This window comes from Pezoporus occidentalis, unplaced genomic scaffold (genome assembly GCF_034315485.1).
Source record: "Pezoporus occidentalis ecotype Australia unplaced genomic scaffold, CSIRO_AGI_Poc_V1 ctg67, whole genome shotgun sequence".
Classification (NCBI taxonomy): domain Eukaryota; kingdom Metazoa; phylum Chordata; class Aves; order Psittaciformes; family Psittacidae; genus Pezoporus; species Pezoporus occidentalis.
The window spans coordinates 1-51,586 of record NW_026916019.1 but is presented as its reverse complement, the minus strand read 5'-3'; the positions used below and the strand labels follow the sequence as shown (position 1 = coordinate 51,586).

Here is a 51,586-nt window from a genome sequence, read left to right as displayed (position 1 = left end):
TTCTCTTCTATTGTGTGGTTTTGCTTATCTATAGTAGAGCAGAAATGCATTGAATTTCTTGGTCTTTGTTACTTAAATCTTTCAGTATGGAAAGTCAGACCTCAGGTCTTCATAGAAGTTTTATTAAAACCTTTTTCTTTTTTTTTCCCAATCAATAGTGGCTACAGAATGACGAAATTTAACATCTTCAGAACAGAATTGTGTTTAGGTGATGCTGGGCACACACACTGCAGTGGACAGAACATGAGATTTATATTCCATCAGCTCCCACACAGGACTGAAACAAAACCTCAACCATTTAGGTGTGTATTACAAAATGCAAATCTCCCCTAGCTAATGACTGCTGTTGAAACAGACAGAGACAAGATGTCTTCACTTCATACTATTCTACATCAGCATTGGCTTCCAGGCTAAGATGAATGACAAGTTCAGCTCCTATCCATTCTAAATAGGAGAAAAAAAAAAAAAGAGGAAAAAAAAAAAAAAAAAAACACACAAAGACCTCTCTAAATAAGCGAACATCCAGTAAAATAAGCCTCTACCAAGAAACACACACAGAAATCCCTGGGGAATAAGGCAAAACTACTGGTTCAGACTGCAGATTGTAGCAGAAAACAGATTACCTTGGATTAGTTTCTATAATACTGTCAACACTTTTCTTTAATCTTTCTTCAAGTACACACTGGATTAGACCCATCAAGTGTAATCGCATTCATCTCCTTCAAAGACACTCAGCTGTGCTCCTTCACGAAGGAGTTGCCACTCATCAAGCCAAACTGATACATGTAGTACAGCTCACAACCGCATACAACATAGTGCACAATCTCACAGATAAAAGGGCTGCTAATTTTTTCAACACTTTATCACCATTCTGAGTGAGAGAGGGAAGACATGTGCCATCTCTTTGCTACTTTGTCTTACTTTTTGCTTTATCCCACTTGTTTCACATTGTACAACCACATGAAATTCTTTGACAGGTTTGTTGGTTTTTTTTTTCATTCTGGAATACACCAGGGCTCCAAAGCCATAGATAGAGCTTGCAAAGTTACCACTGTGTATGTTATTTACATATGTTGTTATATTTATATTACTGTATTGACGTATGTTTTCTTCCCTAAACACAACCACTTATGATTTTACAGAAAGAAAGAATACATCTCAAAAATACTTCAGATTATAGCTGAAGAAAAAAGCTGGAACTTCCAAAACCTACATTGTCATACAAATTTAGATTTTAAAATGATGAGCACTTTAAAGATGCAGAAACATACCTAGAAGCATTTAAAAGAGGTTTAAATGAAGCCAGGTTTAAAAGTCAGTGGGAATTACCATTTCACTCATTTACTGTCTTAGTGAGATTTACAGAAGCAGATACAAGGGAAGTTGGTATAATTATCATACTTTTGTCAGGGAATGTGCGCGATTTAATATTTAAGAAAGTAGTTTTCTATGTTTTGCCAGAAGCCATTTACAAGTCTGATCATTAATCATACTTATAGCAATGCAGTTAATTTGGCATGACTCTGCTATAGGGGTGAAATTTGTAATGCAGATGTGGCACTTTTGTATCTCCAGAAAAATTCAGATTTGTAATGTTTCATGAGTACTGTGTAGTTCATAAGAGGCAGTACACAGGAGAAGCCTTATTATATTATCACTCAATCAGCTCTAAATAATTAAGGTTTTGAGTGCTGATGTTGTTAACTTCATGATCGCTTTCCACTTACTTGCAAAAAAATGAAGTGTCTATTTCACTTCAAACGCGTTTAGCTAAAATCTAAAGAAACTAAATCTATATATTAGCTATAAAGAAGCTGAATATATATTTTCAATATTTAAGAGTAATATCTATTTGTACCTGTGGCTTTATTAGCAATAAGATTCCTTTAGAAGATTAACAACATAAGGTTTGTTATTGTGGGGGATTTTGTTCTGAGCTTTTACCAAGTAACTACTTTCATCTCCCTGTAATCTGGCCTATAGTTGGCAATCTTCACCTGATTTGGAAACAACAGAACTCTGTTGCAGAATGACTCTAAGAGCAGGACCATAGAGCCCTGGAGGACTGTGCGAGCAAGGCAGGGGGCGGCCCCCACAGGTAACCGGAAACCGGACCTAGGAGGAGAATGTGGAGGAAGCTGTGTGGGGCTAACCAATACTGTTGTGCCAAGGAGGAGTGGCTGAATACCACTCCTATATATATGTGAACTGCGTCACAAATAGGGTAGAAGTTTGCTTATCACCCATATTGGGTTGGCCTGTCTGCTTCTCCTCGCCGCTTATGGAACTCCAACAACATTCAGTAGTTTTATACCTCATCATGTACTTTGAAATTGGCCAACTGTTAAGTCACTCACTCCCATTCTGCTCTTGAAAGCTTTACTTTTATTTCCTGCCTACATTTCTTATTTCAACCCTGACAAATGCTGCTACTACTGCCTCCCTTTCCCAAAATATATGTTAAAAAAAACTCTAATGAAACAGAAAGCTGTCAGTAAGCACTTAAACACTGAGCACTACCCTGAGTAACTTCTCAATGTATTGCCTCTTGTCCATAGCAGAGGGACACTACTTCTTTCCATTTCCAAAGTGTCTAAGCACATTAGGGTTGGCCTACCAAAAATAATGACTCACAAACCTTTGTAGATTACATTCTCCCTTTGTTTCTACAAAACAAATGGGGGAAGAGGGAAAGAGAGGTATAAAATTAAACAGTATGAGGCAGTATGATGACACATGACAGTAATTTTTCACAGAACTGCTTTACTAAACTATGTCATAGGTTACCATCAACAAAGAAAGGCATAAAAGCAGAATACTGTGCCTTTCAGGACAACGGGGTGAAGAGGAATTTGTGTATGGGCTGAACTCCTGAGAAAGGGAGCTTAAACATAATGTTTTGTTTGTAACTATTCTAACTAGGGCTAGAAATTTGATGTTAAAAGTGTGTTGCCATCCACAACCTAACTAGCTTAATCTGATTAAACAATCAAGACGTGTTCTTACAAAGCCATTTGAAAAACTACCTTGTGCAAATAGATTTTAAAAGGAAATTCTATTCAGCATGCAGAGGATATCAAATTTTTATTGTACTTTGCAAAATAATCTATTCTAGTAAAACAAAATATAACTTTTAGAATGTATTGCTTTTCATAAAATCAACAGGTTAAAAAGCAAATATTATAAAAATAACTATAAGTTTCATGAAAATCAGGCACTGAACAGTTTTTAGAGATATTTTCTGAGTCAGAGAGGGAAGGCAGGTAGCACTTGGCTATTGCAGATTTTTCTTGGTAGCAGCAGCTAGCCAGCCAGTGTGCACATCACTTTCAGAATAGCCACAGCAGCTACACACACACCGATGAGTGTGAGAAGGGTGAGCCGCTGTTACACAGTAAGTCAGGTTTTGTTAAATGTGTGAAAGCAGACTAAAGTGAATCAGAGTCACTTTGGAGGGAAAAAACCTGTTCACGTATTAGCCAGCTTGCATGTATATTTTTGGTAAAGTTGTCTTCTTTCTACGTAACAGTTTGCCCAATTTGTCTGTCAGAGATCTCAGAATGTATTGGCAATGCTTTATTAACATAAATCAAAATTTGCAAGTAACATTTCAAAACCATTTCAGTCCTGTCTGTTCCCCTTCCACATTTTAAAATGCCAGAAATACGCAATTGCTTTTGATAACTTCTCATTCACTGAATTCCTCTTTCCCAATACCCAATTACTTTTGATCACTTCTCGCCCAGTGAATTCCTCTTTCACCTCTCTGATTTCTGCTAGTTACTATGCCCAACTCATTGCTTGCAGCTTGTGCGTGTAACTCTGAAGTTATTTTTCTGTTGTTGTTATATGACTGTGGAGGGGTTTATGCATTAGTATTTCTGGAACAGTGCACCAAGTGTTCCAAACAGCTCAAATAAATCACCAAAGGGATTTTCTAAATTCCTTTCAGAAGGGTACTGCTTAGCTCTACCCTCCCTCCTTTTGCAGTAATCATTGAAAGGTATTACTGAAAGATAAAAATCACTCTCTGGTGCTGTTCGTCTACTGAAGCAGCCAATTTCAAGCTTGATTAGTAGGCCCGAACGAAAATTTCATGACAATCATAATGTTAGTCTTACCCTCTACTACTACAAGCTGCAGTTGAAGCATTTTCATCTTTCATTTTCCTCTCTGTTATAATGAGGTGACTTTGCATCTAAATACAATGAATGCATTTAATATAATGAAAGACAGCAGTCATCTCAAGGCAATTATGGAGACACACCACCTACTGTAAATATTAGTTAGCATGTCTTTTATTTTACTTTGGCTGTATGGCAAAATTATGGAACTTGGATCTCCCCTGACGCTTTGTCTCACAGCTTTTCCAAAATGAATAATAAGAAAGTGCTGCTGTGTTTAATCTCAAAATAATAACAAGGCTAAGGCAAAATTTAGGGGGAAAATGTAACAAAATTAAGTGCTTATGCAGGGATTTTTGCAACCTACTCATTGTTCTACTGGTTTTATCAGTACTGAATAGAGTTAAATAACTTTTGTAAGAGAATAGATTAAATGAGAGTCTTAAAAAACAACCAACAAAGTAACGCCAATACTCTTGCAATTTGCCTACAGTGCCTACTATACTAGTCAGTGAAAGACAAATATTTCAGATACATTTAAGTCTGTTGGTATACAGATAATTCAGACTGACTAGTGCTGTAGCTTGATTTAACATTTGTAACCCACATTTGATAAACACATAGTTTCTAATGTGATTCTGAGTCCAAAAGTAACATTCACATACTGTTTGATTTCAGGTCACTAGGACAAGGAACAGGTTGCTGTCAACTCTGTAGCTAAGCACTGCTAACAAACTTTTTAATGGGTCAAAAAAGTTGCCATGACAAACTAACAAAATTCTGTGGTAACTACAAATTAGCATAATGACAAAATTGATGTTCAGCTGTTAAGGAGATACCAAGCCATCCACACGCTAATGAATTATTTACCCTTGGGAATACAAAACTGCTACAAGTTTTCTACAATATCTATAGTACAAAATAGTTTGATCCTTCTGAGCAATATCCTCAAGCACCTCCTTTAAATTCCTATCAAAGCCAGCAAACCAGTTTCAAAGGAAGTGCGAAGAAGAAATTCTTAGATAACTATAAATTCCTGCTCCATGAAAGATAACTCCCTTCTGCAGCACTTAAGTAAAAACTTTTGTCCTTGAATTTGTACAGATAAGCTATAATGATCAGCTGAAGCTCACTGAGCTGCAACTGAAGCACATGCCTACCATCAGGTAGAGCTCTGCAGCTGCAGGAGGTGTGGGGTGTTTTAAAACGGTGAAATTAAATTTAAAATGGAAAAGATCACTTGCAAGGGGGGGTTACAGCCAGCCTCAATGGCAGTCAGCCTCCACAGAAACACCCTACAGCTACCGAAGACCAAGAGTAGGGACGGGGTATTTTTGCAAAATCAGGCTTTTATTCCATAGTAGGAGAACTGCAAAAAAAAAACCCAACCCTGACCAAAACTCTAGACCCTTTCTGTCTCCTGCGCCGCCCCCCTATAAGTGCCCAGGTCTGCCCTATGCCGGGCAGCGGGGGCGCAAGCCCCACGGCTCTCATGGGAGACCGCGGGCGCCCTGACGCGGCCCTGCCGGCGGCAGCCCGCCAGGCCCGGCCGCCGGGGCTACCCCCTTCTCCTTGTCCGGGCTGCCTTCCTCTTCTTTCTTTCCCGGGGACGCGGTGCCGGAGCTGCAGCCTCCCACCCGCAGAAACCTCCGCTGTCTCCACGGCCGCTGTACCTTTGCCGCCACCGCGCCGCTGCCCCCTTCAGCCGGAGAGGCCGCTCTGGGGCCGCCGCTGCCGGCCTGCCCTAGTGCCGCTCATGGCAGCAGCCGCGGTGCCGCCGTTCCCCTGGCAACGGGAAGCGAACAGCGCGGCCTGCGGCCTCCTCAACCCAGGGCTCGCAGTGGGGAGCCTCGTTAGGGATGGAGGAACAGAACTTAGAGCCCGAAGGTGAACTGTCTTTACAAGAATCAAACCAGAGGCAAGCAGAGCAGATGAGGTTTGGACAGCAGCATGCTCTGACCCCTGCAGGGTTTTCTTCTCTCCTCACAGAACTTGTGAAACCAGCACCTCCCAGAGCCCGGGAAAGCAGCTTGCCTTGATTGCTGCTGAAAACAGGACTGCTTCCTCCTCTGTGCTGAGAGGGGATGAGAGGAACTAGCAGTAAAAGAAAATTAAACCTTCATGTGTGTTGGTGCTGTGCATCATTTGCTGGGGATGGTACAATGTTGAACCATTTCTGTACTCACAAGTCAAGAAGTATCCTGCCTTTCCTAGGAACACTGCCTTATTCATGTTTTTCAGTGAAGAAAATGGAAAAGCTAGGGATACTACTGTCTGGGGGGACTTTGTCCTCCTCTCTGTGTACATGATGCCATTTCACTGCTGCTGCCACGGACAGAGAAGACCTCTGCCCAAGCAGAGGGGTTCCAGTGTGGATCATCATTCGTTTTAAAATGCTGCATTGCTTAAAGCACAGAGCTAGAGAATGCCATGCCTCACCTGGAATCTGCCATGAAACTCATAAAGGAAAGGTGAAAATGTCTTAACATGCAGAAGCAGTACTAGGAACAGATGAGGGGAAATGGAGACCAGCATGAGGCTAAGGCTGTGCAGTGCAGATGGCAGCAGTGGTAGGAGCCAGTGGTCTCCATCTTGCAGAGAGACTGGAGAAAGACACAACTGCAATAGGAGTGTGAGGTTCTGCAGTTCAAATCTATTAAGTACTCTTGACAGGTTAAATTTGTACTGGCGGTCTTACATAAAATCAGCATAAATCTGGCACAAGTTTTAATTTCCTTTGCAAACTGGGACAAAAATATCATCCTGCGTTTGTCCAGCATCTGACTACAGCCTAATCTGTCCAGCTACCAGAACAGTGTGCAGATGCAGGGTTAAATGCTTGTAAAACTTTATCCTTTCTTCAGCAAATGCTTGAGCGCACCTCCCCATCACTAGTCCTGCAGTGCCACAGCTGGTTGAAGAGCTATACTTCAGCCACTTCTACACCCGTGGTGATGGGGAAAGAGCTTATACAGCTGTTTCTTACAGTAGATTTATAAAGTTATTTGGCCTTAAAAAAAAAAAAAAAAACAAAAAGCCAAAACAAAACAAAACAAAAAACAAACAAACAAACAAAAACCAAAAAAACAAAAGAATCCACTGAGTCTGATGAACTGAAGTGAGAGTAACAAGAGAGACAAGAAAAAAAGAGATGACGAAAAGCAGTATAACATATAGTACTGATACGTCATATACCACTGATGCATGTTATATAACACTGAAAAAGAATGGAGCAGTTTGAGGGGGTGCAATACCCACTATTCAAACCATTTGTCTAAGAAAAAAGTATCTTATTGCAGGATGCTCACACTTAAAATTGCTTTAAGCTTGTTTGCTAAATACTACAGGTAAAGCTCTCTGAAGCTTAAAGCAATTTTGAGTGTGAGCATCCTGCAAGAAGATACTTTTTATTTAACAGGGGCAGGAAACAAGAACTTAGGAAGGGTTACTTCGGGATTTTTACTTAAAAATAATTTCAAGGAGTCCTATTTGTGAATAAGATTTTCATGCTGTGTTACAGAAAATACATGAACAGCTCAGCCTTTCTGAGCAAAGAATGATGTGGACTTTCTTGAATGTATGTACCAAATTAAGTCTCCCTAATTTTTAGAACAGAATAATTAAAAAAAGTTACTACAGCCTTTCCCTTCTGTAACAGAAGTGAGAGGTGAGATCTTTTTATAATTTGAATTGCTTTTGATTTTCAATAATTAAAAAAAAAAAGGAAAAAACAACCAAAAGCACTAAGGAAAAATGCATTTTTTGGTTTTGTATTTTCAAACTGATTTCAAAAGAACCAAGTGCAGTCACAGTCTTTAAGCATGCAGGTGTCTACATCTTCAATAATTTTTTTCCAAGTCCCTGACAAATCTCAAGCACAGATTAAGTCAGAATGATGCTTAATTTCCTGCAAATATTGTGAAACACAGACAGCCAAGCATAGAATGGACTGGATGGCCACACACAGAGAGTTGTGGTCAATGGCTCAATGTCCGTCTGGAGACTGGTAACAAGTGGTGTCCCTCAGGGATCGGTGTTGGGAGCGGTCTTGTTTAACATCTTTGTTGGTGATTGAGTGTGCCCCCAGCAAGTTTATCGATGACACCAAGCTGTGTGGTTTGGTTGATACCCTGGAGGGAAGGAATGCCATCCAGAGGGACCTTGACACGCTTGTGAGGTGGCCTGATGCCAAGACAAGTGCAAGGTCCTACACCTGGGTCAGAGCAATCCCAGGCACAGCTACAGGTTGGGCAGAGAAGAGATTCAGAGCAGCCCTGCGGAGAAGGACTTGGGGGTGTTGGTCAATAAGAAACTGAACATGAGCCTCCTTCAGTGTGTGCTCACAGCGCAAAAAGCCAACCGTATCCTGGGCTGCATCAAAAGGAGAGTGACCAGCAGGTCGAAGGAGGTGATCCGGCCCCTCTGCTCTCGTGAGACCTCACTTGGAGTATTGTGCACAGTTCTGGTGTCCTCAACATAAAAAGGACATGGAACTGTTGGAACAAGTCCAGAGGAGGGCCACCAGGATGATCAGGGGACTGGAGCACCTCCCGTATGAAGATAGGCTGAGGAAGTTGGGGCTGTTCAGCCTCGAGAAGAGAAGGCTGCGTGGAGACCTCATAGCAGCCTTCCAGTATCTGAAGGCGGCCTACAAGGATGCTGGAGAGGGACTCTTCATTAGGGACTGTAGTGATAGGACGAGGGGTAACGGGTTAAAACTTAAACAGGGGAAGTTTAGATTGTATATAAGGAGGAATTTTTTTACTGTAAGGGTGGTGAGGCACTGGAATGGGTTGCCCAGGGAGGTTGTGAATGCTCCATCCCTGGTGGTGTTCAAGGCCAGGTTGGACAGAGCCTTGGGTGAGATGGTGTGAGGTGTCCCTGCCCATGGCAGGGGGGTTGGAACTGGATGATCTTAAGGTCCTTTCCAACCCTAACTATTCTATGATTCTATGATTCTATGAATGAACACTGATATGCCCTAACTGTATGGAAAGCCTGCAGTACACTTCTGTCTATTATTACAATCTTTCCTGAAGTTTGTATGTTGGTTTTGGGCTTTGTTTTGGTTTTTCAAATGCTCCATGAGGAAATGAAACAAACTACCAGGTCTTCAGGTACCCATGGGACAGAACCTAGGGTCAAGAGGAAAGTTTTGCTTCATTAATACTACCGTTCACAGATCTCCTAATTCAAATATGCCATAACAAGTGATTAAAAGACTGAATCAAAATATTTTAGTTTTGAAAACAAATTTTCTTTCTTTACTAATACTATAAAAAAAAGAGCTTTGCTATTAACCTCAAACCATTGACATCAATACCATATTGAGAAGGATTTCTGTCTTATCATGCCTATGAATTCCAAATGGTTTCCTGAATGCATACACACATTTCAGATACTCATTATCTAAAAACAGCTATAGCTGAGGTAGAATAGCACACTAGCAACATTAAAAAAATATTAAACGTATTTATCCAAAAGAGATTCGGGGGAATTTAGTCTACAGGACTTCATTATCTACAAATTTAGCTACAGTAACTAAACCAGCCACATTCCTAAAAATACTTGGCATGACAGTCATGGACACAACTTGCCAAGGTTCCCATCTGCTTGCCTTCCAATAGGTACCAACTCCAGAAGCACAGTATGTCCCAATACCAAGCTGTGCTCCTCCTCTACCCTGTCAAATCACAAGTATCACATCCTGTAGTAATGTTTTCTTGACAGGTGCCTTATCCTCAGCTTACCTCAGCTTTGATCTACTTCAAAAAATAATGAATAAAAAAGGATGGAACTTAATCCCATTTCTTTTTAGTCAGCTGATGCAGAGGTCTAGCTCATGACCAGTGGCAGATGATTTGATGTAGAGATCCTGAACATATCTTTGAAAATACAACTTCAGCTAACAAAGGGAGATACTGCCTTCCTGGAAGTAACTCTGTGACACATTTACAGATTTCTAGGTGGAAAAAATATTAATGCAATTATCAGGAAAAAATAGGCTCGTATGGGAAAGTGGAGAGACAATATCGCTAATTCATATCGTTAAGATGTGTAAGCTGTAAGTTTCTCCCCCTCTACTCAGCTTTCATGAGACCCACCTACAGTACTGCGTTCAACTCTGAACTCCAACCATAACCCAAGAGAGATGTGGACCTGTTGGAGTGAGTGCAGAGGAGGGCCACGAAGATGATCAGAGAGCTGCAGCACCTCTCCTGTGGAGACAGTTAAGAAAGCTGGGCTTGCTCAGCCTGGAGAACAGAAGGCTCCAGGGAGACCTTAGAGCAACCTTTCAGTACTTGAAGGGGGCCTGCAAGAAATCTGGCGAGGGACTTTTTACAAGGGCATGTAGGGATAGGACAAGGGGGATGGTTTTATACTGAAAGAAGGTAGATTGAGATTAAAGAAAAGAATCTTTACTATGAGGATGGTGAGGCACTGGCGCAGGCTGCCCAGAGAAGCTGTGGCTGCCTCATTCCCTGGAAGTGTTAAAGGCTAAGTTGGACAGGGTTTTGAGCAACCTTGTCTAGTGGAAGGTGTTCCTGCCCATGGCAGAGGAGTTGAAACTAAATGATCTTTAAAGTTCCCTTCCAATACAAACCATTCAGTGATTCTACAAAATTGTGTCTGATACCAGTTACTATTGTAAAGCTGACAGTGGACAAGCTTGAGAAAGATTAGGTGGTCTGATTAAGTCTAGCTGTTCCTTTGCCAAAACAAAACGGGAGTCCTTGTTTTTCCCCAAAACGTTTCCCAAAAATATTTAGTTTAACACTGTCTTCATCTCACATGAATTTGCACAGCTCAAACAAACGGATGGAGACACCTTCCGAAGGAAATAAGCCAGCTGGTTTCACAACCCTGGACTCCCACACTGGAGCAAAGCCTGGTAGTGAAAACAAATTATGCTCATGGGGGAACTAAAAAGACTTGGGAAAGAAGTGAGATTTCAACACAGAAAGTGTTTAAACATGACTTCCCCCGCCCAATGTTTCAGGTTTGTGTAAGTGTTCCCAGAACCATCAGGTAAAAAGAAATCACTTCTGGGGAGGTTTTCCTGAAGATCTCCTATGTGGCAGTAAAACAGGTTAGCCTGCCTATAAGCAAACAGTAAATATCTTTGGATGACAAAACAGTAACTAAACATTTTTTATGCTAGCATTACTAGATGCTTTCTTGTCTTGCAAGGGCAGAATAACCATGGACTGAAAACAAAAAGTTAATTCTGAAACACAAGGCAAACAGTAATGATGAAGACACAAAGTCCCGTGGTATAACAAACACTGTGCTTGTTTACAATTATTTACACTTCCCAAAGAATATACTCTGAAGTTCTGGAAATGACAGTTGAACTTTTCTACTTGTAAATTCAAGCATTGTATCTAAAATACAAGCTATGTTTTAGTGAGGCAGAAACAAGAGGAGTACAAAGATAATGTCCATGTAAGCAAATATGGTTAAAAATTGGTTAAAATTAAAATTGGTTTAAATTAAAATACGGTTAAATTTGGTTAAACATACTTTATGCACAGACTAACATACCTCTCACTACATATGGAGACATTGGGGAGAGGACTCAGAACATTTTGCACAGCTGCTTTCCAGCTCAGAACATCAGCATAAAGTGTACAATGTTAAATGAAAACAAAGACAAATGATTCATTAAATGATACCTGCACCTGTTGAAAAAAAAAAAAAAAGTATGGTAAAAAACCTAAAAAGTCTGGACAATTTATATGGAATTATTTTCCTTGAAAATCTAGGAGTTTCTTTTTTTGAAAGCTGCTGCTGACATATTAAGTCATTTTGAGTTTGGGGAACTTAAACCAGATATAAAATCTTTGAAAGTCTAAATTCAATTTATGCAGTTATCTTGGAAATTCTCTGTATATGAATGTTAATTCAAATGCTAATCTAAAATTACACGTCCTACAGTTTCACTAGTTTGGTCTGGGATAGAGTTAATTTTCTTCCCAGTAGCTGATACATGGGGCTATGTTTTGGATTCACACAGGAAATAGTGCTGATAGCACAGGGATGTTTTAATTACTGCTGAGCAGAGCTCACACACAGCCAAAGCCTTTTGTGCATCTCATACCACTCCAGCAGCAAGCAGGCTGAGGGTGCACAAGAAGTTGGAGGTGACACAGCCAGGACAGCTGACCCCAACTGACCAAACGGGTGTCCAACACCACATGGTGTCATGGTCAGCATTTAAAAGCTGGGAGAAGAAGGAAGAACAGGGAAAGTTCAGTCATGGCATCTGCCTTCCCAAGTAACCATTGCACTTGAATGGAGCCCTGCTGTCCTGGAGATGACTGAACACCTAACTGACAATGCAAAATGGTGAATGTATTCCTGGTTTTGCTCTGCTTGTGTGTGCAGCTTTTGCTTTACCTATGAATTTGTCTTTACCTCAACCCATGAGTTTTCTCACTTTCGCTCTTCTGATTCTCTTCCCCACCCCATTGAAGGGGAGTGAGTGAGCAGCTGCGTGGGGCTTCTTGCTGGCTGGGTTAAAACCCTGATACTGATAGTACTCATGAAATCACCATCCTGCTTCCTCACAAACATCAACGCAACACTCTCCAAGGGGATGGTTGGTAATACCAAGTGAATACTGCTGCATCTCCTAGGTGATTTAGCATTTTGTAGGATTCTACTTATCGTAACTTCGTATTTATTTTCACTGATCTGCATTGTGAGTTCCCAGAATTAACAGTTTGAAAGCAACCTGGGCACAGATTAATAACCAGTGAAAAATGAAACCAAGTTTCTCTGCATGTGTAAGGATTGTAACAAGAGGCAAATCTATTCTTCAAGGGTGGCCTCAACAGTGAAACAATGCTTTGTCTTCTTGCTCATTACACACTTCTAAGCCTCTCCAGCAAGTTAAGACAGCACCTTACAAACAATCTGTCCACAGGCAAAGTAGATTTCTTCCCCTAATCATTTTGTCTCTCTGACCAAGGCAGAAAGCTTTCAATTGCACATATTCCACAACTTCCATCCCTCTGTTCTTGACCCAAAGTTGCTGCTTTAAAGTGCATTTGAAACAAGTTAACAGCATTTTCACAGATGGAAAACTGAGGCTCCAGTGCCCCAATTCATCATGTCATTTATGTATTTGATAGAAGCTCCGAAGATGAGCCCCCCTGAGCTCTCTCCAGTCAGAGAGACCTTCAGCAGTCTGCCTTTCAGCTCTCTTGGCTGGATTTCTAATTTTTGCAGTTCAATCAGGTGCCTAAGGATAAGCATGATTTCATTCTTTAGGAGTACTAACCCAGAGATACAAAGGAGATAAGAACCTGGGTCTCAAAAGTAGAACCCTACCTACAATATAACATTGCCTCCTGAAATTCCAAGCATCTTATATTTTGAATATTTGATCTTGCAAGTTTACTTTCAGATGTAAGAACACAAAGTCATCAGAAGCTCGAGCATATTTACCCACTGTATAGATCTTCACTATATGAACAGAAGAAGCAGCAGCCAATTCTCTCCACTTCAGATGTGCTTTGCCAGTGATTTCACTGACCAGAAGGGGAATCCAACTTCCATTTTCAGCGCCAAATAGGTACAAAATACTGCCCCACCTTCCCATACACACTTCTTCAGCCCTGCCAATGCTTACCCTTGTTTTTGAGTAACCATTAAGTGCAAAAATCTCTAAATCCACTTTCTACCACACAGTCATCCCAATTCCCTTGCCATAGCACCACTTCGAGAACATAATTAAGGCCACTTCTGTGCCTTCCTCCTCACTGTGTAAGACACATGTAAGATGAAAGTTTCTCTGCTCTACTCTTGTTCTCTATGCCATAGCCCCGTTGGCCACCAGGGGCAAGTTACTTCATTTCAGGAGCTCCAGACAAGAGCATAACCCAGTCAGACTCCATGGGTAATTCTGCCATTTTGTAACAAACCTGTGGCTATCATGGGCATTTCCTCAGTCCCCTATTTCAAACCACAGAAGTACTTTAAGACTTGACAGAACCTATTTTTTTCACTAAGCTACCTCTGTCTTAAAAAAAAAAAAAATCTGAGCAATTTGAGACCAGGCTAGAAGAGAAGAAATGGACATCTAACAACTCCAACTAGCAGCAAACATCTCAACAACCCTCTATGGCGTATGCTTCTCTAGCATATACTTCTCAGTGCAAATGGGATTGTAGTACCCCCATGAAAATTATGTCATCCTTCTTAAAAACAAAACATTTGACAAATAAAGAGAATTATCACAACAGAAGAACACTGCTGACAGGCCACCTTTAATTCAAATCTTTATTAAACCTAAAATTAATGTAACTGGTTGGGTATGTTGGTTGGTTTGGGGGGTGAGGGATTGTGTGCTTTCCTTGGTAGAAGTTCTTAGATGAACAGTAACTTCCATATGCTTAAAATGACATGGTCCTTCCTCCCACTCATCTGCCTACCAGATGGGAAAACTCCCCTCCTGGCAACATCCACTTGCATTTTAAAATTAAAATTCAAGCTTCAAATTCTAGATTAATATTTACAAGGTATCATCCAAGGACTCTTCTCTTAACGTACAGCAAATTACACTGAAAACATCAAAAGTTGTTTGTCCGCGGACACAAGAAGCAAGTAAAATTTATGTAATAAAAACTTGACAAAAGTCAACTGAGTTCTCAATTTTAAAACACGATCCTGTAATGGCTTGCAAAGAATTTAGCTGGAATTAATTTGTGCATTCTCCAGAATATTAACTTTCATGCAATGCATGGCATGTTGACCACAAATTATCCTGAAATAAGTGCAAACATGCTAATATGGGATTGCAGAAATGGTTTCTGAAGCAGATTTTTCACTTCTTAGCCATAAACTCTCATACTCACTGATGAAGGAAAAAGTATTATGGGCAACTAAATGTTCATCTTAAACATCTGCTGACACTGGACACTAGGAAAGCAAAATACATTGAAATGCAGATTGATTTATGTCTAAAAGACAGTTTGTAAATTTCTGCACCACATTAAAGTCTTGTGGAACAAAAACAACAAATCACTTGGGAGCAAAAAATGCTAACAAAAAAGAATCTTTGCTGAACCCAAGCATGGAACAAAGTAGTTAAAACTCAGACTGAATCTCTTTTTCAGAATGTTAGGAACCATTTAACTAGAGAGCAGCATCAATCTGAACTACCCCGTATTTTCCACTTACCATCCATTCATGTTCAGAAGCCTGAATTTCTTCCCCCTGGCCAGGTTTTAGGCCAACCTGAGTATCAGATTTCAGTGTTCTCAAACTACAGAGAGGTGCAGGATGAAACTCGTTCAAGGCTTGATGGAACGGAACAGTATACTCCCATTTTCTATCTCCTGTTAATTTTCTATAGTTTAGATCACCTTTGAAAAAAATCAAGTTTGACTTCTGTAGATCAGCATACAAGTCAGGAGCAACTCCAGCCATACTCGAAAAGTCATGTGGCAAAGTCCAAAACATGTGATCATGGTAAACCCAAACTCCCTTTTTCAAATTGCCCTCCCAGTTTATCCCACATCTAGACATCCACATATGATTAGCTGACTGCAATTGTTTAACAGTCCAGTTAAAATCATGCTTTGTGGTATCTGAAACATACCATGGAATACTTTTTCCATGAAAATGGACTTCATCAGCTAGCTTTGACGATAACAGGAAGTCAGCCAACACAAAATCACTCACAAGTTCAAATCCGGCATTATCCAGGACTATGTCAACTCTAACATTACTTTTTTCTGTATTTCTTTTTTTGGCATTTACAAATAGCGACCAAATTTTCTCCATATCATTCACCACAATGTAAGGTAACAGGTTTTCCAGGGATTGTAAAGGACTAGATTTCTGAGAGCTGTCTTCACCGGCTGAAAATGAAAGGTCGCACTTATTGCCCCACAGTGACACCTGGAAGGAGGAAAAACCAAAAACATTTGCTAAGTCTCACTGTAGTTACATTCTAAACTACACGTACAGTAAAGATTTTGTTTGTTTGTTTTCATTTTAGGGTCATGAAGGCTGTAACTCCGCATTTTTCTCCAAGCTTTAATAAAATCCAACTTCTGGTACTGAAATCTTATTACAGACAAGATTTTGTGGAATAAACCAACCAACGCACTGTATTTATGCAGGCATTAGAAACATGCATCAGCAATGACAAATATGGAAAATTTAGATCAACATCAATAGGGAGATCATAAAGCTTAAAACACAAATATTCTCCATACTGTAATTCCAGAAAATATCAGTGAGGATACAGAAGAAGGAGTTGTTTCCTTATTGCATGCTGCCAAGTATTTAAAATACACACTGATGAGGTCTTAATAAAGATTCACCAAATACTTATTGTGCACTGTTGCCAGCTAATGGACTTCCTTGTAATCCTACACTATTTCATATTCTACCCAAAGCATTATTTTCCAAGAATAATACAGTTACAAAGCTTTTACCCCACTTCTGGCCCTGACCGACTTCTAACTTTATTTTCCAAAGAACTTTAAAAATTTTTAGTGTCAATAAAACGAACTGGTTTAAAATTTTACAGTTAAATAACAAATAAGTACCTGGAACTTGATTTAAAGCATTTTAGAGGGAGAGCTAAAGACAATAAACTGGGTTTTCAAATACACAATGAAGAACAGCAGTATAATGAAAATGTCACATTTAATAAAAGTAACTAAAATTTAAAAAATTCCAGAGTAGCAGCAATACAGTACGGCTGCCAGGATTTCACTACATTTTACACACACGAGCCATATTTTAACTGCCTTATGACGCTCAGATTCTTTACAGCCTCAAATTTTTGTTTGATACACAGAAGACATACTTTAAATTCTTAGGCTAAACACTACTACTTTACCTGCAATAGCTTAAAAAGTTCCTCCTGAAGTTGCTTTTCATCTAGATCCTTGATGTTTTTAAGAAGTTCCTGAAAGTAAGTGCATAAGGCAATAACAGCCTCTTGGGATTCGAAGAAATTTTGAGCCTTTCCTTCCTTAAAGACGTCGAAGTTCTCAATAGGTGGGCTAAAAAAAGAACAAATATATTAACATACTTGCAACGTTTTCCAATAGCACACGAAATATATTTAAAAATGCAAGCCTGAAGCTCAGCTTTTTCAGGCCGTACTATGAGCTCTAGCTAGATTTTCCACATCTGATTTGTCATACTAGACTTTCACGCATCTCAATTACAGCCTGGTATCATGTCTCACTGAAACAGACAGTATATGAGACATCCTTATATTTCTAGCAATATATTCTGAAAGTGAACAAGTGTTCACTCACAACAATTTCGGGAACTGCACATATACAGGGAAAATTCTGAACTCTAGTCTTCAGACACAGTGAATTGCTGGCCCAATTTTAGGGTGTGCTGAAATGTACTTCCCATACCAAGGTCTCTTACAGTGATATGAAGTTACTCTTACAGAAGTTTTTAACTAGGACTAGAAAATTAACATGACAAAGATGATAAAACAATTCAATTCTTGTTTGAAATACACTCATTTATTGAGACGTATTTGCACGTACACCTTTTTACACGACTGAACTTCCTTCCAAGCATATGCTTACGAGAAGCTAAGTAACAGAGATGAAGCAATTTAGAGCTTACTAATGAAAAGTATCTGTCGAGTTCTTCAACTGTAATCCAGAAGATCCATCTCATATTTGAAGCTTTTGGTACAAGAGTTCAAATTACGCAACACACCAGTGGAAACAGGATCCCATAACTGTGTTTGCAACTCTGTAATACTAAGGGCAAATACAGTACACATGGAGCTTTCAATTATTTTTTTTCTTGACAGCCATGGGAACTTAAAACTGCTCATTCCTCCCCCATTACATTGTACTGGCACCTCTCCACAGTACCAGCACAGCAAGTTATTTTTAACCAGGATCAGCTCCCAAATTTCGATGCAACACATAGTCTGCAAACACTGCTGTAATTAAGAAGATGGTGTAGAATGAACAGGGGCTGCTTAAGGTGGGGCTACTGCTATAAGAGACAGTTCTCAAACAGTAATTTCAGATTCTGAGCAGCAAAACAAATGAGAATGCCCAGCAGATGAGTGGCTCTCACATTCTGTGTTTCAGGCTAACATATGTCTTAAGAAACAATTTTAGACTTACAGACCTTTTAGAAATGCTAAATAACTTTCATATGTCAATGCACATTAATCTGCAAGAAGGTCCAGCTATATAGTTAAGCTTAAGAGTTTTCATGTAGACCAAGTCACAGATGCTGAAGCATAAAAAAATCCAACTAATAAGCTTCAAATTCTGCTGCATGGAAGAAGTATTCATTTTATATCTGAGGTGCAAGATAAGGGACAAGGAATACTGTAAAAGTTTAAGATTTTATCTTATTCCCAGCTGTCTTCCTTTCTCCTCAAATAAAAATGGGAAAGAATGATATTTTTTGAGGAGTAATATACCAAGCTAGTAAATACTTACTTCTGTGCTAATGCTGCATGAATTCTTCGATACATGTAACACTCTACAAATAACCAAGGGGACTGAAACCAACTCAGTTCTCCACTCCCATTTGCTAAATTTCGTTGGTAGTCTAGGTACTGGTTCCACAGAGCAGCATCAGGCAGCTCATCTTCTAAAGGGGTCACTGGTTTGTCTGTTTGCAGTTCATTCCGCAGCTTGGAGAGGAAAGATATAGCTCTCTTCTCCGCTTCCACACCCTTCTGAAATAAGTGGAGAACAAAAATTCCTATTCTCAATATTCATTCCTGTAGAGACACAGATCAATTTTTCCTGAAAGATATAAGTGATAAGTTTTAATTGCCAAATACAAACACATTTTGGTGAATGAAGCTCATTTTACACCCAATATCCTAAAATGAATGGCATATGGGACTTCTTTTTAGAGTTAGCTTTTGGCTTATTAGAGGGGAAGAGAGAACTGAAACACTGCCATGTTCAGAAGATGCTACCGCCCGTTAACACTGCATCAAGACGGTAACCTGAGAAAGTGAAGGAATGCAGAACAGACACATCAGAAAAAGGTTAGACAGAAAGATGAGTTACAAAATTAATGGAAAATAGCATAAGAGACAATAACTAAAAAAAAAAAAAAAAAAGATTAAGACAGGTAAGTAACGACTGTAGTAAGAAACCAGTAAAAACAAGGCAGAAAAGGGGTCTCAAGTTAGTGGAGAAAAAAAAAAACTCAGAGAAAAAAAAAGACCTTATTCTTACCTCACCATGTTCTTCAAAAAATTCATTTTTATGTCGATGCAGAGTATCAATAACTCTTGTGAGGATCTGGGGCAGTCTGTCTTTAACTGTAAAATATGCAAAGGATCTAAAAAAGAGATGATCAAAATTTTATTATAAAGAAGAAATGATGAAATATCGTCCATTCTTTAAAAATAAATGCAAGGTCTTTCTGCTGGGTTCAGCTGGGGCAGAGTTAATTTTCTTCACAGTAATTGATATGGGGCTAAGTTTTGTATTTGTGTTGAAAACAGTGACTGATAATACAGGGATGATTTAAGTTATTTCTGAGCAGAGCTCACACAGTCAAGGGATTTTCTGCCTCTCACCATCCCGCCAGTGAGCAGGCTGGGGGTACACAAGAAGACAGCACAGTTGGCCCCAGATGACTCCTGGGATATCCCACACCACACGGCATTATGCTCAGCAGTAAACTAGAGGGGAGGCTGGGCAGGGGACCCGCTGCTTGGGGACTGGCTGGGCATCAGTCAGTTGGTGGTGAGCAACTGTTGATTTATTTACATCACTTGTTTTTCTTAGGCTTTATTTCTGTTATTTTCCTTTTCATTAAAATTTATTAGTATGTTATTTCAATTATGAAACAAACTGTCATTATCTCAACTCACGAGTTTTCTCACTTCTACCCAAATCTCTTCCCCTCATTCCCGCCGCAGGGGGGAAGGAGTGAGCAGCTGCATGGTGCTTAGTTGCCGGCTGGGGTTAAACCGCGACAGTCTTAAAGTAAGCTTATGTGCCTTTAAAGCAGCAGACACCAATAAAAACCAACCAAACTGGTCAGGTTCTTAAGTCTACTTTTGAAGAGATAAACGCAAGCGTTTTCAGCTAAGGAAATGCTAAATGACTAGGCGTGTAAAAGAGTGAAAATTACAGTTAATTCTAGGATAAAATACATTCTCTAATTGCTCTGTTACCCAGATATGAAGTCAAGGAAACTTAAAAGCACAGATGCTTGTTCAAAGTTTAAGCGTACCAGCATTACTTGCTCTCCACTGCATACGTGACTTAGCATTCCCCACACATGGCTCACACGTGAGGATCACAGCGAGCAAAACGTGACCAGCCCAACCGACAGCTGTAACCCCGCCCGAAGAATAATTTTTTACTTGAAGATTTCTGCTCCGGGACCCGTAGCCAGGCCATACTGCCTCGGGCCGGACGGCTACACGCAGCTGAACAGCGCAGCCGAAGAAACCTGACACAAGCGCAACCACCACCGGCGCCCTCCTGGCCGCTAACACAGGGAAGCCGCGGCGCTGAGCGTGACCGGGACCGTTGCCAAGCCGGCGAAGGCGCCTGCCCCTGCACCACGGCGCCACCTACCGCCCGCACAAGTACGCCGAGAAGCAGCACCCACCGCTAGGCTAGAGGCCCCAGCCGACGGGCCCGGGACCCTGCGCCCTGAGGCGGCGGCGGCGGCAGCAGCCGCCCCCCCGGCCAGGGGAGCAGCAGCCGCCCCCTCAGCTCCCTCCTGACCCGCCACCCCGCAGGCCATAACGGACCCCTTAAACCTGGCCGAGAGGGAGACCGGTAACACCGTTACCGCCGCCATCTTGCTCCGCCCCCGCTTACTGCTGCACCACCCCCCGGAAGTGGGGCGAGGCAGCCGGACGTTATTGGTAAGCCAGCCGCGCCCGGCGCGCGGCACGGCGACGGACGGGCGGGCGGGGCCTGGCGGCCCGCGCGCCCTGGCGGAGCTCGGCGGGCGGTGGGCGGGCGGCGGGCGGGAGCGCGCCGCGGGGAGGGAGACAGGGGGAGGGGGAAGGGCGGGACGGCGACGGCGCGGCTGCCTTTGACGGGTGCCCGCCGCCGGTCCCAGCCGCCATGGGGCCCTGCGCAGGGGGAGGGCGCTCTGTGGCCCCTACTGAGACACTAGCCCCCGGCCGGCGACGGCGGCACGGCCGCCCGGGGCTAGGCCTGTCCGTAGCCCCTGCGGGAGGATATGGGCCACTCGGCCTGGCTTAAGCCGCCCTGTCCGCGGCCCCGATAGTGCCGCGAGTGGGGGGCTCTGCTTCCCCTCGCGGGCACGGTCGTGGGCCGAGGGAGGGGAGGCAGGTCCAGGGGAGAGAAAGAGCCCTCTCCATGGTAGGAGTGGTGGGGGTAGATTTCCTGCCCCGTCCCTTCCTCCGCCCCGGGCTGCTGCTGCCAGCGTAGGCAGGCTGCTGAGCCGCTCACTGCCCCCCCACCCCGTAGTTTTGTACTGCGAGGCCGCAGCGATGCACCTCTCAGCGATGGCGCGGCTGCGGCGGCAGCCGAGTGTTGTGGAACTGGGGTCCGGGCCCCATCTTGGGAACGCTCGGCCTGGCTGCGGTACCTCCCCTCGCCCTCTAGGTGCGCCCGTCAGCCGCCCGGGGGCCTGGCTGCCTCTTCGGGCGGGGGCGGTGCCCTCCTCCTTCTTCCTGCGGAGGCGGGGCGTCTCCTCCTCCTCCTGATTGGCTTCCTGACGGCCTGCTTCCCGCCCCGGCGGGCAGCCAATGGGAGCGCGTCTCTCCCCTCCCCCCGCGCATACCGGAGGGGGCGTTGCCGGCGGTGGGGGCAGGGCGGCAGTTGCGGCCGTTGTTCACGGGGGTTGTGGGGGCTGGGAAGGAGCAGGGTGTGCCGGCAGCGAGGCCCGGGCGTACTGCTGTTGTGGGGCCGCCAGCGCCGCAGTGGGGGAGCTGGACCGGGCCGGTCTGCGCTGGTTTGCGTCTTTCAGTCAGCGGAGCAGGCCCCACTTCTCCATACGTCTTGCGGGCTTCCGGCTGGCAAGGCAACGGGCGTGATTAAAGCGTGTTGTGTGTAGGAGAGACGTTGGAAAATAAAGTGCGGGTTTTCTCCTGCTGCTTGGAGACAGCTGCCTTGCTCTGGTAGCTCTTTGTCCCGGATATCTCATGGATTGCTTTATCCTGCCCTTCCCGGCTAGGTACCTCAGCTGCTACAAATCTGGTGGTCAGGCTCCCCAGTGGAATTTAGTCCAGATGATCAGTGCTTCCCTGTAACTCACCATAAGCTTGTGCGGTTGAAAAGTCACCCCCTGGGATCGCTGTGATTCAGCCCAAGGTGGTGTTGGCTTGGAAAGCCTGGTATTTGTGAGTCTCCGTTAGGTACACCTGGGGCGTCTTCTCTTGTCCTGCCTCTCCACCATCCTCGGTTGCAGTTGCTGAGTTTTTCGGCTCTCCTGATTATCCGGAGGTAACAGGCCTATAGAAACGACAGAGTGCCTTCTGGACACAGTCTTCTGGGTCCCCTTTTCAATACGGGACAAGTTTGAAATGAAAATCATGATTAGTTTAGTAAGTATGCAAATAATAGGTTCAGAAATCGGGTAAAAAGCTGTTACTTATTCTGTGGTAACCTAAAGGTGTTTTCTGTGGTCCCCCCCACGGCTTTTTTTGTTTTTTCTTTTTAAGAATTGTGCCTCTTTCACCATAACGTGAGTACTCTCATTAAATTATGTCAGGGTGGGGTTTGGTTTTGTTTTTTTTCACGTTGTGTGTGTGTTGTGCTAGTATCTAGATATCCGTGTCAGGATGGAGGGTATGTTGCAGTCAGCACACAACAATTTGTTCTTAAAAGAAAATGCTTGATTGAACTATTACGGTAAATGTATTGGTGGTATTAAAGATCCTTCTTTACACTGTTTTTGAAAAATAATCCGAAATTGGCATTTTCTTCAAACTATACAACTTAATTTCTTATATAAATTGCTGAAGACAGATATTGTGTTGCAAGGGAAACGTTCTGGTTAATAAAAGCAGATGGGGCAGGGACTTGATGCTGCAAATTTTTCAGCAAGTGAGACACACCCGCTGAAGTGAATACTTCTGAAGTTTATTTGATCAGCTCTTGCAACATAGCATAACTATAATAAGCTTCCTTAGTCTGGAATAACAGAATAAGGACTCTGTCATGTTTCCATCAGCACGGGTAGAGTTGCAAGCAGGCCTTGCAGGGCCTGTGGCACCAGTGAGTACCTGCAGGATCAAACTGTAACCTCTTGCTGTAGTCGAGAGAGACGAATGGAGCTGGATCCATGCTAGACTGTTTGTAATACGGCAGATTGAGCTGGTGCAGATCAGTGTATGTGTGTTCACAGGTGACATTCCCATGCAACTGTATAGTAATCTAATTATGTGTTTTTATTATGTGTAAAATCATGATTCACAGAGTCTGATGTCCTCTTCGAGGTGTGTGCTTGCTCACGAGTAATTTCATCAGTGGGGTTACTGAGGGTACAGACTGCTACACAGAATGAGCAACAGAAGGAAAAGATGCCTGCTTACGTACTGACATAGCAGCCCGTTCTACTTTTTCATCATGTGTTGCAAGCACACAGATCAGTAATGCGTTTTGGTCTTAATTACAATATTTCCATCGCATGGAAAAAAGGACGTTTAATCCCAGCAGTATTTATGTGCTTATGAGTACTAACACATGCAATATGAGCAGAGGGGTGTTACCTTTTAGGTAAGGGGAAAATAGTATTATTTCTTTACAAAGCACTGATGGATGATTCTGTTTCTTTGTTTTAAATACAGTTCTGAGGGAAGCAATGAGACTGAAAATTCCAAATCTTCAAACTAGATCTTTCCACACTTTAACGACAATACACCAATGCCAAAGCTTTAATAAAACTGGACATCTGCTGTTAAAGCTGAATAATAAAGTTGACAGAACATCTGACAGAAGAGCAAAGTCTTGGGATTCGTATGCTCTGAAAACTGCATTCCCTTGTTTGACAAGTCGGTATGTGCAAGTCAAGAATTGGCAGCTGCACTGGGGAAATGTATCGGCTTTGGGAAAAAATGCTTGCTTTTGGAATGAGGAGGGTTTTTTTCCATCCTGGAAACATTTTGGTGTGGCAATGATGGAAAACTACAAGTTCAGTACAGAGCATATTACAAAGCTAAGGAACATATCATCAAGATTTTACACAGTTGTATCGGCTGGCAAAATTATTCCAAAACACAATAGCCAGCCAGTTAAGAGGCCACCGAAGGCACCAAGGACTAAGCAACCATCCAGAACTAACCAGCCACTACTGTCAGACATGCAGGTGAGAGATAAATTTTACAGTCTTGTATAACATTAAGGGAACTTCATCAGTTTAATTTAGATTCAGATTTGGGGTTAGATTAACATGTTAATGGAATGAACATGTTTGTCTGGGAGGAAGATTTCATTAGTTACCCTATCTGCAAACAGTGACAAGCTTGGTACAAGTTAATGTGTCTGGTATTTTGAAGATAAAATGGAGATTATTAGCAATGTGTAAACAAAATGGGGGGAAGATAAGTGGTTATTAATGTGGAAATATGAAATCCTTTAAAAATAATTTTAACCAGTACTCTCACATTGCATTCAATTTTGAGAAACAACGTCTATCTTTCAGATTAATTTAACTTTCCCTAGGTATCCTTGCTTGTCCAGTTCTACCCAGTTTTAAGGCCTCACTCAAACAGAATGCAAGATGAAAATGAATAGTATAAGGTTTATATTCAGATTAAGTTTCAGATAGGAAACGGAATGGCAAATGTAGCCAGTGCTACTTGAGGAAGATTATTCCATGTGGAGAAATAGCACCTTGATCTCCAGGCTCCAAGGTCTGTAGAGTAACTGCAGCAACAAATTGTTTTGGATGAAATGAGATATGGTTAAGTGGAACAGTGCATACTTGTGGCTGTTTTTCCTTAAGATAGTTCTTTACAAGCCTCAATATTAGCCAAGGCAGGCCTTAAGCGTATTTGAATATAAGATGTCCAAGGAAAATCCTGGTATCAGAAGTGTTACTGTTCTCTTCAAGCTACAGCAACAACTGAGTTACAGGATATTGTTAATAAAATTGTGTTACAGATGAAACTGAAACAAGTCTTGTGCTTTCAGAAATAGCTTCAGCGATGCAAATGTGTCCATTACGTGATCCACTAAATGTGAGCACAGAAGTTTTAATGCTTGCTTTCTTGTCATCTAAGCTTCTGTTTAATATTTTGTATGGTGAGCAGGAGTATGCTTTAATGTAAGATAAAGACTCCATTCAAGACAAGTTAGCTCCTGTTTGTATTTTCCCATTGCTTTGAAAAAAGAAAGTGAAGAGTATTAGTCCTGAAATACCATGTAATGTTTCAAGCTTGCTATTCATGCTATGATGCTACATTCAGACATTGCTGCTTTTTGTTGGTGGGTGAAGAACTTTTCTTTAGATTCGTGAGGCTTTTTGTTGTTGGGTGAAGAGCTTTTTTTTAGATTCGTGAGGCTTTTAAATGGCAGTACAGAATGCAAACAGTTTCTTTGTTTGATGTTTTCATGCATATTGTATGCAAGTAATATACACTACCATTTTTACTTTCTTCCAAAGTGAAGAAATGGAGAAAATACTGCCTGACATACTGAAATAATAATATGTATCCTAAGAAAGCTTCCACATGGCAAAATGCTGTGCCAGAAATGACATAAACTCAGACCTGACAAAAATATTTGCTGTTTTTGAATAAACCCCATGTGGTTTTGTCAGATATACAGCCCCATCTACAAGAGTCCAGGCTGTCACCTCAACTGCAGGCTGATGGTACTTTGGAATAAGCATGTGTTTTTACCTGTTCGTGTATAGAAGAACAGCTGAAAGATGTGGCTGGTTTCTGCAAGATGGCTGATAGAACTAGTGCAAACGGAGAATCCTTAAGGGGATTTTCAATGCACTGCCGGTTTTCTCTAAATCCTGGTGTCACAAAACATAGTGCTGCCTTCCTGCGCCTGTGTGGAGGCAACCAAGAGCCCTTGGGAAACACAGGCCCTATTACTAAGGCTGTTACCTCAGGGCAAGCTGCTGCCTCTTCTCTTTCCTGCTCTGCCTCTTGAGACACTAGCTCTGGGCCCACTCCTAAGGTTCTCAGTTAGTTGAACCCCGAGGATCTCTGGTGATTTTTGCCTGTGAGGGCGTTGCAGGTGACACCTTTCTTTTGCAGAACACTCTGAATGAGCTCCTTCCCACCCCTCCCCAGCACTGGTCTTCATCTGGTGTTTACAGGCAGAGTGCTGAGCAACAGCAGTGATAAACGGTTGCAAGACCAGTTTTTCAGGATAGACAGAGGAGTTACTTGAAAGCAGTTAAGTGATTTAGTGGTACCACTCACTGATCAGTCCATCAGTGAGTGGTACCACTACTCAGTTTAGTTAATTTCTTAAAGTCTGATGGCATGAAAAGCCTCTGAGCTAATTTTTAATGCTATAGCCACATAATATAGAAAAAGCTTGAAATTCAACTAAAGATGTAGTTTTTACTACACTTAGGATAAAGATTGATTCCTATGGCGATAGGAAGATTTAATTTCATCCTACAGGTTTTCTTTCTTAAAAATTTCTGTATGCTTCAAGTGGAAGGGATGGGCTAAGGAGAATTATTACAGTTGTTGGTGATGTGGAAGATCAGTTGTTGAGGTACTTAAGGATGGCTGCTCCTAGGGGTAGCTGTTGTGGTGCTCTGAATAGAATCCCGTGAAGCCCCAGCTGTTGGCAGAATGGAGGAGGATGGTGAGTAGCTGGAGTTTCTTTCTAGCACCAGTTCAGATCTTGTGCTCTGGGCTTGTTTTGGTTGTTTGATTTTTATTTTTTTTTTAAGTTTGCAGGTGAAATTGATATAGCAGAAGGCATGGCATTGATTGGTCAGTTAACATGTCTGGTTTAGGAGTAGTCGAATCACTCATTGTAGACTTGGCTGTATCTCCACCGTCATGGGAACTTAGACGTTTAGAGTGCCTGTGGACACATATATTTTATGTCACATATATCTCAGATTACACGCAATCCAAATATTCTTCACCAAACAAGATTTCAGTAAAAACTACGTGAAACAGTACACTATTAAAAGAACCAAACTAGTGCATATCCAAAATGCTATTTCAAGTACGTAGGCTTAGTAGGAAACTTCTGGTTCTAACTAAATGTAAAGTCTTTACATCTAAACTAAATTGCAGCAGTAAGACAGAAAGTCTGTCCTGTAGTGCATCTGCCCTGAAATGAACGGTAGCACAAGTAGTAAACTGTGGGAAGCATGGAGCAGGATAGAGGTTTTCAGATGATATCTTAGCTAGAAGAGTTTGCTCCCTTAACTCCTGAGTTTCATGGCAGAGCATGTGTACTTCTAATAACCAGAGCTTTCTAGAAGAATTTGAAATATATAATTTGCCTTGTCAGTTTAGGGATTGAGAATGGATTTATACAGATGAAATTGCGATAATACAACTTTAAAAGGTACAGCAGCAAAGGAACTGAAAACAGAGTTCTGTTAACTCAGCCTCATAGCACAGTCATGGAAATAGGCCTGCAAAATTGCTCACTGAATATTGTAATTACTTTTAAAATTTATTTTCTATTAGTGATCAGTGAATTAAGATGATGTGTAAGGAAAGCTTTGGAAGTGATAACAGAATGTTAACATTAAAGAACAGAAGTTTAGAAGTCTGGTCATGATTCTGATGACTGGTAACGGGCCCTCGAAGGAGGTCCTTGCTGTTTGATAATGTATGATTACTGTGAGAATATAATTTGGATTTTAAGTTGAAGTGTATTATGGTTATAAATGCTTGCAGATGGGTACAGTTCCTTTGTTCATTTGTTGTTAGTTACATCCCAATTTGTATTAGTTACAAAAACCTGGGAAATGACTGATCCACAATAAGACACACTGCTTTCTGGATATTTTATACTGCATTGTACTAAAAAGCATTATCATGGGACATACATGCTATCAGAACAAAGGAATCCACTTAAAATGAGTAGTAGAATTTGTGAATTAGTTTATTGTGATCTGTTTGATTAATCAAGAAAATCTTTATACAGCTGACTTTCTTATTCTTCACCATGCATGAGTCAGTCTCATTGCAAGTCATTTTTGCAGTCATTGTTTTGAATATGGCATTTTAGTTGTTTAAGATTGTGGATATTGAGACAAATTCTGGCTGTTGTGTCTGGTTTGACTGTGGTGTCAGTTGAAACCATGTATTTAGTGCAAGATTCAGCTTGGGGTGACACTGTAGATCTGCAGCACCTACAACTGGCCCAGAAGATCTGTTACTTTCTGTGCTGCTGTGTTGCAGTGGCTCATTATCTCGACAGTGAGCTTTGTGCCTGGAATCATAGAAACATATAATAGGGTTGGAAAGGACCTTAAGATCATCTAGTTCCACCCCCCCTGCCATGGGCAGGGACACCTCGCACTAAACCATGTCACATGTCCAACCTGGCCTTGAACACCAGCAGGGAGGGAGCATTCACAGCTTCCTTGGGCAACCCATTTCAGTGCCTCACCACCTTTACAGTAAAGAACATGATGTTTGCTTGATAAGCAGGCTGGGATAGTTAACTCCATTTATCTTTAAAATATAGATGCTAAAGGTGGTATTGGGGGTGTCTTGCCTTTGATTTCAGTGGTCAGAAGAGTATGTCAAACTGTAGGATGGGAGAGCAGTAGCAAGTGTGTATCTACTGTTGGAGCATTTGATTGGCATTCAGGGAGGAAGGCTTCACTTTGTGGCTCACAAAGTTCTTTGGTGCTACTTTCTCATGTCACCTGGTTTGATCTCCGTCTGTGATTTGCTTTTCCACTTAACAGGGAGTGAGTAATCTCGTTAGTGCTTCTACACCAGATGGACAACATGGCAATGATGTAGAAAAGAGTGAATGAATGAAAAATGTCACTCTCATGGTAAATTTGAGGCAAACAGTTGTCTTTATGAACATCTTGCTTCACCCTTGCCCTAACTCAAGTCTCTGTTCCTTTGGCACAGAATCTGATGCAGTGCACAGCCTTTGCAACAGCAGATGAATATCATCTTGGTAATCTGTGTCATGACCTGACTTCACATGGATATGTTGAAATAACAAGTTTGCCTAGAGGTAGATTTTTGAAACATATTAAAGCAACGTTTTACCTTGGGAAATGAAATACGGGTGAGGTAGATAATTTTTATAAATTGATGTATACTTAGTCTGGTAGTCCCCCGGAATATATCCTACTGCCTGTAAAATACTGCTTTGCTTAAACATTCCATTTGCCTAAAAAAAGGCCCTGCAACTAAACTTTTCAGAATAGAATATAACACGCGTTTGCTGTTACCCTGTGATAAATTTACACTAAAAGTACTGAAAAATTAGATGCGTGCAGGAAAGATAAATTTGGGGATTTTCTGATACAAAGGATTTCTATATAAATTCAGTAACTGAAAAAATTCTGAAAGTTTTCCTTAATTAATCTTTCAGTAATGTGATACCATAGTGCTTCAGCTGTCAAAATGATTTTGTGATTTGAAGTGTTGCATCTTCTTTCCATATCCACAGTTCTTTTAATGTAAAAATCACTAAGGGGTGGAGAGGAAGGCATGCAAGAGAGAGTCTTACTGACCTAAGTGAAAAGAAAAAGATATGTACATAAATGCTTAATTCTAGTAGAGAAAATGCAGTTATTATTATTTGGCCAAATATATCCTAGCAATTGTTGAATGCTGCTTTGCTTAGCTATGTTTCAGGAAAAAAAAAGGCTCTGATTTCCATACAGGGTATCTCTGAAGACTTGGGAAAGTATGGCTTAGAAATAGCTGAAGTATACTACAAGAGAAAAACAAATGGAGCTTTTTATAGCTGAAGGAACCTTATGCCCTAGAGCAGCTGTGGTTTTCGTATGATGGCAGTAGAGTGCCTTTTTCTTAGAGTGAACAGTGGATGAAGCTAAGGGAATTACAGTGTTTATGGGCATTTCAGTAGAGGTTATCAAATACCTGGCTGCCTCTCAAACACTTAATAATCCAAGTGCAGTAATTCTCCAGTGGGTCTTACTCAAAATCAAGTTTTACTCATGATCATCCTGCTCAGAAAGACAAGGTGCTTTAGATTCTGGGCTTTGTCTTTCTTTGTAGTTTCATTGTATTAAAACCAGCACTAGTTTCACAGCTTTGGAATAGAAACTTTGTATGATGCCAGCAAGACTAGGAATTAACCATAAAGCTGTTGCTGGCATTTTACCCTGAGAGTGGGGGGTTTGCCAGTTCTTCGATTTTCTTTTTGGCGTGTTTCTGACTCCTTACAATAGATACTTCATTTATCAAAAGTTTGGAGGAAGTAATGATGACAGGATGGTGGCCAGCAGATCGGTTGTGTTGTGGTGGTTGGCTTGTGCATGTAGCAGTGGTTGGTTACCAACTCAAACAGTGAATCTCGGAAAAACAAAAAACACTAGCACATAGAAATCTAAATGAGCAATTATGGTGTGGATTTGTTGCTTTGCATTGTTCTTCCTAAGCATGAGTGTTGTTTTTAAGCTTTTTAAATATATTTTAGAGGCAGGTCCTCTACCTCCACTTACAATGGACCAAATTTTCTCCAATTGTGTATGTTTTGTCTGGGGTGGATAAAGAAAGATAAGGGTGCTATCTGAAAAGTCAAATAAGAAAATGCAGAGAAACATTTCTTCCATGGTGAACTCAAAATTCACAGGCAAAACTTGCTCTAGTGATTCATCAGATCACGTGTTTCTGAACTGGAATAGCAAGTGAAAGGAAAGTTACAGAGTTCATACAGACCAATTGTGTGATCTCAATTCAGGTATTAGCAAAAGTATATCCGATATGTAGTCATCTCTCTCCACTGCCTTAGTCTACCTCGCCTCTGTTGCAGTAAGTCAGAATGTGGAATTTGTATACAGGTTGAGCTTAATGCCTTGTTGCTTGTCTTGTGATCTTTCTGCAGAGGATTTGAATTTACTAAGGCTTAGCTGTTAGGCCCTGCAAATTTCTCTTTGCAGAGTCTCACTTTATAATAGAGGTAGGAGGTTTTGCTGGTCTTGCTCCCAGTATTTCTGCAACAAGGTCAGTCATGCTTAAAAGTAACCTTTTTTGTCAAAACAACATCAGGATTTCTGAAATGTTATCTATATAAGCAAGTGGAGCAGCTATATAGAGGAAAAAAAAAGAAGACCCTGTTTTGAGAACCTAGCGTCCACAGTTTGTAAGTTGTGGGGCATTCTACTTACACTAGCTCAAGTCTAGTACTTTGTAAGAAATGCCTGTTAGCAGTTGGAGTACCACAGGTGCACTTTTTGGAGTTTCTTTTTCAGTTTAATGCAGCAAAAAAAATACAGTTTTGTACTCTGTCACTGTTCTGCAGTGCGCGTCAGAAGTGTTGTAAATGAGGGTGGCTGGAAGGTTTGTTTCAAAAGCATGCTTCTGAACTGAAGGAAGATGCAGGTGTACCCTCTCCCAGCCTTGGGGTATGTTCTTTCAAGTTTCTGACTATCAAAGCAGAGTCAGCACAATTTGAGTGCAGATTAGTCCCTTACTGTATAGAAAAAAGAAAGATCTTCCGGGTAAGCAGATTTGAATGGTAATTTCTCTGCAGCTGTGGGCAACTTCGATAGTTGTATGTCCGCTTCTGTATTCTGTTACTCGTTATTTACTATGCCCTGAATCAGTTTTCCCTTAAAACTTGCTCTTCAGAACTGTTGCATTTCATTAACTAAAGGTTCGAGTAAACTTTAGCATAGCAGCTGAGTCTTTCTGGAGCATGACAGTTCAGAGCAGCAGTGTAGTTTAATACTGTAGTTTGCTGGCAAGCATTTCCATCAGAAAAAATATGGGACTGACTGACTGACTGATGTGTTGGCATGTAACTGTTAAACTGGAATTACATGCTTATAGCTATCATGTTTAGAAGTTTGACCAATTCTTTTTTTTTTTTTTCCATTTATTTCAAACTAGATGCTGCAAATGTTTTGGTGATGGGTACTGAGAAATCTGCAAAAGATGATGATCCTGGCATGATTTTTTTCTTCAGGTAAGCTGTAAATCACACCCAAAACTTTCATTAAAGTTTGTTCATAGCACTGATGTGAAAGAAGTAGCGTAGCTTGCTAGAACATTGCATTATAGTACCTCATGAAACTCAAGGAATAACTGTCCAGAATGAGTAAAAAAAAAAATCAGAATTATCTTCATGGGTTTTGTTAAAAGTGTGATTCAAAAGCAACAATTAGGTAGTTTTTGTGAAGGTAGTATTAAGTTTCTTGTTCCGCAGTGTCAAAAATTGCCAACTGTACAACTTGAGTGTTGCACTGCAATACATTTAAAACAGCATAATTACAGCTCAGTTTTTCCTTGAATTCACAGGGAAGGTGCTGTTGTGTTTTGGAATGTGGAAGAGAAAAGTGTAAGTAAAGCAAAATTGTTTGTTAAAACACCATAAGCAGATGTTTTGTCAGTCCCACCAGGGTCAGCAAGGTTGGGCTTTGTTTGGGAGCTTGGATCTCTCCATGAAGGACAGATTCTCCTCCTGTTGAGTGCAGTTACTTGCCTGCTGCTGCCTCACCTTGCCTGTTGCTGATACATCACCTTTGAAACTTGACTTTATGCACAAAATGAGCAAATACATGTGTAACATAGAAAGTGAGTAACATTTTCTACTCAAGGCAAAAAATCTGAAACTTTAATGTGGTGAGACTGGCAAAAAGAAAATTCTTGCAGCTGTACACCTCAAAGAAGTTGATGAGAAAAATCAACCTGTGAATGGTTGTTTGAGATGCAGTAATGTAACAGAAAATGTCTTAGAAGAAAAAGATCATTATATTTTGTTTGATTTAACTCAGAAGTATTCAAAACTTACGTTTGGATAACTTTGAAAGAGTCGGAATTTGTAAGGAACTTCTTAGTATTGTTTCTACCAGTTAGCAGTTTTCCTGAAGGAGGATTTGTACTTGTTGATGTAGTTACTAAAATATGTTGATACTGAAGTGACATACCCCTTACGATGATCTGGCACTCTTTGCTGAGCAAGGGGGTATGCCACAGGCATATCTATTCTTATATTTATAGTCACTTGCTTTTTTTAATACATTGATTTTTATTACTGTGGTTAAATAAAACTGGATTCTAGATACAGAGTATGTGAAATTAAATGGTGTATTGAACAGATGATACTGAGATGTACAGAAGTTCACAGGAGGATTTTCATTAAGGTAAATGAAAACACAGAGCAGTTGTTTCCAGATGCGAACAGTTTCTGGATTCAAGTTCACTTTTTTCTGTTTCAGACCTGAAATGTTCCTGGTTGCCTGTCTGGTTTGGGGGGTTTCAGTGAATCAGCTGGCCTACCAAAAATACTAGTTCCCCTTCAAACCTTACCTGTAGCACTCTTAGGATGCTACAGCTGTAACTATGCTACTGATTTACAGGTATTACTGAAGACTAGCTGACTAACTCCTGTTGTTTTTATAACTTGGGCACCTCTACCCTCAGAGTACTCTAAAATCTGTTTGCTGTACGTGCTTAAGTACCTTTGAAAATTTGATACCATGTTTTTCTTGTCAGTACTAGTAACTTTAGTTGGTCCTTTGCTGTCTTTATTTATAAAAGAACTGCCTCTCTCTGCTTATGAAATCCTAGTCAAAACTTGAACTTCCAAACAGCTTGCTCAGATAGAGCCAGGTATATGTGTTTTAACGAACTGAAACAAACAAAAAAACCCCTACCAGCACCAAACCAAACTGGTCTGGTCTGTAGAACAGAAACTGAAAGTAATTCGGTAAAACAGGACGTAGAGAATCACTGTGAATGGACAAAACTGCTTTTTAAAAGAAACCCCAGAATTGCTATTAAGAGAAGAAAAATTTTGAAACGGACACTGAACAGAAGGAGTAGTAAATAGACTGATCATGAGTAGAAATTTAAAATGTAAACCACTGTTTTCACATACCTGAGAAGAGAGGCTGTGCAACAGCTTCCCATGAAAAAATAGCAAGGGCAAAAGCAAGACTAGCTTTGAGGTGCAGTTTCATCTGTTTTCTTTTAACAGGAAATTGTGTGACGTGATTGCCTTTAATAGCAAGAGTTTGCATTTAGTGAGTCCTGAACTTCTCATTAAATGTACTGTGTCATAGCTAGACCCTACTATAAAATAAGGCTGGGCCTCACATCACTTGGTGGCAGCCTTTGTATTACTCCATCTAGCTAAAAGAAAGCTGCCACTGAAATACAATTTCTCATTATCCAGAGCAGTGGAAGAACTTTGGAAGTGTGCATGTTACAAGACATATGAATTTCAGAGAGTCACTTATGGTCTGAAAAGCTTTGTTAAATCTTGCTGTATACTGGCCCTGGGAAGCCTGAGCTGGTTGTAGTTCTGAAGCCTGTTAGTAGCATAATTATTATTGTATTAGTAATGACTTCACAAAGCTGGGTCCAAATGAATATGCTTGTGGAGCCTGGCGTGCTGCATTATGGATTGGCTGTTAACTCTGGCATTCAGTGGGGTTTGCATTGCTGAACTGTCCCTGGACACAGCATAGCTGGTTGGCTGAGCTGACTGTTCTTGCTTAAAAAATGACAATAATTTTTCAAACCTTTTTTTACCACAAGATTTGGAATAGACGGCAGTATTGGTCATGCTAATGCTAAATTCAGGATTATGGAATGAGCAGTTAAGAGCTGTAGGACTGGAGTTTTTTAGTGAAAAATGTTATGTCTTACGTAGATTAAGGAAAAAAAAAATCCTTCTTGCAGGTGATCCAACATTTTTTTAGAGTAGTTAGCCTGAAGACCAGCTTTCATGAACAGTTTACTAGCATACAGTTCTGCACTAACAGATTCACTATTATCTGTTATTTTGAAGAAAGTGGTTTAAGTACGACTTAGTAGAAGATTCACCTCTTTATTTAGATATCAAAAATTTGTGGTGGTTTTGTTTGGGGTTTGTGTTTGGTTTTTTTGTTGGCTGTTGTGTAGCTAAATGCCTTTTAAGGTGAGTGCTTTTTTTAGTTCAGAATTTGTTCTAATTGCAGAATGATTTTTATGAGGGGAGCCTTGTAGCTCATAAAAGGAGCAAGGATGAGGGTTCCTACGTCAAATATTGGAGAAGAAGGCTTTGTGAGAGAAAAGGGCTGTTTCTTCCTGCATCAGGTTTTAGTGTGCTTGAGAATAAAATGACAGATTACGCAAGTAAAGCTGTGTATTTAACTGTTTACAGGGTAAAATGTGGGCAGCTGAAACAATTCTTACAGATTTCTGTAGGGGTGAAGGATATCTGTAATATTTCTGTTGTTTCAGCAACCTCTCATAGTTGAAACAAAACTGTGGACTTTAGCAGCAAAGTAGTAATTTTGACAGAAACAGCCACCTGAAGTACTTATCCTAAAGATTCATTCCCACACTCAGACACATGCCAGAATCTTGTACGACTTATTGTCACAATACACACATTGTCTTTGCTGCTGCTGTGGTTAATCCTTACCCTGTTTTATATATGTGGACATTAAATGACATTTTAATCTTCACAGATTGCCTGCAGTTGTTTATAGCCACAAATTCTTCCATGTGGCTACTGATAGCTTCAGAGGTGAATGGTGTTAATAATCACTTTGTTACTTAGCAAACCTATTCATTATTATTTAAATAACTTCAGTGTGGAAGTTGTATTCATGAACCTATTATATGTGAGATCTTTGTAGAGTGATAGTATCCTGCATGGTGACTGTTCCTCCATGTGTGCAATTGTCTTTTGCTTAGATGAAGAGTGTCATGCAAGTGCTAGAACAGCATGAAATTCAGCCATATGAAGTTGCACTGGTCCACTGGGAGAATGAAGAGATCAACTATAGAATAGGAGAGTGAGTAATCTTCAGGTACTCTATATAGAAGCTGATAGACACCTGAAACAAAATCAGATGGAAGCAGCTGGTAGAAATAAACTTGTCCTTACTCTTGTTTCTAATTGGCGAAATAAGGAAAGGAGAAAACAGTAAATCTAAATTGACATTTTTTCTCTACTGCTAAAATCGCCGTAGTGAGTGTGTTCTTCAGCAATCCCAAACAGAAACTGTGTACCTCACATTAAAAAACAGATACACATTATTGAGACAAGTCTGATTTTAAAGGAGGATTCCTTACATCAGTTTTGTTAGTGCCCTGTAGGTTCCCATACAAAAATGTAATTACGCACATATGTCACTGCCTAGGAAAGCTGTAACTTGAATACTGTGGAACGATAACCTGGCAAGTTGTCATGCCTTGTTAAATAGTGTTTTTTCATCTTGGGGAGCAAATGATCTCTACAGAAATATTTCTCAATGTAAATTATTATATAAATCATCTGTAACTTTTCAACAGAACCAGAACCCAGCTCCTAGACAGGACACTAACACTAGGAGCCGAGCGAATGAGGTTAAGCTTATTTAAGGTAACCTGATAAGAGGACAAGTTTTTGTTTGGTTTGCTTTTTCTTTTTCCTGGTCATTCAAAAACTGCAGGTGCTACCCAGCTGTGTAATTTGTGATTCCTGGCATATCCCCTTGTGGTTTTGCAAAGTTTCGTAGTGAGATTGACATGATAAATTGAACGACTGCTACACTCTTTTCATTGCTCCTGACTCCACTGTACAATAGAGGCTTCAGGGAAAGTAACATCATAGCAGGGAGGGAGGGAGGTTGGTAAAAGTGACAGAAGAAAAGGAAAACAAGCACAGATAATACAGGAGATGGACAACAGGAGAGAGGCTAGCATCCTGCTTACTCTGATTGATTTGTGTGTATGTAGTAATATTGTAATCATAGCTTGCTGCAGTTTCATTTAAACCTAGAAAATTTGGTCGTAATATTAGTCTTAGAGGAACTAATTTTCAGTGATTTGTTTCTGTTACTGTCAGGTTGAACATGAGTAAAACACAAGGATGGGGATGATATACATATAGAAGTGGCATGCTTTATATAAATAACCAACCAAGCTTTCTTGCATTGACTGTTCTTAAAATACTCCTTTGCTGGTGGCTTAGTCAATAAAGGTGCTTCAATCCTGTTTTAACAGAGGGCAGTCAAAGCTTCATAAAGGAGAAATCTTGTTAAATTCTGAGCTGGATAGTGATGAAGTTGTTCTGCAGAAATTCGCTTTTTCAAATGCCCTTTGTCTTTCTGGTAAGTTAATGCTGTTTGTTGCATCAGCCTATGCTGTGGATTTTGTGAAATGTTGTCGTAAGTGGGACTTGTACAGAGGCTGGTGTCTGGTTTAGGCAAATTGTAAAGGTTGATTGTGCTTCAGTGGGAAGACTCGTTTTCAAAGCCTTTTTTTCAAAGCTTTACCTTGTTTTCTGTAAATTGGAATGCATTCATTCACTGTTGTCTTCAAGTTGAACAAAGCACATTAAGAAACATATGTTGCAACAGAGATACGTTCTACTGAGCATCCTGTTCCCCACCCTTGACAGCTAATTCCAGGATAGCAACAAGTGCAGAGTCCAGTATTAGAAAGCTATCAGTAAACTTAGGTAATTCATCCTGACATGATTTCCTCTAGCAGAAAAAGATAGATGCCAGCTAAAGAAGTCATGTAGAGCAGTGATTCCCAGGTGGGAGGTGTACCAGTATCAGGGCTGTGGACCAGAGTCACAGATGTTTTCCAGGTGTACTGGCCATGGCAGGAGGCAGCAGGAGGCACTGGGAAGGAGTCGGGCTCAGCAGTGGGCCTGCTGCTTGAGGAAGTAACACCTCTCTGCTGCTTCAGACCTCAGATGAGGTAGGATGTCAGAGTAGAAGCTGACAGCAGGAAGCCTGTCCTCAGACCTCTAAAGGGAGCCTGGTCTGTCTACCCCTACTTTTAGGGTCAGTTACAGGATTCCTGTAGTACTGGGGGAAGTGCACCTTTAAACAGAAGAGATACCAAGAAAGAGAACGTGTTTTTGAAGCGATACACCGTTTGATCAACGAGTACAGCATAACTACATAGTTCTTGACTGTCAAAGGAAGAGCTATTGAGAAAAAAAGCCTTTTGTTCGCTATAGTTTTCTTATTCATAAAGCACTGCATAGAACAGTAGTGCCACATCTAATGGAGCAAGCAATTTATTCCCAGGAGGTAATTGGTACCGATTTATGTTAGAGACATGCACATCATAAACAGTTCAATAATGTTCAATAAAATGAAGGATGCAAGTATAGTCCAGGTTAGATTTATGACACAGCAGGAATCAACCTCTGTGAAATGACCAGTGATAGCTGAAATGCCTGTTGGCTTTTTTTCAGGGGCTAAATTAGATGTCATTTAAGTCACTGATTTGGAGTAGGCCTCTGTATTCAGAAGATGAGTGTGACAAATGTTTGGCATTGGATTTACTGTCAGTGTCCTGACTAGATGACACCATTGATTACTACCACGAAGTAGTAAATGAAAGTAAATGAAAGAGTTCATTTTGATAATGAAATCTTCCCTAATTTCTGCTGAGTGAGTAGGGTTAATTTTTTATCTGTTTCCACTTTGTTCTTGTCGGGAAATCTGCAGACTAAAGAACAAAGGCCTGAGTTATATCATCTTCCTGTAGAAACATCTTTCCAGGCTCGAGCTGGGGCTTGAGGTAGAATTCGTGTTGCCATTGCCTGTGCTGAACAGCTTCCGCAGAGAAGTTGCATCTTCACTGAACAGTATATTCACGTAAAACCAAAGTGGGAGATTGCTCAAGTCGGAATTTAGCTTTAACAAGTACATGTGGTGTGTCTGTACAACCTAACTGTGGTTTGAGTATTCTGCACCACGTACTGGACACATGGAGCATGAGAATTCTGCAGGACACTAGAAAAGCAGTGATTTTGCATTTCTGCAGATTGGAGACTCGCAGACTCTGGAGTGGCACATCAAGCCAGCTGGGCTCCAGCGTGACTCATTATCTCGAACCTCCTTTGAATGTAGTTTGCAAAGATTTCCTACATACAGTGGAGCACTTAAACACACAACTTTTGAGCTGGAGAGGAAACTCCCCAGGATCTGAACTGATGGTTTGGAGAAGAGACTTGCCCTCAGGGTGGTTCCATGTGCAGAGCTATGTCAGTGCCCAGTCCAGATTTGTCTATAGGCTTATGAACATTGATCATATAATACTCATGGTAACTTGTTGCAAATGCTTGATACATACAAACAGTGCCTGGAAGCAGCACATTGGCAGATTTAAGGTTATGATTACTTGAAGGCATATATACCACTCACAGTGTTCTTATTTGTCACCTCTGTGTTGCAGTAAAGCTGGCTATTTGGGAATCATTATTGGATAACTTTGTGGAATCCATCCAGTCAATTCCTGAGGTGAGGTCTTGTTTGTACCCCTCCCCTCCTTTTCTCCTGTGCTTTTTAAAAGATCAGTCCAGATGCAGCTGAGGATATGGAAAAAGCAGCTGAATGCTGAACATGTTTGATGGTAAAGCCATCAACGTGGAAAAGCTCAGAACACCTCCAAAGTGGTGGGACAAGAAACTGTCAGTCTTTGAAGGGCTGGGAGTGGGGTTCTGCATTGAAATAATGTTTCCCATGTTGTGCCACTGTTGAATGTATGTATGTAACAGGACAAGTGGCATTTAAAAACCTGGCCAAACACCATGTGTGGCAGTTGGGGCTAAAAATAACATGCTTTAAATGGAATATAATAGAGAGTTTGAGTGAAGTACTTAAATCACAGCTTTTCATAAGAACAACTGAAGTACAAAGCATGTAGAAATAAGTGTAAGGTTCAACAGAGAAAACAGCATCTTTTTTATTATTTGAAGGAAATAAATGGTAATACATTGTTTGTTGTAAGGAAGAAGTCTATTAAAAAGGCTGAAGGTGAAAGAATCCTGTCATTACTTAAAAATAACAGTAGTAGGAAGAAAAAACAAATTATCTCTTGTTCAGGAAATCATTCATAGAAAATGCTTCAGGATTTTGTTATAGATACTGATGACACACTCAAAGATATATTGGAAAACCTGGATGAACAGTTGGATGGTGATATGCTTACACAGCTAGGTAAGCAAAGTACAAAGCAAACAAAACTTAGATGTTAGTAAGTACAATATACATTCAGATTCTAACTCGTATATATACTTCAGGCTGTAAAACACCAGACCAGTTAACTACTAGTACATGCTACTTGATCAAGCAGTGAAAAACTTGTTACTTTGCAGATACTGAAGTCACGACGGAAGGTAAAACTCTCTCATGCAGATGTAATGCAGAAAATTGGAGAACTTTTTGCTTTAAGGTAACTTTTTTTGTTACCACCCAAGACATTGTCTTACACAGAACTTAATTTTTAATTTGTGCATGATACAAAGATCAGAATACACACTAAACACAGGGTGTGGGAGTGGATTCCTTCAACCCTGTTCTGGCTAGAGACGTGTGCTGTTCTTGTTAGAGGACCGCCTACCCTACAGCATCTCAGCTGTAGATGGGCAGTACTAAGTGTATTGTAAATGTCCAAATTCCACACCCTTTTCCCTCCCTGGGTCCAGCAGCACCTGTCTCATCACCAGTAACTTTAGTGGATACTAGAGTATGCAGAGGATACCAGGAGATAGAACTGTTACCTACAGCACAGAGTTAGTAAAACTCTTCTGTGAGTTCTGTTCTTCCTTTGACTTAATCAGAAATCACTGCTACATTATAAGAATTTAAAGGCTGAGATTTTCCCCTCCCCTCAAGTGACATTTGGCTATTGAGAATACAGAGCATTACATGCTGGTTTACAAAAAACCTCAAACTTGGTGAAGAAATATTACCTATTAAAAAAGCAATTCCTATTTTAAACATTGGGGTTTATATCCTTACTTGAAGGATTAGTAAAATGATGAGCAATGACGTTCTAAGTGTCCAAAGATTTATATGAGGGTGGGAGGTTTTAGCTCTTGGCCTTCATAATGTTGAGACACTAGCCTGGTTCTGAAGGGTGAGCCATGCCCACATGTCCAGCATGCAGTACCAGTCACACTTAAAAGTTCTGAGGTACAGACAAGTTGTTAAGGAGCTCACCAGTAACTCATTCATATACTACCTCAGTTTCAACAGAGTCAAGGACTTCTCTGCAGATATCAAAAGTTAAGGAAGGTGACCAGCTGAGGACGCAGTGTTGCCATAAGGCAAAAGTCATTTGTGCTCAGAACTGTTTACCCAGTACAGTGTTCTCAGAAGTTTCAGGAGATGTAGCTAATTTTAAACCCTGACAACAATTGTATTTTTTATTATGAAAGGAGATTCTTTTCACAATTTACTTAAAATTACAGGAAATTTTTCCTGTTTCTTTTAACTGTTGTGTAAATATTTGCTCCTCTACTTACCAAAGGGAAGTTTGAACTACTGTAGTATCCATTTTTTTTTTAGGCACCGTATAAATCTGAGTTCAGACCTACTAATAACACCCGACTTCTACTGGGACAGAGAAAAACTTGAAGAACTTTATGACAAGACGTGCCAGTTCCTCAACATTAATCGCAGAGTTAAGGTAGGTGTTCTTACTAAGAATTTTCCATGCTCAGATCAGCTGTCTCCAGCTCAGCAGGGTTACATACTGCTCCTGAATGTCTGTTTTAATTGCAGAAACTGGATAAAGAAAAATAGGATCCTGTGAGCTGTCCCTTTTTCCATGTGTTCATAAACCACTCATATCTCTTACCCACTTAACAGTACTGCCTCATGTGAATTGATTGCCTATTTCCTGAGCCACTAAATTAGGCTTTATATAGTTATGAGATTTAATTCCTCTTCTGAAATGTATGCAACAAAACAAGTAAAAAAACTTGAGATGTGACATTTCTTTTTACAGACATGATCATCCAGGTCAGTTTGACGGGTGAAAAGATGCTTACTGCTGAACCAGAATAAGCAACACAAAAACTACCACTTCTGCTGGTTCAGCAGTTTTAAATATTTAGTTACTTTTGAGGCATTCCAGTAGCTACATCTTCTTTTGCTTATGCCTGTTCTCTGAGCAGGCATCATCTAGAAGCAGTTTAATTCCTGCAGATGCATATCTAAATTCCTGTTATTTTTGTGAACCTATAGAAACAACAGACTTGTTCATATTGAAACCTCTGTTGCTTGTGCACGTTGCCTTCAGGGCTTTCTATTATTTCACAGAAGAGTGTCAACATCCTTTTAGTTCTGTTCAGTGAGCCCTTCTGTGGACTGTGTTCCTCTATTTAGTGATCTCATTGCAGTTACAGAATCCAGATTTGCCATGTATTTGCAATCTCTTGATGCAGGTAATGAATGAGAAGCTTCAGCACTGCATGGAGCTGACAGACCTGATGCGAAATCACCTGAATGAAAAGCACGCTCTGCGCCTCGAGTGGATGATAGTGATACTCATCACCATAGAGGTTGGTGGGGCTCTTTCCACTATCACACTGAATACATAATAACAAGTGCAATTTGCGTACTTTGAGAATGAAGATTATTTTATTGAGGTAATGCACTATACTGTACAATAGGATTGGTCTTCAGCTCTTTGCAAGGCATTTTTGAATTGCAGCTGTAGTTTTTCAGATTATCTTGTTTCCAGTATAAGCTGTTTTAAGAATTATTAAATAAAAACTCATATTCATGTGTTTGCTATTCCACAGGTTCTGTTTGAACTTGCAAGGGTAGTTTTCTGATGACAGAAGAAACTCGGGAAGAAGAAAACTGACAAATTCATATGGCCCAGAAAATTACTGTCTATGGTATGCTTCTGGAAAACAGTGGAATCATGGCTCTTGATAGACACATACATCTTCTACTCAAATAAAAAAAACCATAATAAATCAGTTTGTGAATGTTATTCCCAGCTGCTGTACTAGCGCTGTTAGACAAGTCTGAGCCTGTGAGTAGGCCCAGATGCATGCAGGGCTGGCATAGGGAGAGATTTAGCTTTGTCTTCTTAATAAGCAAGGACAGAAGTATGGATCCCTTCTGTGCTGACTACTGATCTGGTGAAGGACTCTATTGCCTTGTCCTAGGACAGTTAAAAAGATGCTCAGTACTTTGCTACTTCATGCATTTCTGACTAAGTTTTCCCCAGCTCCTTCTCCAGTAGCCATGACTGCCCCAAGCTTTTTCTCCTTATGTGGCATGATTTTAATATACCTGGCAGTTGTATATAATGTTATATTCTACCCATGACAGCAAGGTATTTACATACTTGTATATCTTCTAAATAAACGTAGTCCCATACTTGGCTGAACTTTCATCTGAGGTCACACGAAGCTGTAGCAAAATGATAAACTAAAATTCACAAAGTTTCTCTATCATTAGGCTGTCTACCTGATCACATTTCCTGATTCTTACCAGTACAAGCTGCAAGGAGTGAAGTGTATATGGTGCGATTGAGCGCACTCTCAGCAAGTCTGTCGGCAACGCCCAGCTCTGTGGTGCAGTTGACTTGCTTGGAGGGGATGGCATCCAGAGGGCCCTGGACAGGGTTGGGAAGTGGGCCAGTGCAAACCTCATGAAGTTCAACCAAGCCAAGTGCAAGGTCCTACACCTGGGTCAGGGCAATCCCAGGAACAGCTACAGATTGGGCAGAGAATGGAGTGAGAACAGCCCTGAGGAGAACTTGGGGCTGTTGGTTGACCCAGCAGTGTGTACTTGCAGCCCAGAAAACCAGCTACGTCCTGGGCTGCATCAAAAGGAGCATGACCAGCAAGTCAAAGGAGGTGATCCTGCCCCTCTACTCCTGAGACCCCTCCCACAGTACTGCGTTCAGCTCTGAAGCCCACAATGCAAGAGAGGTGGACCTGCTTGAGAGAGTCCAGACAATGGCCACAAAGATCCTCAGAGGGCTGGAGCATCTCTCCTGTGAAGACAGGCTGAGGGCGTTAAGCTTGTTCAGCCTGCAGAAGAGAAAGTTCAGGGGAGACCTTAGAGGAGCCTTCCAGTACCTAAAGGGGCCCACAACAAATCTGGAGAGGGGCTTTTTACGAGGGCGTGCAGTGACTGAATAAAGGAGAATGGCTTTAAGCTGAAAGAGGGTAATTTAGATAAGATACTGGGAAAAAATTCTTCCCTGTGAAAGTGGTGAGACACTGGCACAGGTTACCCAGAGAAGCTATGGCTGCCCCATCTCTGGCAATGTTCAAAGCCAGGTTGGATGGAGCTTTGAGCAACCTGGTCTCGTGGAAGGTGCCCCTGCCCATGGCGGGCGATTGGAACTAGGTGATCTTTAAGGTCTCTTCCAACCCAGCCTGTTCTATGAAAATGTCATTTAATTATCCTGTAAGGTAGATCTTGTTCAGGTTGGGTTTTTTAATCTGTTCCTAGTTTACAGGTCTGCAGATTGACATCTCCAGGATGTTACTACTCACAAGAGGATGAGGGGACATTTTTCCCCAGCAACTTCTCTTTCTGAACACACTTTCAGGAATCTCTACACAATTGCTATTTTATCAGCCCTTTCAAAATCAGGTTAGTGCACAGTGTATTGCTTCAGCAACATAACCTAGGAAGTTTGTTAAAAGCTCCTGAAACCATGATCACTAAATTTAGGCTAGAAGTGCAACCACATTTGCCATAGCTTCCTGTCCTATCTTCACCTGAAAACAGCATTTCTGAATGTGATACTAGACTGTTGAATACATCAAACACATGCATGATGGGGAAGAGAATAAAGTCAGAGCTAGGAAATACACCTGACTACAAACCCGTCCTTTTGCTGTATGTTACATTACCAGTGGCATGGGAACCTCTTAAGAAGCATCAGTTTCTCTTAGAAGTAGGCTTTCTCCTCAGAACCAGAACAGGTCACCCCCCAGAGATGTTGGTTCTGGAACAGGTCTCCCACCACTCCCCCACACTGCTGAGGTCGGAACCATCAGACCCACTCACAGAAGTGAACTGGTCAGCAGAACAGCCTGGTGACAGGGTCTTGGAGTATGGTGTAGAACAGCTCCTCAGTGATGATCTGACTGACCCAGGGCTATTGTAGAAACGTACATTACATCCTTTATGCAGCAGAAAACCTTACCAAGCATCACCTAATTCCAGCAACAATTAGGTTACATTTTAATTGTAACTTTCCTAGCAAACATTTTTCACCCCTTTAGACAAATAGGGGGGTTCCGCCCCCCATTTGAGTGTAACACGTAAGAGCATCAACTTCCTATCCATCTCACACTTAATGTTTCAGTATTTCAGTTAAAATGCTAAAATGTAAATTTACAGGCCAACTGCATCCATCAGGAAAAGTGGTTTTAACAAAGTCATTTGAGGGCTCCTGGATGCTCTTCAAAAGCATGAAGTGGCGGTGTGATTACCTCAAATGTTCTGTCTTGGGACTGTATTTAAGAGTTACCAGCCAAAAACCTCAAAACCAGAGAAACACGGTTACTTTTGAAGCCTTAGGTCTGTTTACATTGGCACATAAACTGTAGCCATAAAACCATGCTCTCTTCCTCCCATCAAATCCCCAGTGCCATTTACAGTGTCCAGTGGCTATTAAGAGTTCTGCAGCTTCAGTTAAACCTTAACTGTGCATTGGAACTCTCTATCCATCTTTTTCACAATGTATCCATGGGCACCTGCATCAAAGTATGAGGGGTTTGTTTCAGCAACAACTGTACAGTCTTACAAAGTGAGTGTTCTCACTGGAGATCCCATAGGGACCCTGTGCAAGTGTATTGTGGCTTGACCGGGAGTAGGTTTTATGGCAGAGGCAAGATGAGACTCCAGTTCCAGAGCAACACAGCCTTAGCTGCTGAACACACACATCTGTCATTTGCCTCGTCCACCATGTGCCTTCACTGTGTAACTGAAAAGAACCATCTCTGTCACTACACAGTTTGCACAGTTCAAGTCTTCAAAATGTGCCTGTTCTAAGCAATAAGGGTCACCTGGGGAAAGAAACAGAAAATGCCACAGCAATAAATACAGAACATAGAAGGAAAAACAGGAACCCTCGTATATCCAGAACTCCAAAATTTTAACCTTTTTAACAACATGAGGACTGACTGGTAAAATTCTGTTTGCATAGGACTCCGTCAGACCATCCTTTATGAGGATCCCAACTGTGCAGACTGCTTCTACCTGTGGTTTTTTCCATTAGATGAGGTAAAGGACAGCTTAGAGATGATTTCTGGTAGATCTGTTAGGACGTGCTCATGAGACTGGGTACTTGTAAAACAGCAGAATGCTCAGAGCTGGGACTGCTGACTTCCACTCCCACTTTGTGGGGCAACAGCTCTCCTGGCTGCAGAGCCTGTCCCTGCTCAGCACATCAGTTCTGCTGGCTGGATGAGCAACGGCATATACATGACACCTCCCTAGAGCTCTCTGCAAACAACACGTGTTCAATTCAGCCAGCACACACCAACTGCAAGTGCTGGCCTGAAACAAAACACAGGAACACTAAAACATGTAAGGGTCTGTCCTTCCCTGTCCTACCTCAGTCCTAGGAACTTAACAAGCTTCAGCTCAGTTTCAAAAGAAGGGGAAAAGCCAGACTGTGTGTGCCCATCTACATGAGTTTACTTACTGATACAGGAGTGCACCAGACATTAAGACCAGACACAGATGGATGTCCTTGGTCCTGGTAACAGTTGCAGTGAACCTTCCCCAGTTTATGGGCTCTTCATGTGCAGACCAATTTAGAAACTGCATTGAGTTTGTCAGCTTACTTCTCTCAGTCACTCTCCCTGGACCATCAAGATTCTGTCCCAAGGAAAGTCTACAAGGGTGGAAACTACCGATCTGTGATGTACTCACCTTCCTTAACGGGATGGCGTTTAACATCTGCCAAGAGTCTCATTATCATAGAATCATATAATGATTAGTGTTTGAAAGGACCTTGAGAACATCTAGTTCCAACCCCCCTGCTGTGTGTACAGACTGGTTTATGATACTAGTGAGGCAACGACCAAAAAGAAATGCAGAATCTGAGCTAGCCACATACAGTAAGTGATACACATGGGGGTTAAAAAACAAAACCACAGCCCAAAGCATTTGTTGTCTGGGGGGAATAAAGCGTAACTGTCTGTCTTAGGTATCCAGAAGGAGGAAAGTGTCTGGAAATGTCTATAGCTGCAGCTGATAAAAGGATTTCTAAGGGACTGTAATTCTTTACAGTCAGCAGGAAAGCAAAGATCTGTCAGCCTTAGAGAATGATTTTGCCACAGCTAAACAGTGTATGAGGTAGCCCGTTTCTCCTGATCCCCTATGTGCCTGTCAATGACATACTTCTGGACACCACCCGTGTTCTCTGCACCACACAGGTGGCTGGATCTCAGAAAACCAAGCAATTCCAGCAGTCCAGGGTGCTCCTCAGTGCACCCAGCAGGAGTCGGGCAGACCCAGTCACACTGGGGAACAGGACAAAAAGTCTCCTCTCCTCGCACACTCAGCATGACAGCCACCCCATTCCTGGTTCTTTAACCAAACTTTATTAAACAAACTGGAAACAAGGACAAGCATGTCTTCTCCTTCACTCTATTTTAGCTGCTGAAAGCACTGCAGCTATGGCTGGTATCACTGTTTCTCCATTAGTGCTCATTCATTTGCCTGTTTGTGTCAGTCTTCAAGCTCCATCCATGCAAGAAACACATTTGCCAAACTGGTGAAATATGACTATTAAATGATGGTAACCAATTCTATTGCCCCCCAAATACTTAACACTTTCCTAAGTCTGATTCAATGCTGACAAACTCTCTATTTAGTTAGAACTGTTTATTAAGTATCTCATGAGCTCAAAGTGACCATTTAGATATTACTCAGCAATGCAAACATAGTATCAACTAATATTTCACTTCCACCTTCCTCCTCTAAAGAATACCTCACTTGCATGGGCTTTAAAAACGCACTCGTAACAGCTGCAGTTTGAATCCCTTTCTCCAAGGAAAACAAAACACGCAACAACATACATTGCTGTAATTTTATAGTCATGCTCCACTAAAAATGCCACTCCAGACAAGAATGCAGTTTGAATTTTTCCATTTAAAAGTGGGCAGGGCCCATGGCTAATGTGGGACTTAGGCAAAGCCAGAAAGCAGAGGGCTAATCTACACTGCAGAAACTGTGTCACTTTGGCCATACTAACAATTCCTGACAGAGATGAGGCTCCTAACCAGAAAAACCAACTCTGTGCATGCTACTAAACCATCTCCTCGGATTACATACGCTGCAGTAACACAAGGACGAATTGTTATTGTTAGCGTTATTTGTCCCTCCGGTGTAAATTGCCGCTAACGGCTAGCTGTTGATAAAGCTTTGTTTGCTGGCAATTCCCAGTTAACATACTGCTACCAGAAACATTGTTTAGTCTACAGAATGGCAAGGACCTTTTTCTTCATTTTTTCACCTCATACACCCTACACAAACACGGTTCACACACCATGGCTCTCCTGCACCTCCAGGACAGCCAGGCCTACTCGAAACAAGAATGTGAAAGCTCAGTTCCATTCAGGGCTGACCGCTATCACAAGTGTACCCCAACAGCCTCCCCCACGCCAGGGAGGCCAAGGTGAGGAAAGCAGAGCCCTTCCACAACAGCTGCTGTACCCTCACATCTGCAGTTTTCCTTGGGTCACTTTTACGTGCTGCCAGTGCAGTGTGAAACACAAGCAAGATTCAGACTGTGGGTGTGAGAAACCCTAACAGGGAGGGAGGACATAGCCCTGGATGGAAAGGCTGGAGACTACCAGAGGTACAACAGTAACTGCTCTAGGGAGCAGCTACTGCAGCTGTTGCACTTCACCAACATAAATCAGAGGTGGAAGTGTTAGAAATGGCAGCTGAGCTAATAAAGCAGATTGACAGCATTGACACAAACTCATGTTCTATGACAGTTGCACCGAGGTGAAGCAGTTCCTACTCATTGCCTCGCACATTCAATTCCCAGATCCCCACAGCTCCGGCAGAGGCAGCAATGGTCCCGTGGGAGCGGGTCAGCGATGACGCAAAGAGCTCTTCAGCACAGGGACTCTGCTCTTTTCTTTGAAAATGTGAGGAATTTGAAAACTCACTGAAATCTCAGCATTTTGAGCCTCATTATCATCACTAGAGCTGTTAAGGTTTTGACTATAATGATACAAGTATCTGCTGTACCAGTCCACACTTCAACTGAACTCTACCATTAAAAGACATGCTCACAGGACTTGAGCCTGGCTCAAGTCCCTTCCACTGCTCAAGTGAATTTTTACTCAGATTAGCAGACACTTTCATCATCCTATTAACACTTAAATCATCAGCAGTGTGCTCATTTACAATGCAAAACATGATCTTACCAGACAAAACTCTGCCTTTAATCTGGGTACGTGCAGACCAAAGCAGAACCGAAAACTAAAGGACTGATCCTATCATCAACAACAGCACAACTGGGAATGCTCTCAGGTACGTAGTACTATCTGAATCAGCCTGCAGTCCTTTCAAGAAGTCATAAAGGTAGGAAGGAAATCCTACACTAGTACTTGGGGAAAAAAATGAGCATATAAAAACTAAAAGCACAATAATACCACTTAATAAGACAAGAATAAACTTTGAATGCAATTTCAGTTGCGGGGATTGTAACTGTTTAAAATATACCTCAAAAGACAAAATAGAAGCAAAATTCTAGATTCAGGTCTTGAGCTGAGTGTCCAAAAGGAGTTTATCAACACTGATGACATCTCTCAGCTGCAGGCCAGTACCGAGGGTGTGAAGTTCAGAAGAATTAATCTCAACACAGCAATCTTCCTACAGCTTCCAGCAGGCCTTGTTTCAGAGCGGATACTTCTAAATTAAGAAATGCATTAAAGTACTGTGGTCCAAATGAAGTTGCTTTAAAGCTGAATTATGAGCTATTAATTAAAAAACATAACTAAGTTGACTTTCCTCCAGTTTCAGAGGCAGCACAGAGGAGAATCCCACACAAATGCCAACACAGAAGTACTTGAGTGCAGTACAGAAGAGAAAAAACAGACCACAAAGCCTGGCAGGTACCTGCCAGAAACACACTGGTTTTCCTAAGTATCCCACTCAATTTAATTAAAAATTATATCGCTTTCACCATCTTCCACAAGAATGAGACAAATCATCTGCTACTGACTTGAGTTCAAGTGTCCATCTACTCTCTTTACTTTGCATTTAATCTGCAGGGCTGAAACTCAAGGGACATGTAAGGTTTGCCAAGCAGGCTGGTTAAATACACTCCATCAGTTTTGGCCATGGGCTCAAACAGCAGGAGAGCTGCTAAGAACGCAGCCCTTGTAGGTTAGCACAACTATCACAGGTACTCAAGGCAGATTCTACAATCGCAGGTCTGTCCAGCTGCTTCATTCAAAGTACTGCAACAGCCACAAATGACCAGCTCTCAGCTCCACCAGAATTAAAGTCGTTGGGTCTTGGGGTTGGTGGTTTATTTAGGACCCAAGTAGTTAGTTTTCAAGGGCAGCTTAACTTGGATAAATAAATTAACATTCATGGGATATATAACCCAAACAGACTCAAGCTGTGTCTATCCAACCTTCCATTAACGTCAGTCGGAGACGGCAGAGTCAGATTCACATAAACTGGTCTAGTCCTTGATCAATTTAAATCCCGTACAAATAATACTTAGCCTGGGATGGCTGCAACCCTCTGTTGATCTACAAACCAGACAAGAAACCAGACTCATCCTCCTCCTGACAGCACACTTGCTGTCAAGGCCCTAAGTTACAGGAGTTTGAGCCTTTTTTCCATAGAACATCTTATTTAATGACTGTGGAAACATCATCCCAGCTACAGCTGGCAACCTCAAATGTTGCTCAGATAAGGACCTTTGTAAAGGTAATAACCATCTCAGCCTCTCAAATCATTGGCACTGTAGCATATGCTGTTCCTAAGGAAGCACAGAAAGCATACTTAAGGACAGCAGGAGCAGGCCCCTGGGGCAGCGGTGCAAAAGATGCCTCTTTATTCCCAGCCAAGTATCTCCCCAGAACACAGTTTCTCTGTGAAAAGAGTTTGGTCAGCTCCACCACTCCAGTCAGTGGATGTCACCTTACAAGAAGGCACAGATACAGGTCATACCCAGACTGATTCTGTGACTTAAGAGGAATCACCCCAAGCTCAGCACAGAGCTCACCCTTCCCTTTCTGGGACTTCCTTGCCGGCCTCTCGCAGAAGACAGCCTCCCTGCTCCACACCAACTACTCTGAATTTGCAATACTGACAATTTGTCATGTATCATGGTGTCCATTGGTGCACAAGCACCCGTGAATTCCACAGCACGCCTTGACTTTGGGTCCTTGAGGCCTGGCTACATCTGCATTCCCGAACTGTGCCCGAACCCAACACTGCACGAAGCTGCAGGTGTGATTTTTATGGAAGGATGCTACACCCCTCCCTGAAAGAGCCGAGCTAAAAACACTCGTTTCAAATCACGAGTCCACCTGAAAAGACAAAAGCAATCCCAACCTTCCCACTTTTGCACTCCAAGTCACTCTTTTGACAAGTGAACTTGTAACCAACCTCTCATCTGACAG

General features: G+C 41.4%; 2 protein-coding genes and 1 long non-coding RNA gene across 5 annotated transcripts; 1 reads left to right on the top strand and 2 right to left on the bottom strand.

The window, feature by feature from the left end:
* Window positions 1–14,397: 14,397 nt before the first annotated feature.
* ARMT1 (acidic residue methyltransferase 1) lies at window positions 14,398–21,036 on the bottom strand. The gene is made up of 5 exons (XM_062640780.1): window positions 20,878–21,036; window positions 19,340–19,445; window positions 18,584–18,825; window positions 16,987–17,152; window positions 14,398–16,034 (listed from the first exon to the last, which is right to left on the bottom strand). Exons 1-5 carry the CDS (start codon window positions 20,925–20,927, stop codon window positions 15,267–15,269), a joined length of 1,332 nt encoding a protein of 443 aa, XP_062496764.1. The 5' UTR covers window positions 20,928–21,036; the 3' UTR covers window positions 14,398–15,266.
* Window positions 21,037–23,312: 2,276 nt separating this feature from the next.
* On the top strand, window positions 23,313–42,922 carry RMND1 (required for meiotic nuclear division 1 homolog). 3 transcript variants are annotated; one of them, XM_062640775.1, is made up of 13 exons: window positions 23,313–23,434; window positions 23,893–24,410; window positions 29,137–29,245; window positions 32,098–32,173; window positions 32,506–32,545; window positions 33,306–33,350; window positions 35,896–35,996; window positions 37,189–37,295; window positions 39,385–39,449; window positions 40,307–40,383; window positions 41,502–41,622; window positions 42,383–42,499; window positions 42,743–42,922. In XM_062640775.1, exons 2-13 carry the CDS (start codon window positions 23,907–23,909, stop codon window positions 42,773–42,775), a joined length of 1,395 nt encoding a protein of 464 aa, XP_062496759.1. In that variant the 5' UTR covers window positions 23,313–23,434; window positions 23,893–23,906; the 3' UTR covers window positions 42,776–42,922. The 3 variants fall into 3 exon arrangements, with proteins under 3 accessions (XP_062496759.1, XP_062496760.1, XP_062496761.1); XM_062640776.1 differs by lacking the exon at window positions 33,306–33,350 and having other exon boundaries at window positions 23,329–23,434; XM_062640777.1 differs by lacking the exons at window positions 32,506–32,545; window positions 33,306–33,350; window positions 35,896–35,996 and having other exon boundaries at window positions 23,329–23,434.
* On the bottom strand, window positions 41,347–49,677 carry LOC134175183 (uncharacterized). The gene is made up of 2 exons (XR_009968914.1): window positions 44,982–49,677; window positions 41,347–43,667 (listed from the first exon to the last, which is right to left on the bottom strand). It is a non-coding gene; the product is annotated as an uncharacterized LOC134175183 (long non-coding RNA).
* Between the last annotated feature and the right edge of the window lie 1,909 nt (window positions 49,678–51,586).

Excerpts from the sequence above, each read along its gene's own strand:
- ARMT1 (XM_062640780.1), bottom strand. The coding sequence starts at position 20,927 with ATGGCGGCGGTAACGGTGTTACCGGTCTCCCTCTCGGCCAGGTTTAAG. Across the intron at positions 18,826-19,339 it reads TTTTTGAAGAACATGGTGAG|AAGGGTGTGGAAGCGGAGAA; the intron begins GTAAGAATAAGG and ends CACTTATTTCAG. Across the intron at positions 16,035-16,986 it reads AACTTTTTAAGCTATTGCAG|GTGTCACTGTGGGGCAATAA; the intron begins GTAAAGTAGTAG and ends TCCTCCTTCCAG.
- RMND1 (XM_062640775.1), top strand. The coding sequence starts at position 23,907 with ATGAGACTGAAAATTCCAAATCTTCAAACTAGATCTTTCCACACTTTA. Across the intron at positions 39,450-40,306 it reads CCATCCAGTCAATTCCTGAG|ATACTGAAGTCACGACGGAA; the intron begins GTGAGGTCTTGT and ends GTTACTTTGCAG. Across the intron at positions 42,500-42,742 it reads TGATACTCATCACCATAGAG|GTTCTGTTTGAACTTGCAAG; the intron begins GTTGGTGGGGCT and ends GCTATTCCACAG.